General features: G+C 35.6%; 4 protein-coding genes and 1 non-coding gene across 21 annotated transcripts in view; 1 reads left to right on the plus strand and 4 right to left on the minus strand.

Annotated features, from left to right (window-relative positions):
* Window positions 1-20,946: 20,946 nt before the first annotated feature.
* LOC131155619 (probable CoA ligase CCL6) lies at window positions 20,947-32,372 on the plus strand. 2 transcript variants are annotated; one of them, XM_058108867.1, is made up of 19 exons: window positions 20,947-21,271; window positions 22,846-22,909; window positions 22,998-23,087; window positions 23,225-23,281; window positions 23,735-23,783; window positions 23,952-24,028; window positions 24,990-25,029; window positions 25,110-25,204; window positions 25,331-25,495; window positions 25,948-26,058; window positions 26,155-26,242; window positions 26,349-26,415; window positions 26,509-26,584; window positions 26,659-26,776; window positions 27,201-27,446; window positions 28,143-28,282; window positions 28,453-28,635; window positions 28,725-28,844; window positions 32,014-32,372. In XM_058108867.1, the coding sequence occupies exons 1-19, from the start codon at window positions 21,126-21,128 to the stop codon at window positions 32,059-32,061; spliced, it is 1,980 nt and encodes a 659-aa protein (XP_057964850.1). In that variant the 5' UTR covers window positions 20,947-21,125; the 3' UTR covers window positions 32,062-32,372. The 2 variants fall into 2 exon arrangements, with proteins under 2 accessions (XP_057964850.1, XP_057964851.1); XM_058108868.1 differs by lacking the exon at window positions 32,014-32,372 and having other exon boundaries at window positions 28,730-28,845.
* On the minus strand, window positions 22,588-22,661 carry TRNAI-AAU (transfer RNA isoleucine (anticodon AAU)). Its single transcript has one exon. It is a non-coding gene; the product is annotated as a tRNA-Ile (tRNA).
* Window positions 23,669-33,803, minus strand: LOC131155620 (cold-regulated 413 plasma membrane protein 1-like). 2 transcript variants are annotated; one of them, XM_058108871.1, is made up of 5 exons: window positions 33,384-33,676; window positions 33,182-33,289; window positions 32,998-33,068; window positions 32,643-32,901; window positions 23,669-23,870 (listed from the first exon to the last, which is right to left on the minus strand). In XM_058108871.1, the coding sequence occupies exons 1-4, from the start codon at window positions 33,545-33,547 to the stop codon at window positions 32,648-32,650; spliced, it is 597 nt and encodes a 198-aa protein (XP_057964854.1). In that variant the 5' UTR covers window positions 33,548-33,676; the 3' UTR covers window positions 23,669-23,870; window positions 32,643-32,647. The 2 variants fall into 2 exon arrangements, with proteins under 2 accessions (XP_057964854.1, XP_057964853.1); XM_058108870.1 differs by lacking the exon at window positions 23,669-23,870 and having other exon boundaries at window positions 32,353-32,901; window positions 33,384-33,803.
* Window positions 33,804-37,055: 3,252 nt separating this feature from the next.
* On the minus strand, window positions 37,056-58,474 carry LOC131156390 (membrane protein of ER body-like protein). 15 transcript variants are annotated; one of them, XM_058110032.1, is made up of 12 exons: window positions 58,163-58,474; window positions 57,223-57,459; window positions 51,631-52,113; window positions 48,636-48,689; window positions 47,766-47,996; window positions 44,179-44,235; window positions 43,706-43,776; window positions 43,507-43,597; window positions 42,333-42,425; window positions 41,507-41,689; window positions 40,604-40,665; window positions 37,056-37,834 (listed from the first exon to the last, which is right to left on the minus strand). In XM_058110032.1, the coding sequence occupies exons 1-12, from the start codon at window positions 58,320-58,322 to the stop codon at window positions 37,361-37,363; spliced, it is 2,196 nt and encodes a 731-aa protein (XP_057966015.1). In that variant the 5' UTR covers window positions 58,323-58,474; the 3' UTR covers window positions 37,056-37,360. The 15 variants fall into 15 exon arrangements, with proteins under 15 accessions (XP_057966015.1, XP_057966010.1, XP_057966014.1 ...); XM_058110027.1 differs by having other exon boundaries at window positions 41,507-41,701; XM_058110031.1 differs by having other exon boundaries at window positions 41,507-41,692; window positions 58,163-58,467.
* A 12,308-nt stretch (window positions 58,475-70,782) lies between these two features.
* Window positions 70,783-72,089, minus strand: part of LOC131155842 (uncharacterized) — a 14,273-nt gene continuing 12,966 nt past the window's right edge. The window contains exon 5 of the mRNA XM_058109290.1: window positions 70,783-71,023. Coding sequence (XP_057965273.1) covers window positions 70,783-71,023 — 241 coding nt within the window. The remainder of the gene's footprint in view (window positions 71,024-72,089) is intronic.

The raw sequence follows: 72,089 nt of genomic DNA on the forward strand, positions 1-72,089 counted from the left end.
ATATTATTTCTGTTACTTTTATATAATGATTGTGGTATCAGAGATTGCAGAAATTTTCAAATAACACCCTGGACCCCACTTTTGGGTTTGGGGCATTACAGGTGGTATCAGAGCCTAGGTTGCTAGGTTCTATAGACTTTGATAGTTGATGATTACCAGAGTATAGGTTGAGATAACATAAGGATAAGAGTGGGTAGGTTAGGTTGAGTTTTGGTTTGGAAGCTTGGAAGTGGAGATCCCTTGACAATCTTTTGTGTTTTTCCTGGAACGACGGTTTCAGGAAAGTCACAGTAAATCCATTGATGATTTCATTGCTAGGTTGAGAGACTGAAACTTGGAAATTTGAACTGGAATGTTAGGCCGATTGAATATGCGTGTAGTACTGATGTTGTTATTAGACACCGACACTATGAAATGACTAAGTGTATACAAGCAAAGGGGTAGTAAAGTTTGGCAGGGGGCCAAACTGTCAACGGTTTCTTAGGGGAAATACAAACCATTGATGGTTCTCTCCAAAATAAGCTCTCTGTATCTCAGGTTTTCCATCGACGATTTTGGGACCCTTTATAAAACTGTCTACTATTTTGTGGTAGGACTGTGAGGATGAACCTTAAATTGAAAATTTGGAAGTTATATTGGTTTCTTCGTTCAATACTTGCACCAAAAATGATAAATATGGAAACTCTAAGTCGGTTTCTATTTTATCTTCAGGATGGATCCTAGAGATAAGGACGTTAATGCTAGAGAGTATAATAATGTAGAGAATTTTAGCAAGAAGGACATTGATACCTCTATGGTGTTGCAAGGTCTAGCCTGATAGGTTAGGGTAGAGATGAGGCGGGACTTCAGAGGGTAGGACTACCCATCGGTAGATCAGGGTTGCACCATCGAGCATTAATTCCCCCGCATGCATCTACCATTATTTTCTGGAGGAGCAGACTCCATCGCAGTAGAGGGATTGGGTTCAAGAGATAGAGGAGCTTCTGGCCTTTTTGCATTGCACCGATGAGCAGAGGGTGTAGTACACCACTTTTAAATTGGTTAGGGAGGCAATGATGGTGGAGAGCAATAAAGTTAGTGGAGGAGCAGAGGCCAGGGCCTGCATGTAGAGACCCGGGAAATAAATTAATAAAAAGAAAATGAGGAAAATTGATTTTTGGTAGAGTGGGGAGAAAAATCGGTGACGTTTTTATGAAGGAGTCAGAAAACCAGTGACGGTTTCAATTTTCACTACGAAACAGTAAAGGTAAAGCGATAATTTTTGGGCCGATTAATAGACAACCGACGACGGTTTTCTAAGAGGCGTGGGAAACCGTTGACGATTTTTGGTAGCAATGCTGGGAGTATAAAGGGAAGCCGAGAGACATTTTTAAATATAAAATTAAAACTCTCTCTTTTTTCTCTCGCAAACCCTACGACCCTCCAAGCTTTCACCTTCGATTCTGGCTCCATTAATCCTCATTTCGACGATTAGGAACCACCATAGGGTTCTTGGGAAGATTCTTTACATTATAGGCAGAGCGGAATTTCAATTTGAGGATTCCGAGGCTCCATCACAAAATTGAGGTAAGGGTGTTATTTTAGTATTTATGGGTTGATTATCTGAATTATGGGATGTATAGGCTTAGAAATATGAATATAAAAATAATTTTAGAGTTGAACTGAGGAATTGGGACTTTTTGAAATGCAGGGTTATGGTGTGAATGCTGCAGGCAAGGGTTAGAGTTTCGACGGGCATTTTCTAGAAAATAGGGTAAGGATAATAATGTTTGTCTGCATTAATATTTTATTGATAAACAGGAATGTATGGGTTTGCAGAAAATGTGAATATAATTATCATTCTGGAAAATTCAATTGATTGATTGGAGGATATGTATGTAACAACTCAGCCCTTTATACGGACCTAGGTGTTACTCACTCATACTAAATACATGTACTTGTTCAAGATACGTAAACAACCCGTCCTAATCAGGGACATACGAGTATAAATCATACATAATTTCGATGTAAATGTCACGAAAAAACATAAACATCCACTGGAATTTCTATTAGTCTTATACCATAGCTTACTAATACATCCACAATTATATAAATCCAGACATATAATAAATCCTGTTATTACAATCCTCCAAAAAAGAACTTCATCTATGTTTAATACAGGATTCAAATGTTTACGTAAGCTAAACCAAAAATAGTCTTCCCAGGCCCTTTAGCTACTAAGATCGACGTACTGATGGATCGGAATTAAAACCAAGGTTGTATAATAGGGTGAGACACCTCTCAGTAAGGAAGAAAGTGTTACAACAGTGTGTGATTGCCTATATGCACATTTTCATACAACTCATACGTTTGAAACATTTATTTATAATATTGTAATATATGACATATATCTGCATGTCAAGTATTTAAATCATGCATATGATTATTAGAACAATGACTAACTTGTCATACATGTATTGCCTATTTACCCTGTGGCAAGGGTTGTGCACTGATATCTCCAACAATGTCCTGTTCGTGTAGACATTTGTCGAGTATCTAATATAGTCCAACTGCCCCCATCTGGTCTATTATTTCACCAGTGGTTTCATTACACCTGCTAGTCGACTATCTATGTACCCATGCTGATTTACATGTGTGGTTGCACTATACCCTTCCAGCTGAGGAATTCCCCACCATTGGGAGTATCTTTCAACTCTATTAATGAAGCCTTTTCAACTTCTCACATTGGAGTATCTTTCAACCCCTATTACTGGAGTATCTTTCAACTCCTTTGGTAGCAAGCTATGGTTCCATTTATCATATATACAATTTAGAGCAAAATATAGTAACCTGTGCAATTCTAGTATTTTCACAAATTCAGACAATCACATTGGGTTCAAACCGGCGCCTATCCACTCGGTTTACCCTTTTTACATATATACAACTCAGTGTATAACCCGCCTCTGTTTTCCACATTTTTAGTATAACAAATTGGAACTCCGTTCCCATAATCTATATCAATAGTATAGAAAATTCATACATTTCCATTTCAACATATATCACACGAGTTTAGTCCAAAAATCTGCTAAATGATATAAATCCAGTAACCATCACTTAAAAAGAAAAGTAAAGGATTCAAGCATCTCCTATTACAATATAAATGCAAATAAGTAATTTTCGTAAGATTTGGAGATCATATGCCAAAATCCTCGTTTTTACCAAAAACCTTAAAATCGTAAAACCGGCATTTCTACTCCGTAGAATTTAGAAAATAAGCAGTTAAATCATACATATAAATATAAACTAGCTTTTTAGCGATTTAGTTTTTCATAAATGCCGTTGTAATCAATTTCCTCTTACCTTAAACTAGAAACAAAACCTCGTACGAACACGGTCCAAATCGACAATCCGGGACCTCGAAACCTAAAAACCATAGAACATAACCTTACCATAACTTCGACTACTATCCAAATATCCAATAAAATTTGAGATCAGATGTAGCAATACTCAATAAAATATAACATAATAAATAAAAATGGTCAACCCGAACTCGTGGGTAACGGGGATACTTGTCAAACACAACGGAATTCTACGTAGTAGTAAACATAAAATCCAAACATCCATCCATAAAGCATAATAGCAGAGCTTTCCATAACATTATAAAACTGTACTTCTATACATCTTCATATACATAAAAAATATCTCTAAGGTCAAACACAAAATAACTCTGACCCTATTACAAAATCTTACCCTCCTCACAGGGTAACCTCACTATCCAACGACGGCCTTGACCCGCCGGTCTCTCAGGGGCTCCTAAAAAATTAATTAAGTTTGAGGGGTGAGACACTTCTCAGTAAAGGAAAATAAATTAAATACAGCCATGTGACAACATGAATATTTAATGTAATTATACATATATAGTGCATTTCATATATTTGTAGACATTTAACATAACATACTGAATAATCATAGGATTTCATAATAGCTGGTAAATTGTATCGCATGTAAACATTTGTTATACTGCTAAAACTGAAAAATATACTCAGGATGAATAGCTAGCTGGTGTTATGTATTATCCCCTATGATGGGTTGTGCAGCCCGAAGGCAGGACCTGACAATGGCTGGCCGATCACTACCGAGTCAAATATGTCTATAAGTACGATGGGCCTGCCGCACCCTGGTCCGGATTGCCAGGTGGACGTCCACACTCTACTGAAAGCTTCATCGACTATCCATCTCTCATCCCCTCGTGGGATGGTTAGCACTAATCTGAACATAGATATCTGATCTACATATAGCTACGGTACCGAGCTCTTGAACTGAACTAAACTAACATCCAGGTTTTGATAACATATAGTACATAATTTCATAATTACGGCCTCGTGCCGAACATTTTATAAATACGGCCTTACGCCGAAATCATACATATGGCCTCATGCCAAAACGTAAATAAGGCCTCGTGCCGATAACATAAATATGACCTCGTGCCAAAAACATAAATATGGCCTCGCGCTAGTATCATTTCAGGTATATACGTTCTGAAAATAAATCATTTATCATTTATTCGTCAAAATCATCACAACATAACTCATCTTTTCATAATTACCTGAAAAACATGCTTTGCTCGTAAAATTGTTCTTATCATATCACATTTCACATAAAATAATATTCATGCCACACATGTGCTGTTAAAAGTCATACTTCATCTTCTAAAATCGTGATTTTTTGGCATCTCATACATACATATTCATTTTAATCATCATAACAGTATTTTCCCAATCATACATTTCATTCGTAATAAACAAATATAACATATGCTTTCCTGAAAATAAATTTACTCATAATCAATAATATTTTGTATGGAAAATAACTGCTTTAATTTATTCCCTTACCTGACTACTGAGAAAGCCCCTAAAATATCCTAGCCTGACCCCCGTAAGATTTCCTAGTTAATACCCTAAAATTGAAAATTTCCAGTATTAAAGTTTAGTATTTTCGTACTACAACATTTTCTATAACTACCACAAAGTCAAATTTGGCTTAAAAAACCTTATCTCAACTCAGGGATGATTTCCAACTTCGTTTTCCCAACGATTTGCTCCGGCAAACTCACAGAGAACTTCGCTATAAGCGTCGTGGTAGCCTCAAATCTTCGATCTGGCAACTGGCTTGGCCAAAATTGAAGAGAGAGAGAGAGAGTGAGCCGAAGGGGAGAGAGAGTGAGAGCGAAAATGACTTAAGAATGAAGTTAAAAATCATATTTTTCATATATATAGACAGGGAATTTCGTCGACGAGCTGCATCCTTCATCAACGAATTCTCACTAATTTCGTCGAAGAAATTCAGTCTTCGTCGATGAAATTCAGTCGGCACCAAAATCCCTCTCGGTATTTCTTCATCAACGAAGCCTTGTGTTCGTCGACGAAATCCTTAAAGCCTTCGTCAACGAAACCCTATGTTTGTCGACGAAGTCTACGACCTCCTTCTGTTTCTATTTCTATTTCTCTCCCTTTTAATTATTCAAATTCCATTTATATTCAGGTTGTCAAATCAGATCCTTACCTCGATTTTTGGGAAAAAACCCGAAAATCCTCAAAACAACGATCCGATCCGCTAAAGTTGTAGAACTTCCTCCTCTGATCCCCGCAGGAACTTCCATTTTTAGAAACGGGCGATGAATAGTGAAGAATCTTAGAGAGAGAGAGAGAGAGAGATTTTTTGCTGGTTTAGAGAGAGAGAGAGAGAGAGAGAGAGAGCTTTGGAAGAAACTTAGCTTCTAAGAAACCGAAAATGGATATTTATAGTGCCTTTGACCAAGTCCAACTTGTCGACGAGGCCATCCCTTCGTTGCCGAGTCCAAGTTCCGGATATTTCTATGATCCGCTCAGTATTTGCTCGTCGACGAGGTTCTGAATTTCATCGACGAGGATCTGAAGGACTTCGTTGACGAACGTGATCTTTCATCGACGAACCCAGCTTATATAGGTTTGGGTCTCTACAATGTATGTATAATTTCATGGTATTGAAATCACGAACGCCGCAAGCACCAGGTAAGGGGAAAACATGTTATAACAGCTTTATTAGAAACTTTACCAATAAAGTATAGTATTTGATCACAAGCTTTTAGAGTATGATTATTGAATATATCAGAGTATGAAAATTATACAGTTTTACAGAGTATGTTTATGGAGTTTTTATTTAGTTGTGTGGTATGAGAAATACTGAATTATTATAGAAAATTCATACAAAGTTTCAGAATCATGTTTATATAGTTTCTATAGAAATACGTTATACAGATTTAAAAAAACATGGTTATATAGTTTTTACATAATTATGATATATAGCTTATACAGTTTTATTTACAGAGCTATAGCTATACAGAAGATTACAGAATTACAGTTTATATGGTTATATAGAATTATGATATACAATATAAATAAATAAATAATATAATAAGATATATATATATATATATATATATATATATATAAAATAAAGTATATGAATCTTCTTGAAGGAAGATTGAATTAGGATTTCAATTGGAGGTCCCCCCCCTGCGCCTCTTAGTCTCTCTTAGTTTTCTCTACATTTTTCTCTCTCAACGTCTCTCACGTATCTCTCTCTCTCTCTCTCTCTCTCTCTTCGATTTCCTTAGCCAAACAGGTGCCGATCGAAAAACAGAAGATACCCTTGGGTTCCATTCTCCGCCACCGACATTTTAACCGAAATGGATTCATGATTAGGGCGTCGTAGGCACCACTCCTAGGATAAGGTAAACTCTTACTCTCTCCTTGATTTTTTCTTAAATCTTTAGCAAATTGACGATCGGACACCACCACAGGGTCTTAGGTTTGATCCTTGTCATGTTAGCCAGAGCAGATTTTTGATTTGGGGGTCCTAGGCACCACTCCATTACTAAGGTGAGAAGTACAAATTATGTCAATTATTTTATAAATTTAATTGGATAAATTATAATAGGTGATTATTAAATTGGAGTACTGGATTATATCAGATTTTTGGGAATGTTTTGGAATTAAGTTAAATTGTACGGAATTGATTAAATGGAATTTTGGGGGAATATTTTGGAATTAGATTAAACTGCGAGGATTTGATCATACTAGTATTTTTAAATATGTTAGAAATTAAATTTAAATACGGGAAGTGGATCAAACCAACGTTTTTAGAATTTAACCTGTTAATGGGAGCGTGTGAGCCTAAGAAATGTTAAAATAATTGTAATTTTGGGGTTAAGTTAATTGAACTGGGGAAAATGTGATTTCAGGGTTTTGTGTAGAGACCTGGGAAAATAAAATAATAAAAGAAATTGGGAAAAGAGGTTTTTGGCTGGGAGAGGAGAAAATCGACGACGGTTTTCTGGAGTGAAAAGAAAATCGTCAACAGTTATGGAAATTTTACTGTGGAGCAATAGCAAGTAAACGGTAAAAACGAGCCGGTTAAATAGAAAACCGGCGATGATTTTCTGAGGGTAAGAGAAAACCATCGATGGTTTTCTCGATAGTGGGCGAGATAAGAGGATCCCGTGGGTCATTTTGGAAATCAAAACAAATTCTCTCTCTCTCTCTCTCTCTCTCTCTCTCTCTCTCCCAAACCCACAAATCTCTCTCCCTTATCTCTAATATTCCACTCCGATTGTAGTCTGAATCAACGATCAGGAACCACTATGAGGTTCCTGGGAAAATTCTCTGCAACTTAGGCTAATCAGATTTTCAGTTTCTGGCTCTAGGGCACTATCCCAAAACTAGGGTAAGTGGGGTATTTTAGAGTTTTAAAGTTAATTTGGAGTATATAGAGCTTAGGGAATATTAAATGTTAATATTGTGGAGGTTGTGTTGAATAATTTGGGAAAAAATGAATTTCATGGTTTTGAGCTACGAACGTCGAGGAGTGTATGATTTAGGGTGTTAGTGGACCTCCCAGTAAATAAGGTAAGGGAAATAAATTATAGCAGTCATTTTTGAAAATTATTGGTTGAGAAATATAAGAATTGGAAAATGATATTTTAGTCCGATAAGGTCCACTCCCCTTGTTGTCTAGTCCAGGTGGAGGAGGAGAGACGCAATGCTCCCTGACAGACCTAAGTTGGGGCGTTACAAATGGCAGACCCAAAGCTAATACAGCAGACTCAGGATAAAGTCAGACTCATCAAAGACAGGATCAGAATAGCACAAGGTCAGCAGAAGAGTTATGTAGATACTCGCCAACGAAAATTGGAGTTGGACGTAGGGAATCATGTGTAGTGACCCAAATATTTAATTAAATAATGGAAGAAGGAGGGGGAAAAGGGAATTAAAATAAATAATTAAACAAGTTCTCGTCGATGAACACAGGGAATTCGTTGATGAGAGAATAAGAGGGTCTCATCGATGAGGGAGCGTTTCATCGACGAGAAAGCACCGAGGGGATGTTTTTGGCAATTCCGAATTTCATCGACAAATTTCATCGACGAGGGGAGAGTTTGTTGACAAATTGTCTTTGTGACCTCATCAATGAGGTGACATGGCTCGTCGATGAAGGCTAGTGTATAAATAGGCCTAAAATTCAGTTTTGGCCAAAATTTCACGCGCAGAACCTTCCTTCTCTCTCCTCTTCAATTCCCTACCATTCTCTCTAGGATTTCAGGCTAATATTTTATCGGATCGACAATTCGAAGCCTCCACGACACTTTTGGGGAAGTTCTCTGCATATCTGCTAGAGTGGATCATTGGTGGGACGAGTTTGAAATTCATTCCAAATTCAGGGTAAGGTTTTTATTCAGTATTTGGCCTTCCCTGTAGTTGTAGAAAACGTAGTACGTATAGAAATACTGAATTTTTGTTTTGGGAAATGTTGTGTTCAAGGTGTTGAACAGGAAACCCAGCATGGTGTTGGATTGACTGTTTTAGGGGCTTTTTCAGGAATCAGGTAAGGAGATAAATTAAGCTAGTCATTTTATGAAAATATATGTATTATATTACAACATTTGATTTCATAAAATAAATATATTTATATATATACACTATGTTGGGAAATACTGCTGTAAATGATGATATGTTCTAATTATACGTGAAACCCATTATGTGTGGCATGAATAGAGTTTATGATGAAATACTCTTTTCTGGTAAATGTTAAATAATATAGAATTTTACTATGGAAAAATCGGCGCACAGGCCGTGGATGTTTTTGGATATGATTTGCCGATGTATAGACCGAGCTATGGATATGTTTTGTCGGCGCACGGGTCGAGCTATGGATATGTTTTGCCGGCGTATGGGCCGATGATTTTCATGATGTAAATATATATATATATATATATATATATATATATATATATATATATATATATGCAAAATGATGTGATGATATTGTTTTGACAATTAATAGTATGAAATATTCATGTATCACAATTTCATTATATGTTATATATTATCAGAACCTGATTGGTTTGGTTTAGGCTAACACTTGCATGGTATCGTTGCTATGTGTTCGTGATCATCACGATATTGTGTTAACGCTGATGTACGGAGTAGCATGAGGACGGATAGTCAATGTGGTTTTAAGAAGTGTGGACGCCTCTGGTGTACGGACTAGATCTGGCAGACCCATCGTACTTACAAACTATATTTTTGACTTGGCGGTGGTCGGCCAACCATTGTCAAGTCCCGCCTTCGGGCCACACAACCTAATCATGTGGGGGTAATACATGACAATAACCAGCTAACCTACTAGGGTTGTTTTTACTATTATTATATGAGATGAATTATGCTTATGAGAATCCAATACGTTTTGCTTGATATAAGTATATATGTTTTTCCCATGTATGATACAGACAGTTATATTAATATGTTTATGTATGGTCTTACATATAACACAGAAATACTCATGTTATCACACACTAATATTAGTTTATTTCCCTTATTGAGAGGTGTCTCATCCCGAATTATATGAACTTTTCAGGAGCCCCTGATAGAAGAGTGAATAAAGCTCTGCTGAGGTAGTTACAGCTGGTCTACCCTTTCTGAAGGGTAAGTGTTTTGGTAGGGTAGGATCTATTTTGTGTGAAATGACCCTAGGACTCCTTTTGGGTTGTAAATATGATTACAATGGATGTAGTAACTCTGGTATTGTGATGTATGGTGTTGTATATATGGTGTTATGAGGTATTTATGATTTATGTTTCCTACTTAGGCTTCCGTACTGTATTATGATGTATCCCTAGTACCCACGGGTTCAGGTTGATTATGATCTGTTGGGTTTGTTATGTTGGTTTTATTATATTATCGTAGAAAAAAAAATAATGTGGTATTTAAGCAGGTCGTTACATCATGTGTTTCAGAGAGTGACACGGCTAAAGGGAGTTATAAGATTTGGGGGGAAGGGTAAGCTAAGCTCTAGGTATATTGGACCATTCGAGAATCTTGAAAGAATGAGTCCAATTGCCTATAGGTTGGCATTATCACTGGATTTGTCCAGAATCCACGACGTATTCCACGTTTCCATGTTGAGAAAATACATCTCAGATCTCTCCCATATGATTAGTTATGAGACACTGGAGCTCAACAATACTTTATCTTATGAGTAAGTGTCAGTGCATATTCTGGATTGAAAAGAACAGGAGCTGCGTACGAAAAGAATATCACTCATAAAATTTCTGTAGCGCAACCATGCAGTAGAAGAAGCTTCCTAGGAATTAGAGGAGTAGATGCACCAGAGATACCAACATCTGTTTAGTGGGAACCAGGGTTAAGGTTTGTATTTTGATTTGTATAGTATATGTTGGCCTTACAAGGCTTAACATCATGTTTTGATGCTAACAAACAAGTGGAACTTAATATATTTGGTTGAGTAATGATATTTAAGGATTTAAGAATGAGAATACAAAGTAAAATGATCACAAAGATGAGTCAAAGCATGAATGCAAAGATGATATCTATTAAAGCTTGAAGATCATGAGAGTGTGAATGTTAAAGGGAATATGCTAAAAGCTTAAGGCTTGAATACAAAAGAGTCAAAGAAAAGCAAAGCAAGAGAGCTAAAGAAAAGCAAAGCAAGCGAGTCAGAGAGCTCAAAAGACAAGCAAGAAGGCTCAAGCGCATAGAATGTCTAAAATCCTCAAAGTCTTTATGTAAGTGCTTCATATTTTAAATATCTTTTGAAATATTTTTGAAACTCATTAGGATGCATCATAGACTTAGAGACCAGTTTTGAAAAACCCTTGAAAATGTTTTTGACAAGTCACATTTAAATCTTTCAAATAACAAAAGGATTAAAAATAAAAAATAATTTTTTTTTTTAGAAAATGGACTAGTCATCCGATTGACCAGAACACACTAAGATTGGTCAGCCGATTGACAAATACCAAGAATGAATAATCCTGCTTAGCCAACTAATAAGGCCAGCCAACTGATCATTTTGAACGTGGTTGAGTCAGCCGACTGACATTTTATAGATTTTAATTTTTGGCAAACAAAAAGGCCTTGACCATCTGTCCAGCCAACTAACTCTATGAAATGAACTACCTAGTCGCCTGTTCAACCGACTGACTTCACGAGATTTTAAAATTTTAAACTTTAACGGGAATATTCTAAAAATTAGTTTTTCAAATATGAACGTTATACAAACTTGGTGGACACTCCAAGTAACTTGGGCAACAAGGAAACTAATCCTAAAACTCTATAAATATTCCCTTAACCTCAAGAAATTAATAAACCAAGCAATCACACAACATTCTTGTACCGTCATTCTTCTTCAACATTCCCCCTCATGCCTCTTGTTACATCTAGGACAAGTGGGGTGTGATTAATTACCCTGATCATCTTGATTCCCCATTCCCGGTCTCTGGCCCACATTATTGTTATTTCTCCTCCACGGACCTTGTCTTGTACCTACTTGAAATCCAGGAGACGTGGGCCTTTTCCTCTGACTCTGCACTCCAACGTCTCTCTATAAGCTGGTCTCAATCACTATGACCTTATCTACTAGCTCTGAGAAGGTCTAGACCTGAAAACCCACTACATACTCATACAAACCCTGTCTTAGGCCCTCCTCAAATTTCCTCACCTTTCTTTCATCATCCGACACCATATACGGGACAAACCGGGACAACGTGATGAATCTGGAGGCATATTGCTGTACCATCATCTCCCTATGTGTCAAGTACAAAAAATTCTGCTGCCTTTGCGCTTCTGATGGTAGTAAGGAAGTATCGCTCGAAAAATAACTCCCTAAAGCAGCTCCAGGTCACCGCTATAGGCTCAGGTCTCTGCTCTTCTAATAGTCTCACTGATCTCCACCTGCGTTTTGCCTCCCCTGTCAACTTGAATGCAACAAAGGACACTTTCTGCTCCTCAGTACAAGGGAGCACTCCTAACATGTCCTCAATATCTTGGATCCAATTCTTAGCCACTGGGTCAGCTCCTTTAGAGAACAAAGGGGGTCTCATGCGCGTGAACTACTCAATCGTGCAGCTCTGCTCCCCTGAACTTCTGGTCATCTCTACCATCACCTACTAGTTGACGCTATGCAATACTGCATTAGGGTCATCGTCGCTCATACTAGAAGGCCCTGCCTCATCACCTCCAGCATGTGCACTGCCACTCCTAGGCTCCATTTGGAAAATAATACAAAAATGGTCTTAGAATTCTATCCTCATAATACCACTAATACACTAAACAAACTAGGATCCATAAAATAATCTTCTATAACCATTCATCTTCACATCCTCAATCCCAACTTAAGATTCAATCCTACCACTCAGAAACAAGAACCGGCGATAATTTACTATGGTTTTCCTAAAGTCACCCCAGGAAAATCACAGAAACAACCACGAAACTCCTGCCTCTAGGTCGCAAGATGGAATCCTAAATTTCAATCTTATCCTCCACAATGACTAACTCACATCCAGTCTACCCATCCTCTACTCTCATCAAAATCCTTTCCAATACTCTGATATTGTATTCTACTGTATACTAAAGTCTGCAGAACCTAACAACCTAAACTCTGATACCAAACTGTAACCCCCTGATTTTTTATACAAATTATATATATATATATATATATATATATATATATACACAATAATCAATAAATCAATCATCTGCCACATCACAAACTCTGATACCATACTAACATAACCCGACTCGAAATAGGGTACCGGGTAATCAATTCATCATATATACACATTCCTAATAGCGGAAGTCAATATTTACATACTATCTAGAATACAAATAACCAGAGTTCTATACATCCATACACAACCCAAAAATCTATAACATTCTCTTAGGGATTTCACAAACAGATCCCCAACACAAATCACTTACCCTGGTTATTAGGCTACCAGCTCCCCTCTATCACAGAGCTCTATCTCTTGGTCTATTATGGTTACCTGAAATATTCAAATATTTGGGTGAAACGTCTCTCAGTAAGATGAAATAAATTATTTACAGTGTGTGACATTTCTCATACTCACAAATATGTAACCAATATTTATCAGCGAAGTTCCCAAGGACAGGGGAGATTACACGCCCATACATGTAATGCCCCTCTACTCTAATATCGTTTATAACCTTGCTTGATTAACTCGGGTGTGGTTACAACCGATACTTATCAGGTTACTCACCTTACTCAGTAAGCCCTCAGACGAAGAGTTTTACTTCGCTCTAATTATTTATGCAATTAAACTCACACTCTTTCATTCCTCATCATCAGTACAAAATTTATAACATAATTTTCGTACTGAGCATACCACCCACACAGGCATCAGTAGGAATTTCGTAACATAATTTCCATACTAAGCATACCACCCCCACCGGCATTAGTAAGAACTTTGTAACATAATTTCTGTACCGAGCATACTACCCCCACCGACATCAGTAAGAATTTCGTAACATAAATTTTCGTACTGAGCATACCACCCCCATTGGAATTAGTAGGAACTTCATAACATAATTTCTGTACTGAGCATACCTCCCCTGTAAGAACTTGAACCATGATATATGGGTTTATTGTATAAAAGAGGGCTAAAAATGGAATTTGCACAGACTTCGTCGATGAGGCCATAATTTGTCGACGAAGGTAGAAGGCTTTTAGTTGACGAAATTCAGAGATTCGTCGACGAAGAAAATCTGAGAGGTTTGGAAAAATTTAAATATCAGGGTTCGTTGACGAAATTGCTGTCTCATCAACGAAATCCCTGAAGACTTCGTCGACGAAGCCTCTCGGGTCAAAGGTCTTTATAAGGATATTTTGGTTGCTTCTTGGCTAAGTTATGATTCCTCTCTCTCCCTCTCTAGGATTTGAAGCTCTCTCTCTCTCTCTCTCTCTCTCTCTCTCTCTCTCTCTCTTCGATTGCTTCATCATTTGTTGCTTGAATCGCAAATCCAAAGTTACTGCGAGGATTAGTGAAGGATTCTCCACGTTTCTAGCAGATCAGAATCTTGTTTCGGAAGATTTCGGGTTTCGGGCTAAAATCGAGGTAAGGCTCGGTTTTCATTTCTAATTCAATATATGTGTAGTAGTACGAATTGTAAGCATGTACTGTACTGTGGTTTGTAGGTTTTGAAGTCTCGGTTCGTAGTTTTGGGGACCGTAGAGTTTGTAGTTGGATTTCGGGTTAAGGTAAGAGAATTCTATTTATATCAGTCCTTTTTCGAAATTGGGATCGGTAAGCTTGTAGGCTACGATCGTATGTATGTTATGACTACTTATTTGGGAAAATTTATCGAGTAAAAATACAGAATTTTTGGATTACAATTTTCAGGAAAATTTGAGGATTTCTGGTATCATCTCTACTTTGTTTAGAAAACTGTTGGTTGTATTAAAATTGTATTATTAAGGTGACTATAATCCAAATTTGCATAAACTGTATACTTGAATTTGTAAACGATATGATTTTCCATAAACCAAATAAGTGTGGTATGTTTGTATGTATGTATTTTGTTCCAGATATTTGTGAAAAAGCTATTTGGCGGCTAATTACCGTACGCTGAAATGTATAGGAACGTTAGTTCCAAAATGATTCAAGGAGTTTGTAAAACAGTCATGTATCGGTTAACTACCGTGGGCGAGAGTGGCCGGCTTTATATCCGGGGTGTGAAATATCACCAGTATGTTCCGGCTGGTTACCGAAGGGTGTGTTCTACACCGTATGTAGCAATGGAATCATTGTGGGCCTAGGTCATCGCAGCGTAGTTGTGCATGTGGCAATGTAATCGTGGTGAGATTAGGTGACCTTGTGTGGTTGCGTATGTAGCAATGTAATCACTATTGGGCCTTGTCAGGATCAAGTGCTACCGATTCTTCTAAAACCAATTGGTGGTAGAAGGGGCGCAACCTTTTCCTTTAAACGGCAGCGCAGAGCCCCGCATTAAGAGTCGGGTGGACATGGGGGGCTGCACCAATTCTAAGTAAGGGTGACGACGGGTTGGCACGCCAAGCATTGTCGAGCTGGGGCCCACTGCTATGATCCCTCGTAACAGGGTTGACTGCTGACTTCCCATAAAGCCAACAATCACCCCCCCAGCAGCTACCCTAGGAGCGCTCGAACCTGTGACCTCGCTCTGATACCACTTGTCAGGATCAAGCGCTACCGATTCTTCTAAAACCAATTGAGTCATAGATCTTTGTAGTTGCACGAGTAGTAATGTAATCGCTGTGAGACTAGGTGACCTTGTGTAGTTGCGTATGGAGCAATGTCAATCACTATTGGGCCTTGATTGTCGCAACGTAGTTATGTAGGTAGCAATGTAATCGTTGTGAGACGAGGTAACCTTATGTAGTTGCGAAACTGGTGTGACGACACTGACCGTATGTATGTATGTATGTATGTATATATGTATGTTTTGGGTATCATATGAACTGGAATGGTTTTTGTGAAAATACTGAAACTGTATGGAATTGTATAAAATTGTACGAATTGTTTCAAACTGTATCGTATTTTATAGTGTTATGAAGTATATGTAAAATAACACTAGTATGCCACACACTGATATAACCTGTTTTCTCTCTTACTGAGAGGTGTCTCACCCCAAATATATATAAATGTTTTTCAGGTCCTTCGGGTAGCCGAATCTAGCATCCTAGCATCCGGAAGCGAGGGGTGTTGTTTAGCTACTACTAGTACCTGTTAGGTACGAGTTTTGGTATCCAAGTTGTTGGAATGGTTTTTGTAGACACCTGGGGTATGTTTTGTATATGGGAAGGTATGTCCTAACTTGTATAGACTCTGGTATGATACTGATTATGTATAAAAAATCATATTTCGCTGCGTATTTTGATGAGAATGGACGTATGCATGTATGTATATAGGGCATCTGTTCACCCCACGAGATCGGACCCTCTTTGTATGTGGTATCATATATGTTTTAATTGATATAGAGACATGTTAGGTTACTAAATTCACACCTGGGACCCATTTCGAGGTTCGGGGCGTGACATCCCCCACCGACATCAATACAAACTTCATAACATAAATTTCCATATTCAAATTTCAATATTCACAATTCAATATTCATAATTCAGTATTCACAATTCAATATTCACGATTCAGTACTCACAATTCAGTATTCACATTTCAGTATATTTGTTCATCTCATCACATTAGTAATATTCTCATCATTTTCTATTTCATTCTCATCATTTCAGTACACATTCCATTCTCATAATAGTATATATCTCATTTCACGTATTTCAACATTTCTCAATAAAACATATCAATTTTTTTTTATTTCCTCGTTTATCATAGAAAACATTTCTATACATACATATCATATTCCAACCCTTTCCAATAAAATACACTATGACATATCACAATTCATCATTTTCATTATTTCAAATCTCATATCATCACAATTCAGTATATAAACATGACTAGGTTTCCCTTATCTTTATTTCTGCATAAAACATTTCAGTATATATATTCCATTTTGTTACAATCCCAGTATAAAGTATTATTCATATTCCTCATGCCACACAATTTCGTCTAATATTCACAATATAATATTTACAGGAAAAATATTATAATTTCATTTTCACATATTAACTCAACCAGTAATTTCAAAAATAACTGTTATAATTTATTCCCCTTACCTGCTTATTAAGAGCCTGCTGACAACCCTAGATCCACATTCGCAACGTTCAGAACTCAAAACCCTGAAATCACATTTTCCCTAGTTCAATTAACTAAACCCCAAAATTACAATTATTTTAATATTTCCTAGGCTCACCTACTCCCATTAACCAGTTAAATTCTAAAAAAGCAGGTTTGATCCACTTCTCGTATTTAAATTTAATTTCTAACATATTTAAAAAATACCAGCATGATCAAATCCTCGTAGTTTAATCTAATTCCAAAAAATTCCCCCAACATTCCATTTAATCAATTTCGTACAATTTAACTTAATCTCAAAACGTTCACAAAAATTTGATATAATCTAGTATTCTAATTTAACAATCACCTATTATAATTTAACTAGTTAAATTTCTAAAATAATTGACATAATTTGTACTCCTCACCTTAGCCTTGGAGTGGTGCCTAGGACCCCCAAATCAAAAATCTGTTTCGTCTAACATGACGAGTATCGAACCTAAGACCCTGTCGTAGTGTTCGACCATCAATTTGGTTGGAGATTTAAGAAAAAATCAAGGAGAGAGTAAGAGTTTACCTTACCCCATGAGTGGTGCCTACAACACCCTAATCACGAATCTATTCCGATTAAAATGTCGGTGGTGGAGAATGGAACACAGGGGTATCTTTCATTTTTCGATCGGCGCCCGTTTAGCCGAGGAAATTGAGGATAGAGAGAGAGAAAGAGAGAGAGACGCTAGAGACGTTGAGAGAGAAAAACGCAGAGAAAACTGAGAGAGACTAAGAGGTGCAAGGGGGGACCTTCAATTGAAATCCTAATTCAATGAAGACTCATATACTTACTTTATAATATATATATATATATATATATATATATATATAATTTATTTAATTAGTTCAGTTTTAATAATATTTAATTAATTAATTAATAATTTATATTTTTTCCCGGGTTACTACACTTTAGCTTCTCGAATTTGGAATTTCATAAATTGTGTGACTTTTTAAAAAAAATATGAAGCAACAACAACAACAAATCTCTCCACATATTGATTATTGACCGATTCCTCCCTCATCATGGATCATATATTCCATCAACAACAACTCTCTCCACCTAGATGATCTAAATCCTTATTGGAAAAATGAAATCGGTTCACTCTTCTCTAATAACGACATAGAGGGGACTACTACTCTACCGCTTCCTAAGAAAAGGCAAGTTACTTAAATTGTAGTGTTGCTAGCATTTGTGCCAAATTTTGATGAAGTTTGGGCAAATGAGGTTGTTTTGAGCCAAAAGTGCTTTAAAAACTAATAGTAGTTTTTATTTTTGAGTTTTAGTAAAGAGAAGTGCATATAAACAAAAAGATAGTGTTAGTGTTGGTTAATGGTATGGACGGATCTTGGATCTAAAGGGAAGGATATTCACCATTTGATTTATATTCTTGGAGTCTCCGCTCTTAGGGGCAAGTGTGCTAATTAAAGTAAGCTTATTACAATAGTTGACTACAAGAAAATTGGTATATCAACCTGTACATGGAGTAAAAATCAAGCTAGAATTCCAATAAACATTCAGTAAAAAAAAGTTTATGGAAAACATTGCGGATTGATGGAGAATGATAGAAAATACATACAAAGAAAAAATTGTCAAATGCACAAGGTACATTAAGGAGTAAAAGGCGTTTGGGGCCTTTGTCTAAATTTTTTTTTGTCTTTCCAACTAAAAAATAACTATATTGAATTTAATTATACAATTTTTTGTAAGTGGACCATAGAAATTATATGACCTATTATAGTAATGTTGATTGCTAAAATTCAAATAGGAACAGAGTAAAGAGAAGGTTAAAAAATATATCTATTAAGAGAAAATGCATTGAAGTACTGATATACACCATACATTTGAATTTACAAGCAGTAATGTTCATCTCTTACCAAAAACAAGTCATTTATGGATATAATCGAGAGATTTGTACAAATTTAGTGTAAAAAGAGTAGTGCTACACTTACCTACTAAACATCATACTTTTTCTTACTCACTCTTTTAAATAATTGTACCATATACATAATACAGTATCCACAAAGTAGTGGGTAAATAAAAGGGTGATGTCTATAAGGTAGATATTATATTTCTGACCTAAAATTTCAAATATAATGCACTACATAGAGGTCCACACACTCCTAAAGAGAGGGAGTTTCTCAACAATAATAATTTTTGTTTGCAACTTTAGTGATAGGACCAAAAAGATTGATAACTTTTAGTCATTAGTGCTTTACATAAATCATGGATGATTTTTGGGAAAATTGGAGTTATATAAATAACATCCTAGAGCCACCACTTATCTTCCATATTAGGGTATAAGTATAAGGGGTTGCACGCATGCATAAACACTCGAACTCAATTCAAACCATTGACTTTGACACATAGCATTTGTTAGCACCAAAGAATTAAGCCTTTCAAGGTGAATTGATATATGTGAGTGGGTTTATCTTGATTCAAAAGTTTAAGTTGTTAAATCTTCACATCTATTTTTATAATCCAACCATTCACCATTTAAAATTTTAACCAGTTAACTGGCAAGTGAACTTCCCAACAAAAACAACAGTACTCATCTCACCAAATTGATAACCTCCCACCACCGTAAAGATGGAACCAAAGGGATTGAAGACACTAATGCAATAGAATAAATAAAAGAAAGAAAAAAGGTTGCTTTAGTCAATTTAGGGGTTTGTATCTTTGCAAGCGCCCTAGCTAGCAATATATAGTCTAGGTGCGGGTCTCATACTTGGCCCTACTTCTTACTTTAATGCCTCTTCGAATACAAACCTTAGAAGTTGGAAAGATAGCCTTTTTCAAGCGAAAAAAAGAAGAAGGAACAAGAGTCAATAAGTCAATGCCCCATTCACAATGAAGCAATACAAATGCCTTCTTCTCACATTGAAATGATAAAGCTCCTAAGTGTGTCACCATACGGTGCACCACAAATAACTAAATTCAAAATTAATATAAGTTCATAAATTAGGATAAATATATATTTATATTCTTTAAAAATGATAATAATATTTTCATATATATATATATCATAAATAAATTCATAAATTTAACAATATTCTTACTATAATCAAACACCAGTGTCATAACTATGTAGTCCAAACGTTTAGAATTAAACCCTATATGTTGAGAAGCCAAAATAGAATTTATAAACCAATAAAGCATAAATTTTCATAAATTTTAAAAACTATATTATGAATTATATTAAACGACTAATTTATTAAATTTTACACAACGCCAACCTCAAAATAATTTCAGCTCATTCACACGACAATAAATTAAAACCTTACTTCCATGCAACATAAATATAATATAACGATACATGTCAACTACAATATTTACGCATAGGAGATCAAATATGTATTTTTTATTCTCAAAAGACAATCAAAAGCCCTATCCTTCAGTCGTTCTAAAAATCACTTGATCGAAAGTTCGGACCCAAATTTCGCATACAAAATCCCAAAAAAATGGATTACCAAATCAATGCCCAATTTCAAAAATAGAGAATTGAATGGATGCATGATGCTTCGTGGCCAAAGTTTTCCCTATAAAACAAAACAATGCTGAATATGGCATTAGAGTAAGAGGAGGGAAGTCCAATTAATATGGGGCACATGCTGTGGTTCAGTGAACCACACGCTACGCCCAAGCTATAGCTACCCCTTTAAATGAGAGGTACCCACTGGACATCCCCTTCCCCCCGTCTTCTCAGTACCTCGCTGCATTCTCATTAATTAGGGTTCAACGACTCCACCCACCCACACTGCATGCATGCTCATTTATTAAGCACCGCTCTTTTGGATTCATTAATTGACTTGCTGAAATACCTGATATATGATGTATCCGTCTTCTTCCCCAAAAGTCATCTTCAATTCATCATCACCGGCTTCAACCCTACCCACCTGCTTGCTTTTCATATATATGTGTATACAGAGACGAAGCTGCAGAGATAAGCTACGGACAGCATTTTTGCTTATTTTGTTGATTGTTGTTGTGGGTCGAGCTAGTTGAGAATATTAAGGGATGTCGGTTTACACGGTGAAGGTGGAAGAGTCGAGGGCGGCCGCCGGCGAGAGGCCGTCGGCGGGGCCCGTTTACAGGTGCATTTATGCCAAAGATGGGCTGTTGGGGCCGCCGGCCGGCGTGGACTCCCCCTGGCAGTTCTTCTGGTACGTACCAGTCCAGTATATATCTTGGATCCGACCCATTTATTCTCTGTGTGCGCTTTGTTTTTGAGAGGTGATCCATTTCTTGACAAGTTTAAAATTTTAAATAATGTAGAAATTTCACTCTCATAGTTATGAAAAATAGTTTCTATTTTAGAGTGTTTCATCTATTGTAGAAAAGGGTTCCCCAATTATAATTATTTTGGATTATTTTAAATTTTTATAATTCTCTTCGACTAAATTAGTCATGCGGGACTATGTAGGTGTTTCGCGACTCTTTATTTATTTTTTTAAAATTTTTTTAAAAAATAAAAATAAAAATAATAAAGAATTAAATAGCATAACGGCATTTTGAAATATTTGTATATAATTATGAGGATATTTTAAAATAATTATGAGTCATTATAGAAGTAATTTTGATATAATTATAAGAGTATTTTAAAATTATTGAGGATAATTAAAGTAATATTTGAAATAATTATTGACAGTTATAAAGATAAATTTGACATTTTCTTTAACAAGACATAAAATGGAGAATTTTTTATAATACTAGAATTTGAAAGTCAACTAAATTAAAAGAACTTTGACCAGGATGTGTGAGTAAGTGCCTATATGATTATTAAGGGTGCATGAATGACAAGGATTTTTAAAGATAAAATTTGTATAATTGGCTATTTTCTAAAAATAATTATGTAATATCTTTACTTTAATATTATCTTTTAGATTGTACTTATCAAATATCACATATTTTTTTTTTTACTCACTATTTTAAATACTTGTAAGAGTGGTAAAATGGATTAACAGTTGGGTTAGACAGGTCATAAACAGATAGAGATCAAATGACTCGTCTATTTAATAAACGGATTATAAATGGGTAACTCGTTTAAGAATATAATTTATTTATTTAAATTATTTTTAAACATTTCATGTAAAATTACATAATTTTTTTTTAAAAAAAAACCCAAACCTGCTCTAGTGCTGGGCGCTCCTTTGGAATGATGACGGCCGACCGCAGTTGGAGCGCAAGAACGGAGAACCCTCGTCGCTCGTCTGGGGCCTGCGTCTTCATTTACGATTTATCGTTTCTAGAAATCTCAAATCAGAATCACAGCTGAGGCATTCAGATTTCAAGGCATTAGGATGATTAGGGCAACAGCAACACCGCAGCAAGTCTGCTGTCTGCAAGACTGCAACCACATTATTATTTTTGAAAAATAGAATATTGTGATTTTATTCGTGCGGATTTAATAAATCCGGTTCTTCCTTCTCCGCTGCACGCTCTAGCGTGTTAAAATATTAAGGGAAAAAGAAAAAAAAAATGGCCCATGCAGGTCTCGAACGTGCGACCTTCGCGTTATTAGCACGACGCTATAACCAACTGAGCTAATAGGCCGCTTGATGTTTTAAGAAAAGCTGTTTTAAAATATTTTCGATGGACAGCTCTTCCCTCCAACTTCATCGTTTACTCGCATCAGTTCTTACAGTTGAAACTAGCAAATATAGACGAAAATTCTGAGTCTGAATCTGTGTTAGTTCATCCAATATGCCCTCTGAACTGCAGTTTTTCATGGCCGCAGTGATTCTGTTGAGAGGAACGCGAAAAATCACATGCTTGGTCGCCGTCCCATCGTTGATTCAAAGGTACTGTTCAAGAAATCAAACCCTCTCCCCACAACTTCAAAATTAACGACCGAGATGTTGAAATGTTAAAATTTAAACGAATTGGCAGGTGGGTTCTTACGAGTGGCAAACATATGAGGAGGCTTATGGTGCAGCTGTTCGAATCGGTTCCGCCATCAGGAGCCGCGGTGTCAACCCAGTAAGTTAAAATTCCAAAAGAAAATGGAAAAAATTTGAAGCAGTGATAGTTTTTGTATTCGCATTTTTTTGTATTGGGTAATCTATGCGAAATAATTTTACTTTTTGATGATGGGTGAAATATGAGTTCTTTCTTAGGGTGGTCGATGCGGGATATATGGAGCGAACTGCCCAGAATGGATAATTACAATGGAGGTATGCCTTTTTTCTTTTTCAGCTTAAACATGTTTCATATTCAAGTAGTAAAATTATATGCCAAAGGAGCATCTGCAGTGGACATGGCATGTTGTTTAATTTAATTGATCAGACGATCTAAATATTATGGCATTTGTATTTTAATTTGTGCAGTGGGTGAATATTTTGCATTTTTTGCGAATGTGAGTAGAATTATAAATTCCTGAAAGTGGGCCATTTCACAAAGACCTATTTAAAAGTTCAATATGAATTTGTTCATCCATAAATTTTTTCCCCCTCAACTCACCAGTCACCACGGATCAATACTTCAATTATTTTATTTTCGATTTGTTCAAGTCATTTAACAAGATGAACAAACGTGATAAACTCAAAATGTTTGGAGGTTGATTTGATATCTGATGCCTGACAGTGTTGAAGCATTATATTAATATATACGTTTATTTTGTTTCACAGGCTTGTAACAGCCAATCCATAATCTATGTACCACTATATGACACTCTTGGTATGTTGCCCTTCTCCTTTCCATTGAACTTCTTGGTTTGTGATGCCTTCTTTTGTTTTGGCTTTTCACCATCACCCTTGATTTTTCCTGATAATCAGAAAAATTAATAAAAGATCACAAATTTAGTAAATCTTATGATTCTTATGTTGTTCTACACTTCTACCACAGGTGCTAATGCAGTGGAATTCATCGTCAACCACACTGAAGTATCAGTTACTTTTGTTCAAGAGAGCAACATGACAGCTGTATGTTCTTATTATTCAGCCTAGAATTTTTTTGGATGTAAATTTATTAGTATTGTGTTTGGGACTGTGCATTTGGCAAATTCAAATCCAAGGTCTGAATTTCAGGCTCATAAACACATTGCAAACTCACTTCTCTCAACTGCTACATTTTTTTCTTGCCATTGGAATTTTGATGATTCTATTCGTTAGTTTTTTTTTTTTTTTTATATTCGTTAGTACTTTATGTGGTACCAAACTTAAAAATAGCAACGCAAGATGCAAAAAAGATTCAATTTTCATGATATAATTCCCCCTTCTAGATGACAGGCCTGAGGCTTATAGCTTAGTGGCCCTCATCTCCCAGTTTCCGACAGTAGCTTGGGATTTGAATCTCGTCCCTTATAGTGAGGGGGTGTATCAAAATAATTGATTAATGAATTAATTAAGTCCCTTTCAAATTTTTAAATTTTTTTGGCTTTTGGTTATATAAATTTTAAAATCAAGCTCTACAATACTTACATGACTTTTTATTTTCTTGGTAAAAAGACAATATTTTGTGTAACATTTAGGTGTATATGATAACACTTTAGAAGCATTTGAACATCATTTTGTTTAGACTGATGTTTTTGTCACTTGTGAACTAATTTTTCTTGTGTTGTTTTCGTCATATTATTATGATGTAGAAATGCAATGCAACTAGAGTTCGTTTTGGAAAAAATACTATCGGTTATTTGGCCTTATTAGTGAGAGTGATGGCAGCTGACACAATTGGCTTGCATGATTCGTATCTTTAGTTGTTTTTGAACTTATATGGCCCCTCTTTCTTTCTCATGCACATGCACACACACATCCACCTCACAAACTTATCATTGAGATAAGTTCTAAACTTCTAACTAGGAAATTCTTTAATTCTCCTTTAATGAGATAACTCGCTCTCTTTATATTCTCATTAATGATTTTTAATTGGTAATCCTTTGTGCAGATGCTAACATGTCTCCCAAGGTGTAATTCACTCCTAAAAAGTAGGTCAAAATGCCACCTTCTATCTATATGATGAGTAATCTAGCGTAGTTGTAACTAAGATATTTGTCATTCTGTTTAGCTATTGTCAGTTTTGGAAATATATCTAGCACACAAAAGAAGGATGCTGAAGAATATGGAGTATCTTGCTACTCTTGGGAAGAATTTGCTTTAATGGTATGATCTTAAGATGCTTAACAACAATTTGTTTTTATATGGAATCACAGCATATGTAGTTCAATGATTGGTTTGTCATTGAAATTGATCATATTACAAGTTTTATCTTGTTTTCCTATTCTCCAGGGAAGTTTGGATTGTGAGATTCCTCCAAAACGGAAGAGTGATATTTGCACAATAATGTATTCTAGTGGAACAACAGGAGAACCAAAGGGTGTCATTCTAACTAATGAGGCTATTATGGCAGAAGTCTTGTCTGTGGACCAACTATTATTTGAAACAGACAAAGCGGTAAATAACTAACTACAGATCTAGGATGTTTTCAGAGTTGGATGATTCTGAACCTCCTTTTGAGGCTTAAACATTGATACTCTCTTGAAATGCTGCCATTTAAGTGTGAGTGTACTCAGAGTCACAATTACAATCACCTTATGCCTTATATCCCAAGATGTTCAGCCTGCCACACAAATCCTGCTGGTGCTCAGTGATAGAGCTCAGTTGTTGAGATCTAATTGCAAGAAACTAGTTGTAGCAGTTTCACGTTCAGGGGAATGTACCCTTGTTCAAAGTTGCTTTATGCATGATTTAGTCTTGGTCTGAGCACTTCGATTGAAAGGGCGTAGACATATACAGGGCTGGATATAAAATTTTTGAATCTAATTCTTTTCTTAATGCTTAAAGAACACTCTTTTGCAGTAGTTATGAGATGATAAAAATTTAGACAATAACTTTCTCTCTTACAGGCTACAGCTGAAGATACTTACTTCTCATACCTTCCTTTAGCCCATGCATTTGATCAGATTATGGAGACATATTGCATCTACAAGGGCTCTTCAATAGGATTCTGGCAAGGCGTAAGACTAAAGTTCATTTCTTTCTCCCTTTTCTTTGTTTAATCAATATATTCCAGCCACCAATAGAATCATGCAATTTTTGCCTGCTGCTTGTAGGATGTCAGATACTTGATCGAGGATATTCTGGAACTGAAGCCATCTATATTTTGTGGGGTTCCTAGAGTTTATGACCGTATATACAATGGTACAAACATGTATGCTGCAATGTATTTATTTCTTTTTATTTTATTTTATTTTATCTTTTGGGAGGGGTGGCTTCTAAGCATATGCTGTGGAATTTTTTTGTGAAGGCATAGTCAACAAAATTTCTTCAGGAGGTGCATTAAGAAAGACATTATTCCAATATGCTTATAACTAGTATGTTGTTCATTAAATGCGTTTTTGCTTTGTTGGTCCATGGTTTCTTTTACTCTCCTTAACTCTATAAACCTTTTAATGAAATATGAACAGCAAGCTGAGGAATCTGGAGAAGGGACTGCAACAGGACAAAGCTGCACCTCTATTGGACAGGCTTGTCTTTGATAAGGTACCTACTTGGTTGCTTTCCTTTTGTTTTATTATAGTTCTCTTTTCTAGATTTTAATTTTGTTGATTGTGTAGATCAAAGAAGGACTTGGAGGACAAGTCCGTCTCTTGTTATCTGGAGCTGCACCTTTGCCTAGGCATGTGGAAGAGTTTCTGAGGGTCACAAGCTGCTGTGTCTTGTCACAAGGATATGGTATGTGAAATCAAGAACAATCCGCTTTAGATCTGTACAGTGTGTTTAGAAGAGCACGCAGTTGTGGTATAATTAATTTGAATAACGAATTTAAGACATTAAATTTTGTTCAAGACTTTAGATATTATTCTTATGAAATACTATTGTTCAATGATCAACACTAAATAAATTTTTCAAAAAAGCAGGTTCCCCCGAGCTTTTGGTAGAAATTTAAAGGTGCAGTTTACATAAAAGTGCTATTCACTTTTGCCCGCCTTTCTCCATATCTGGAAGTGGTTCTAGCAGCCATCATAGATCTATGTTCCTAAGAGTTTTCCAGATATACCAGTAGATACTAATTTGTAATTTACATTAGCTTTTTAGACTCTCTCTCTCCCCCCCTCCCCACATTATTCGCTTTTTTGAAATCTTCTCCAAATGTCAGGTCTTACAGAAAGTTGTGGCGGGTGTTTTACATCTATAGCCAATGTGTTCTCTATGATGGGAACTGTTGGAGTGCCCATGACAACCATTGAAGCCAGGCTTGAGTCTGTGCCAGAGCTGGGATATGATGCACTTTCAAGTGTCCCACGTGGAGAAATCTGCCTTAGGGGGAATACGTTGTTCTCAGGTTACCACAAACGACAAGATCTTACCGAAAGTGTTCTCATTGATGGATGGTTCCATACAGGTAAAAGTTTGTTGAGAAATTTGCCAAGATGCCGTACACGCTCAGGGATGAAATAAAACTGTCCCCACAGCTGTATCCGGCACCAGTTGATAACATGATTAGTTGCTTAACCACTTCTAGAAAAGTTATGATATGTGGCCACATTTGCAGTTATTTGAGAACAAATTTGAATCTTAGTGGGCATTAACTTGGATAGGTCATTTGGATTCTAAATGGTAGCTGATCTGGAATTGCGACTTCTGATAGCCTAGAGAAGGGTCATTGGGGAAATTTGGTCACTTGAGTGTTGAATGAATTGTGGTATGCTCATGTTGGCATTTGGAGTTATTGAGAGCCTTGTGACAGTAGCCAGTGAATATAGCATCAACTGATCCACACATGCAAAGCCCCTCGTGTATTTCAATGCTGTTTTCTTAATATAGCACTCTATCATTCTAAAATTTAAAGGAAATGCACTTGCCCTAAGCAAATGCTAAATGCATCTGTGCTTACAAAAAAATGAACTTAGAAAATCAAGTAGTGCTTGCTTGGTGATCAGTCTATAAACTCTTGTCCAGAGGGAACCATGGGTATCTTAAGTTTTCAGATTTTGATAATGAGTTTATTAATTTTCTTTTCCTAGTTTTTGTATTTATTTCCTGCACAGAAGTTGAACTTTATTTGTGTTTAAGAGATAAATTATGGATATAAATGTAGGTGATATTGGAGAATGGCAGCCTGATGGAGCATTGAAAATTATTGATAGGAAAAAGAATATTTTCAAGTTGTCCCAAGGGGAATATGTTGCAGTGGAGAATATTGAAAGCATGTATCTGAGTTGCCCTCTTATAACATCAGTAAGTTTATGGATTGTTTAACATTTGCACATATTGCAAAGTAGAACTGCTAGGAAATACACAATTGCATTTCTATTAGCCTAACTATGAATGGGTTTTAGTGCATAGCTGGTGCTTCTGTGCTTTGCTAGTGTGGAAATTTTCTCTTACCAACTTACCCTGGTCCACAGATTTGGGTTTATGGTAGCAGTTTTGAGTCCTTCCTTGTGGCTGTGGTGGTCCCTGACAGAAAGGCACTTGAGGATTGGGCAGCAAACCATAATGAAATTGGAGATTACAAATTGTTGTGTGAAAATTTGAGTGCAAGGAAATACATTTTAGATGAGCTTAATAGCACTGGCAAGAGACATCAAGTATGTACATTAGCATCTAGTTCCATGTGCTAATGCATTTGCATTCTTAATTTTAATTTTCTTGACTGACTTTGAAGAAATTTGCTCAGCTTAGAGGTTTTGAGATGCTAAGAGCAGTTCATTTGGAGCCAAATCCTTTTGACATAGAAAGGGATCTGATAACTCCAACATTTAAACTGAAGAGGTCGCAGTTGCTCAAGTGTTACAAGGTATACATTTACTCTCTATTTTGTTTTCTTTATGTGCCTTATTGTCATTCATTTTTTAAATTAGTTCAGAAAATTCCTGGTATCGATACCCTGGGATAAACCAAGTTCTCTCTGGCATAGAGCACATGGCTTTTTCTATCATATGCTTATCCAAGTTAATGAAAACAACATGAACATTGTTCATGTTGGAACTTTATTGATAAGATTTTTGTGAGGAAAAGGTTTGGAGAGATTTAGCGTAGATGGATGAAAGGTTGTATGTCTAATGTGAATTTTGCGGTGATGGTGTGAATGGGAGCCTAAATCTCGGTTCAAGGCCACGAGGGGGATTAGACAAGGAGATCCTCTTTCTCTGTTCTTGTTTGTGCTATTGGCTGATGTTTTGAGTAGAATGATAGAAAGGGCTGTGGATAGAGGTTTAGTGAAAGACCTTAAAGTGGGTAAGGAGGAGATCACGGTGTTGTACATTCAGTTTGCAGATGATACTATCTTTTTTTTCTAGAAGATCATAGGCCTTCTTTCATTAATATTTTGGGGCTCCTTCAAATCTTTGAAAAGGTTTCAGGGCTTAAGATTAACTTGGGTAAGAGTACTCTTGCAGCTATTAATGTGCCTGCAGAGTGTGTTAGGGATTTAGCCATGGAAATTGGGTGCACGGAGCTGGGCTGGCCATTGTCCTATCTAGGGTTTCCTTTGGGATCTTGTGGTGGAGAGTGTCCAAGTGTTTAGATAGGTGGAAGGGAGCCCTTTTTTCCTTTGGGAGGGAGTACTCTAATTCAGGCTTGTTTTTCTATTATGTCATCATATTTTTTTTCTATATTTAAAATTCCAATGGGAGTCACTAGAAGGATTGGGAGAATTATGAGAGATTTTCTTTGGTCAGGGGTAGTGGGATCTAGGGAATCATTTGGTGAGTTGGGAGGTGGTTTGTAGGACTAAGAGGGAGGGTGGGTTGGGTCTTGGAAATTTGGTGTCTAGAAACTCAGCTCTTCTGGCTAAGTGGCTCTGGCTGTTCCGGCAGAATACCGCTAGAGGTTTCTTCATTGTGGCATAGAGTTATCAAAAGTAAATGGATGGCATAGAGCTATATCTCAGATTTACACTCTCTTTATACCTCATACTAAATTTTTTTTGGGTAAGGGTTGTAATATCGGCTTTTGGAAAGACCTATGGATGAGGAATCTTGTTTTGCCCACCTCTTTTCCTCACCTTTTTCGATTGAGCCCAAGGAAAAATGATCCCATTTCTTCATTTAGACTTGGACGGTCCTTTAGCCTCTTGGGATTTCCATTTCAAGAGAGCCTTGAATTATGGGGAAACTATTGAGTTATCTTCTTTGTTGATAATGTTGAATAATTGTAGGGTATCCTCTGAAAATGATAGCCAATATTGGTTGTTGGATTCTTCGGGAATCTATTCTTATAAATCTTTCTTTGAATTCCTGGTTCAGACAAATTCCTCTGTGCTTAATAGGATACATACTAATGACTTGTTGCAGATGAGGAGATCTTTAAAGGCTCTCCTTCCTGATATTTGTATGCTGTACTTTAATTGTTCAGAATCTGTTTCACATCTTTTCCTGCACTGCAATTATGCATGGAAGGTCTGGAACAAGTTATTTAATTACTTTGAAGAAAGTTGGATTTGTCCTAGAACAGTGGAGGAGTTCTTGCCAATTTCTTTTGTGGGGTTTGGGATGAAGAAGGAAGGAATTGCATTATGGAATTGTGCCATATTTGCAGTGTTTTGGGGCTTGTGGAAGGAATGTATGTAATGCACATATATTTGCAGGGAAGAAGTTACCATATTGGTTTGTGTGGGAAAAGATTCTGTTTACGGCTTCTTTATGGTGTATGCTGAAATTGACTTTATTAAACTCTGAATCTCTTTACAAGAAAAGATGGTTGTCAAAGCTTTCTCGGATGTAGATTTTAGAACAAAGATCCTTTTCAATTAAAAAATTGTTGCATGTGCCCCCAGGCATAAGCTTTAGGTGGTAAGGACTTGCCCCAGAAGGCTGCTTACAACGGTGGATCTGGGGTTCGAACCCTGCCGCTTGCAGTGCACATCCGGATTTACCTCTTACGTGTTGGTTGTGGGCACAGTTGGCGTAGGCATGAGATTAGTCTAGTGCGTAAGTCCTGGAAACCAAGCATATCCAAAAAAAAATTATTGCATGCCATCTTTAAGTAATTTCATGGGGCTATGGAAATTTCAAGGGAATGTGTCTCAGAAGTTCAGCATGATGGAAGTCTCTTTTAAGGGCATCTTGAGTTTTCATCGTTGGTCATTTTTGCAATTTTCTTTTAGGTTTTCCTGAGGATTATCAGACTTTGTCAAGGATGTCCTCCATCTTGCTTGTAGATTCTTTCTTTATCTAATGAATTTCTTTTTCTATATATAAAAGGAAAAACATTATGCGAAGCAATGAGCTGAGATCCGTTGACCACCTTGCTACAATGGCAAAATGATTTATCTTTTAGTGTCATCTTCACATTCTTTTACTTCTGATGTTATGCTTTGGAAGAACATTTGTAAACTTTGATATGTTCCCTCCCCCTCACCTTCCATCTCTTCCTGCCCCTCTTGTTTTGCTTTGGCGTGTTCTGTTTCCTTAGATATTTTTTTCTTAGCTTATATTTCATGTAATTTTTTAAAAAAAAATCTCATTAAATTGAGTGAGATTTTTTTATGGGCATAACATAATGTTTTGTTTAGAAGATGATCTTCTGCCATGTGCACAATCTCCCACTTTAGCTGTTGCTCGAAGTTAATAAATCCTTAATGTTAATTTGAAAAACTGAAGTTCTGTATCGTTTTCTGTTGCAATTCTGCATTTCATGGGATCCTTCAGTTGTGGAGATTTAAGTGTTATTTGGTCAGCTTAAATCTCAGGCAAGATGATGATGAATTTGGCCAAATGTTGCTTTCTGCATATCAAAATGGAGGTGCCGCTTTGTTGTTGGAAGGAAGCTTCCATAAGAAGGCATAAATTTCTTTTGGTTTCTCTGCTTTGGGTGCATGTTTTTATTGTGGTCTTAAAACGCCCTTGAATTTGCTTAACTGAAATATTTGGCAGGCATTTTAAATTTTGTGAGACCCACGACCATGAAATTTTGAAACATTTCATGTAATTTCTCATTTCTCTTCTCTAATTTCTCATCTGCAGGACTGCATAGATCAATTGTATGTTGAAGCAAAAGGAATAAAGAAATGAAAGTGTTGGCAGGACCTGATAGCCAGGCATACATGGTATACAGATTAGCGGCATGCTTGTGAACAGTTAGAGAAGGAAGTCAGCTTATATTACGAAGAAAGACTATATAGACTTATGTCACTCATCTTGTTTGTATATAGTGAGAGGGCCCAAGTTTTCAGAATATATGTTTTGATTGTATTGTCGCACTGTATGTTGATACAATTGCACGAGTTGGATTAGTATTTCTACAAGAATGTCACCCTTAGATTGGTGCAATCTGAAAAAAATGATGATTGAAGAAATGAGAAATAAAACAATTTATCCTCGAATTCCTTCACTTGATAGTTGATACACACACACACACACACCCACACACACACCAGTTTTATTACTTACAAAAGACTGCAATTGGTCATGATCTTTAACAAATAACAAGTCACCCAAATACCAAGCCATGAAATCAAACATGTTGCTGTGATGATACTCTACTGACAACTTGTGGAGCAGATTTAGTGAATGATTTGGCACAAAAAAAACCCATGATGCAGAAAGCACACCTGCACATAGAGAGAGAGAGAGGGAGAGAGAGAGAGATGTACTCTGCTTATAGGACTTCAAGAAGGAGAGCCCAGGCGGGATAGACTAGGAGGAGGATAATGCCGAGGGTGTTGGAAATGCCGTTGCTCTTGGTGAAAGAGTTTCTGAACCCACCGGATGCCCGGATGTGTTCTTGCAGCAAGTAACACCCTATGCCCAGGCATATCCCTACGCCCACCCAGCTGCTCCTTAAGGTGGATGCGAACAGGCTCGGAGCCACCACTATCAGAAGAATCAAAGATCCCGGCATTTCCAGCCACTCTGCCATTTCATTTCATGCATACTCACAGTTATATGTATGTACACACAACTTAATTATATATATTCTCAGTATTTGAATTCATATATAAAATGTACCAGGGAAGCGCCGGGGGAAGAAGAGACGTAGTACCACGGTGATGAAAGCAATCCATTTGCCAATCTCTCCCCTGCATTCATGCAGGTTGGGGGTGGGGGATTGAAAATATGAAACTTGCGTAAAGATGGAAGTCTAATTAATTAAACAGGGGTGTGTGTGTGTGGAGTTGATGATGATGGTAACCTGCATATGCTGAACAACAATGAAGGAAGACTGAGGAAGATGTAGGGGACTAAAAGGGAGGTGAGAATATTTGTCCTCCAGTTTGTTTTATCCAACACCAGTAAGTAGCTGCAGTATTAAATATTCAACCGCAAGAACATCCATTAGAAACATGTATAGAATTGTGAACAGAGAGAGAGAAAGAGAGAGGTTAGTGAGGGACATTGCAGCAAAAGAAGCGAGCCATTCAAGGAAAGAAGTGCCAAAGCCAAGGCTCCCCAGCATAACAGCATGATTGGCAAGCTTTTTAGCAGCGAGTATGAGCTCTCTGAGGTCACCCCCTATCAATTCCCTTGCTGCCATGTATGAGGATCCCTTCTTCCCCATTTCTGCAAACTCAGAGAGAGAGAGAGAGAGAGAGAGAGAGAGAGAGAGAGAGAGCTGGTAGGGGAGCTCAACCAAACTTTTGGGTTTGGGGGGCGAGAGAGAGAGAGAGAGAGAGAGAAAATGAATAATGATTTGGACAAATGAAGCTTCATTGGAGCAATTAAAGTCAGAGGATTTGAAGCTTCTGAATGAAGTAAGCAAGCAGATACATCTCAAAAATCAAATATGGATGCGTTCTGAAAATGACTGCCACGTTGAGCCAATCATTAACATTATCACGGCACTTCAATTAATTTGCCAGTTGTCCTCTCCTCTTTTCCATCTGCATGTCGTTATTTTCTTGTAGTAATTGCCTTTCTATATACTAACATATTAATTATATCCTTATTTTCTCTTGACCAATATTGGAACCCAATGCGTCCCAGGTTCGATTCCTGCTTCGCTGAGCAAATCCTAATTTTCCTCCCTGCAGGGTCTTGAGGTGGGAACTGTGGAGCGTGGGATTAGTCTCTGCTGTGTTGCATCCCAAGGCTTGCTCTGGAATTTATCATTTATTTTCTCCTATGTCATGTAATCGTGTATAAATGTCCATGCTTGTGTCCTCTCTCAAGTACATAGTGTTCACGGCTCAACTATTGAATAAAAATACCATTGATCTTCGAAAAAAAAAAAAAACCAAATTGATATCTTTTCATGACGATATATAGAAACATATAATTTGATTTGCAAAATGTAACTTAAATCAAAGGGTTGCTAAAGAAATTAATGATTGTGATCCGGAGTCACTTTTTCACTTTATAAAGAGGTCTTCCCTCTTCATTTTGCTAGATCTTTCTCATATCAAATCCTCGTAAAAAAAAATTCTCATAAAAAATCTCTAATTGCAAGAAGAAATTTGTGTCATTTTCTAGTAAATCAAATTACATTACTTGATTCATACCAAGCATTTTTACTCTTGGTTTAATTAGGTTATAAAAATTAAAGTAACATAATTTGCGAGCTAGTTTCTAAACTAGTTGAATTGCTTTTTCTTGTATAAATTAAATTACAAGAGAATCTTAATATTTATGCATAAAGAAGTATCCATGTTCTTTAATACATGCATGAAATTTTTGGCAAAATTTTTTTGAACATTCAATGATTAAAAAATATTTGCCAACAAAATTAAAATTTAATCCACCATCAAGACTCCTTTTTCTTTTTTTTTTGGCAAAAGAGGGCGGCACCTTCTAACTTTATTAGAAAACCCCTCACTTATGGCGGAGGAAAACCGTGGTTCTAATCTTGAGACTTTGGGACAACAAAATCAACCTCAAAAACCCTAAAACTAACATAACCAACAAAATCAAAACCAATAAACCAAAGACCAGCAATCAAACAAAAAAATTAAAAACTAAACAACTACAAGTGAAAAACAAACAAAACTCCAGAAGATAACACAAAACATCACGAGCACAAATAAGGAAATCCCAACAAATTCAATCGAATCATTATCCTGACTTGCTGAGGAAGATCTTCCTAACAACTATATGATCGAGAAATACCAGATTCATCTTGTTTGATAAAGAAATCTGTACTTTTATTCCTCAAATCAAGATTCCTCCTCCTCTAATGATAACGTCCCCATAAGTCTTCTGACTCAAATAAAAGCAGAGGTGTCTATCATCAAAATTGAGCCAATTGATGTTCTAAATTTTTCTTTGCTTAAAATATTTGAGATGGTGCATGAACATACGATTTCACATGATTCACATGGGGTGAAGAGTAATAACCCCATTCCCCATTTTTCCTAGGATATTACACCCTTAAACTCTTTTTCAAGCATATGTTCTTATTTTGATCTTTGCCTATATATAAGCTCTAAAAGAATCTCCTTTCCGGAATACCTAAAGCAGTGGAGGTTTCTTCTTATTTAATCATGGTCGCCTTGACAACTATAGCTAATTACATTACAAAGTAGTTTCGTGGAAGGCAACACAAAATTGAGATTAATAAGATAATTGTGAAAGAAAAGGATTTGTAACTCAATGAAAAGAATCTCTAACCGCTAATCTCATTAACAAGTTCAAGGATAAAAGTGTCGAGAAGACAAATAGGAAGATTGAGTGTTGTCAAGATGAAAAAGGTATTAATAAGGCTCAACATAGTTCAAAAAACTAACCAAGCAATTCATTTCACCTTTTTGACATCATTATTTGTCCAACAACTATAAGACATGATCATGAATACCATAAGAGCACAACTTTTGGTGCAATACATCAAAGTGCTCTTCCCTACTCAAAACCATACACTAAGGGAAAGATAACTTGAGGATACTCATTGAATATCAACCTCTTGCGTTCCGATAGTTCAATAAAAAAGGCAACCTAAAATAACATGTTCTCATTTCTTCCGAAATTTTATTAATGGTTGTTTTAAAGGTCACCTCCATGCCTAATAGCTCCCTTGCTTAATCAAAGGACATGCCTTTGATTGGTATACAAATCTGGACCATGATTCCCATGAAAGTTGTTAATAGATAGAATGAAAACTTCTAAGTAGCTTTTGTATCGTTCGCCAAACTGTTAGTAATAATTAGTATGATGAAGCTCAAAATAGAAAGAAGCTGAAAGGGAGGGGGTTATTATTGATTACATTAACTAATGACATGCTTTGAGCTTAGATTGCAAAAGCTTTGACAGTTGAAATGTGCATTTAAGACAGGCACTAAGGCCCTCTTTATATTCTCTAGGGCATTAAACCGAGAATGTTAAGGGAATAATTAGTCTCCCACCCAACATGGAAGTTAATGATGGTGAAAAAAGGCCCTACAACACCAAGAAAAGAAATATCAATTTAAAAAGAGTGAGAAGCTTTCAAAAAGATCAACAAAGTAATCAAAAGCAATTAGTACATTAATTGTTGAGATTTCGGCAAGTCATGCAAGCTTGAGCAAAGAAGGCTATTTCATCAATGGAGGTGAGAGGATATCCACCAACACTTAAGAACTATAGTATAGTTGAAGAAATATCCCTTCCTTGGTTCGGATATCCCAAGCATGTTGGAGGACCTACTAGAAAAAAAATCATTTAATCAGTCGAATTAGAGTGACATTTCGATGTTGTAGCATGCATTTCATATTTTTATCTTCTTTGAGTAGATATGATAGTGAGATGGAATTTATTCTTCCACTGTCATTGAGTGAGCTCTCTATAAACATATAGTGCCCCTTGAGACAGAATCATGTCATGAAACTAAAGCTTGATATTACTAACTCAACATGTAATACAAGAATTACGATTTATACAATCCAGTAGAACGTGATTAGAAAAAGCAACTGGAGTTGAATTCACACTAGGGCCTGCAAAAATTTCTTCAACATCTCAATCATGATTTGTGATTCATAGCTTGAGCAAATAAAAATGCATCTATGGGAACTCTAGTTTTATTCTATTGTACGGGGTTGTTAGATTGACCTGGTTAAACAGTTGGGGTATGGGCAAGATGACAGCACTGCCAGACAGTATTCTTCACTGTTAAACCAATGTCAATAGTGCTTGTTGGTTTCAACACTTATAATGCAGCAGACATCCTGCAGCACCAGAGCATCATTCCAAACAGCTTTCGATCAAATTCATGTTCAATCCATTATTTTCAATGCAACTAAAAATTTTGACAAAAAAAAAATGCTACCAAAAATGGTACAACTCATTAAAAAACCCACTGCCAGTGACAATCATCATTTTGACCATTAAAATGAAACTGGTAACTCGCAGCACTGCAAGATTATTCTGAACATCAATCATTAGCATCTTTGTGTTTGGATTCAGGACTTCAATAGGAGCCCCAGGATGGCTTCAGTGATCTTGTGCCAGGAAGGGACAGAGCAACAGCTTCACTTGACTTGAACCAACCTAGCTTGTCCATGAGTTTCATTACTAGGTCGCCCACTATATAAGAAATGCCTGAGACGATAACCCCATTGCATGCATAGTACAGCACAGTCTTGATGTAGACATTGAACTTGGGTGGCCTCTGGATGTGAGCCTTCCCGATGGAAAGTACAATAATGCAGAAAAGGGAAACTGCCATTGCTGCTGCAAGCTTGAGGTACTTAATGTCACTCTCCCAAAATGAGAAGGCATAAGTTACAACAGGTACCATGCCAAAAATGAGGAAAGATAACACAACAAACGTCGCATGGAGTAAAAAATTCTCTCTCTGCCCCAGTAGCTCTTTATAGCGATCTACTTGCCCGCTGGTTTGAGTAGAGGTCTCTTGAGAGCGATCATTTTTCAGCTCCATGAGCTGTAAAATTTTATGAGTGAATTCAAGAAGATTGAAACTTGAATGAATGCAAAAAGAAATAGTCACTTAAAACACCATGGCAAAATATGCCTCTCAAGTTATCATTCAAAGGACTTAAAAAGATCTTCAAAAGCTTCACTCCAAACAGCATTAATTATTTTTTTGTTTACCATGAACAATGCATCCTAGAACTTCCTTCCATATGTTGGATTAATAAGGGAATGCCAAAACAAATTTTCTTGAGGTTCCATTTGCTCCAGAAATTACCAAAAATTATAAAATGAATACACGTGCACACACACAGATGAGGAGGGGCAGAAGCGTACTAATGTCATTTGAATTTTTCCATGCATCATTATGGTTGCAATACTATTGTAAGCAAAAAATTGATTGTATTTAATTATGCTATAGGTTTAAGAGATTGCAGCAGTGGAAATGCATTGCATGTGCAGAGAGACATAGACAAGGAGGGGCAGAAGCGTACCAAAGTTATTTGGATTTTTCATACACCAATACAGTCGTGTTATTATTGTAAGAAACAAATTAATTGTATTTGCATTATGCTAGAGGTTTGAAGAGAACGCAGCAGTGGAGATGCAACATGTGAATAAGCTCCGTAAGAAATGTGTGCTACCTAAAAGGTGATGATAATGAAACTACTGCATGAATTTAAAACAATATGTGGTACTAACAAAATGAAGGAAAGAACAGAAAAATATTTTGGCCATATGATGGAAGAATAAAAAAAAATATCCCTAAACTAGATTCTGCAAATATGCAAAAGGTTGGATATGGCTCAAGATTATAGAATGAAATGCATGTGATATCTAGTATGCGTGCATAAATCGGTATACCTCTCTTTGCTCTTCTGTGCATGTTTAAGAATCACAAAATTAGTTATAAAAAATTAAATGTTAAGTAAACACGGCATGCAAATATTCTCTATTGAAAAAAGCAAAACCATGAACACTAAATGAATAACACTGAAATTGAGAAACTGGCAAAACTAAATAGAAGAAAAAGGTTGCAGAAACTCCAGAAATTCAAACTAAGATTGTGTTTACTGCAAAGAAAACTGATTCCTCAATTCTGATAAATAAGATGCCCCTCAAATCTGATATGACATTGAGCTCATGTATAGAAATTAAATCGAACACCCATAAGAAAATAAAACCTGGCTTCTTTCTAGTAGATAATGTTAAATTTTTATTTTTTTTTTTTCAATTTTTTTTTTTTTATAGCTTGAAGAAACATGTTCTTGAAGTATGGCTAAAATGAGGATGTTGAGATAAATTAGCAGTAAGCTAAGAAATGATAAAATAAATATTCATGAATTTGTGAACAGAGTTAGATTAAACAAAATATATGTTTTGTTTAATGGTCATTTTGGAATAAAGTCCAGAGACTGAATGATGCAGGACAGCATCATGGAATTACAGCCAACAGATAATCTAGGAGAAATAGAGGAGAGGAGAGGGAAAGAAGAAGGACGAAGGAAGAGAAGGGAGGAGATACAAGGAGGAAAACACACATCCACTTTCAATTCAAATTCATCAAAACCTAACTCTTACATGACTTTCACACCCTATTTGTAAGAAAGTGGATTACAAGATTTTACACACATACCCCTAAGGATACATAAAATTACAGAAGAACCCTAAACTACACAAATATTACATACAAACTCCCAAATACACCATATCACATACTAATTAAACTAGATGCAAAAACCCTAAAATACACAAATATTACAAACCACCAAATACACATATCATACACTAATTAAACTAAACGCACAATAAACTATTAACAAAACCTAAAAACCCCTTAATCCAATTCTTCTAAATTAGTTTCCTAAGGTCTAACCATGGTCCTGTTTCTTGTCCTACATCACTGAAGGCCTAACAAAAATAGTTCAGGTTTACACCCATGATAGCCCAATGGTAAGGGTGAACTGTCAACTTAAAATGTTTAGGTTGTTTTCTAGCGGGATCAAACTTGCATTTGAGAATTTAAGTGGATACTCATGGCAGGGAGTTGCTATGCTATGTGTCTTGGAGGTAGCAAGCCAATTTATGGCTGGACCTACATTGTCCCCAAAAAAAAAAAATGTTTGACTGAAGACTTTACGAAAATAATCAAATGGACATGCTTTGATTTACGAGGAGAAGATAAGTTGGTAATTACTGGAATGAACCTAAGGTCCTAATGGAAGTTGAGTCTGAGACTGAATTTGTGTACATGACCTCAAATGGTTGGGCAATGCTTTCAATTGCATTGGATATTTTTACCAAATGATTTTTTTTTTTAATAAAAAAAAAAGCAGCTTTGTTTTGTGTTCCTCAGTTCAATTTAATTGGCAAATAATTGGCTATTTGGTATCTTTGTCATTCATCTCCTGTTATGCATACACCTCTACAGCACAGATTTCTCAAATCATAGTCATAATGATACCACAATCATCCACCAGCATCAACACACTTCTTTTGCAAGATTCAGTTTTCATTTTAAAGGAACACAGAAGAAATATTAATCTTCTCATGCCACAATGCAGATGAAATTCTCTGGAACCACTCCACATAATATCGCAAAAATTATCCATAAAAATGATTAGGTTCCTCTTGTACGTTAAAGGAGAATTGACAGGTACTATATTTGAAAATAAAACTACATTACTCGTAGCTGAATATCATCAATGTTGAACTACTCCAGAGAAATAAAAAATTATAGCTAAAGAACTAACCATAGTTGATATGAAAAGTTACTCACATTATGACCAATAATAAAAAGTCCACCTATCAGATTTGCTAGTCCCAAGGCCAGAATGTTCACTGCAATAAAACAAATCCAAATTACTCTAGCAAAATTTAACATTCTCACAACAAAAAGACAAACATACTAGGAAAATTCAATATGTTTTTTCTACAGAAAGGAGTGCAGGGAATATTTAAGAAAGCAACTTAAGCTCTGTAAAAAGTATGTACAGTATCCAGAAGCAACAGCAAAGAAAATGCTATGTGAATTTATTATGTCATTACCTAGTAAACTAAGGGAACAAAAAGCAGAAGGCCATACACATGCAGTCTCCTAGGAGGTTGGGTAGTGGGTACTCATTCAGATTCAAGAAAGAAATGCATTTTATATTTAGTACAAGTGCATAGACTGATATATCTTTCCTTCGACTTCTATATATATATATATTAAAAATATGTTTTATTACCAATATACAAGATGATGAATTTAGTATTAGGATGAATTTTCAGACGATAAGCTACGAGTTGGTGTAGCAGCTTATTTTGTCCCAACAAATAATTGAAAAACGAAAAAAGCAAGAACCGAGCATCTGTTGAACTTACTAACAACTCAATTCATTTACTGCAAACACAAAAAAATAATCCAGACTGGATCCCAACACTTCATCTGACTCAATACGGTCTCTTTAGACCAATTATTATTTCATAGAAAAATGATTTAAATGTTAAGCTGTGATCTGTATTAAGTGGAAAAATAATAAAACTTTGAAGCATCAATACAAAAATCTTGATAACTGCTTGATCTAAGTGGACATTGTACGATTAAAGATTTGCAATTTTTGCAATAAGAAAATTTCATACAGTAACAGAACTATGTTTCAAGATTTCAATGACATGTATTAAAATTTCGAACACTTGCCTGTGTCAGCATCAGCGCCTGCTGCAGATGTCACAATACCTAAACTCGCGATTGATTCAATTAGACCACCATACACAATGCTTTTTAAGATCTCCCATCCTTTAGCACCTTTTCTTTGTGGAATTGCTACTTCGGGACAGGAAGAGACATGCTTAATCCGTTGAACTGTTGGTTTTTCTGGCCCTGCTTTAAAATCTAGTCTTGTATCATCACAACATCCCATGTATTGGATATTTGGAATGTGAAGACGAAAAAACAACCTTACAAGTAAACATTTCTCATAGAAACATAATATGTGAGAGATTTAACAGTACATTAGAATAAATGAATGGTTTAAACGTGATAACAAAAGAAATGGCACAATCATTGTGCAAGAATTAACAGCTCCATAACTAACACACATATTTTAACTAATATGCTTATTGCCAGTGGAACATGGATTGATCTATCACGGAGAAGCATATATGTGCATTTTTGAAAATGAAATTGCTTGTTTCTTGTCTCACATTTTTTAAGCAATCTCAGGATCATATACAAAATAACTCTACAAGAAGTCAACAACACAGTTCAAAATTTTGACCAACTATTTTTTATTCTAAGAGCAATGAAAAGAAAGGCAGTTTGGTTCAATTCATGATATGAGATCAATCCTACAAAAACCTATCAAATTAAAAGGTTCATTGTGCATATTTAAATCAATTTGTTAAACATGAACTTTGTTTTTCTACATAGCCATCAAACAAAAACATAAGTATGAAAACTACTGAAAGTAGAATTCAACAAAAGCAGTTCATAGGACAAAGGATGTGAAACGACATTTCCATACCTTCAATGTTCTGTTGAAGATAGATGTCACGTTTCTCTTCAATTTCATTTTTAGGCCCTCCATAGTCCAGGTCCCGTTGCATGTCATTTTCATCTGCATAGTTTTATACCAGTCATTATGCGTTGAAAGCATGTAAAACTCAATTAATCGCAACATCAAAGAGGGGTCATAGCCAATTGAAATGGAGGAAATCTTGAGTTTTCAAGTGCAACGGCTCAGGTTTGATCCATGAGAACAGCCAGATCTTGCAAAAAATGCTAGAAACTAGGACTCTATCCCTCCAAAAACTTCCAAGGGCCCAACTGGTAAGACCATTACTGGGGACTCATTTTTTTTGTTTTTTTCCTTTTTCCTAAATCATAACATCTACACTTTCAACATTTTAAAACCAAAAAATCATTCAGTTCTCAAACTCAGAGCACAGCAAGAAAACCATAAGTACTGGAATGAACATCTGATAAATGAAAGTGTCACCCACCTCTACTTGACAACAAAATGTCTCTATTCACAGCAACAACAACAACAACTATGTGTTTCTATTTTTTCAAACAGTAAATATATATTTATGCACTTGTGTCTGCATGCATGAGTATAACTGCTAATAGCCATAGGTCAAAATATAAGAGGCAATAAACCTCCACCAATACTTAAACTTTTATATTCAGTTTGTGCTAGGGTTTAAAGAAAAAATTCCTACACAAATTATATAATCACAAAGGGCTCTAGTTTCATACAAGTGGTTAAGAATGAATATGATCTTCAAGGCTTCAATATTCATAACAGAGACAATGAATTCATAGTTATCTTCTCACAAAATTCTCATATATAAATAATATTAATACACATTACATAATAAGAACTGCTGCTCCTTAACATAGAGACAGAAGGTATAAAAATAGGAGGCTTGGACTTCATTTATTTACACATGCACATAATGCATCAAGAGAGAGTTCATAATACAATCAGCAAAATCATGTCACTTAATTTAAATTGTAATGTTTCTCTAATCATTGGGTGTAGGCATAAAGTGCACAATTTAGCCAAAACTCAAACGACTGATGCTGCAAAAGAAAATATGATTCATGAGATTTTGGAATTTGGAGTACATTTGAAATTCTAACAGGACGTCTCATCTTAATTCTCATGAATCATGACCCTTATAGATTGTCCATACCTATGTCGTTCCTTTTCATTGCATCATCTAATTTCCCTCCAACATTGACTATCACTTCAGTGCTTTCTCGGCCTCCTTGTTTTCCAGATTCCTGGGGTTCAGGAACACATCAATTACAAGTCAATTCCCAGACAACTGAACAGACAATGGAGCATCTTGAATTGATGAATTATGACCACTACGAACATTACTGACTTACTAATTCATCTGTTATATGTGATATGTGCGAAGATGAATCAGTCACTTGCACATCCAGCTGGCAGTCATATCCTGCATCACCATTTCAAGTTAGAAATCATCCTAGAACAAAAGCGTGAGTGTAAAATATTACTCAATTCAATAACATGTAAACTGCAAGAACAAGTGAATTCCAATATCTCTTTCACTAATTTGTTTGTCCAGCCATTTTGTTTAATAAGGACCCGCAATGGTGTAATGATGACTTATGACACCAAAAAATAATAATAATAATAATATTCAAGCAAATTGGTTCACTACTTAAGAGGTCAGAACCATTGTTTGTGATAAACTTCTCAGCAAGATGTATAAATTCACTCTGTTGCAACGAGAGTGGTTGAGGCACTTGAGGAAAAAATGATAATTTATTTGTGCAATATTACCTTTAGAAAGAGTGGGAAAAAAAAAATTGAAGGATTGAAACTAACATAATACCTGGATCAAATGTAACTTCCTTCTTGTTAGGTATAAAAAGAGATATGAACCAATTTCCTGTTAAATTGGCCAAAATTGTCAACCCTTGGTACAATGAATTAGTCAAGAAATGAAAACTTGAATGCATCATGGCATAGAGGTTATGCAATGAAACTGACAAAGACTAATGCCAGTTCCAGAAGCTCCTTTAGCAATCAATCTATATGTTAAGTTATTGGGACTACAACAGTAACAGCATGTGGATGTGTGCATGCATACATACTAATTATAAAACTGCATGCCCTAGTGATATATCAAGCATCAAGCCTTGAAGTTTGAGCTACTTAAATGATAAGTTAGATTTAAAACCTTAAAAAATGAGAGAATGCTTGTTTAATAGTGGCAAACAGTTCTCTTTTCCATTTTCAGTTTTGCAAATAATTACAAAAAATGATTCTATTTTTCCAACATTCTGTAGGACTGTAAAGATGATTCTGTTATGCAATTACAAAACAACGGCTCTCCATTACTGTACAATTGATGCTGAAAATTTAAAAACAACTGTAAGTCACATGCGCGGCCCAGGGGTGGGGGCAGAGATTAAATGGAGGACTTATCTTACTAACACAAAAAGGAAACTCCAACCAAAAAGGCAGTTTTAATCTATATGTTTTGTGTCAGATACTCAGATAGCCAGATTGAAATGGAGGGTTTATCTCATATATAATTAGATACAAGAGTGACAACTACAATCTAATCTCTTACTAAGAGTGGCAAAATGCAATTAAAGAGTGTTTCAATTTTGTGTCCTTCGGAACATTTTTTGCTTTGAGTGAGACATATGAATGGGTCCCATCTTTAAACATCACTCCACCCACCCTTCAATGTTTCTTTGCAATTTATTTGTTCGAATTCCAAAGGAACCAAATTGTTAGGTGATAAAACCTTTTATTGGTCCTCACCTAACAGCTTTAGCTTTAAGGTCGAGGTCCTTCAATATGGTGTAAAGGCTCTTTGAATGATCAAGAATTTGAATCCTGGGCATCACTATTCTTATAATTAAATTTCAGCTCACGGTAAATGGTACGCCCATTCTTATCAACACTTTCAAGCCCAACGGGCCTTCATTATTTATTTATTGGGTTGGGGTGGGAAGGGCCAGAGTTTGAGATGGAAAAATATATTCTCAAGTCCCTGCCTAACAGCCTAAGCTTTCAGGTTGAGCGATTCCTAAATACAAATCAAATCCAAAATTGTCAATGAAGACAACACAAAAAAAAACCATATTTACGCAGGAACATGAAAAAAGAGAGATCATAAGTTACTAATTGCAGAAAAAAGACATTAAACACAAATAAATAAATAAATATATATATATATATATGCGATTTTGTTAATGTCAGTCTACTAATATATTTAAAGAGTATGCCAGCATTATAGTTATATTCATAAACAGTTTGCTCACAATTAATTACAAAATGTTGCATGCAAAACATAGCAAAGCAACACCTGTATTAAATAACTTTTTTCTTGAGCTTAAGGTGGTGCAGGAATCAAGTAAAAGCTTAGGAGTATACAAATACTAAAAAAGAGAAAGACCCAGGAGCAGTTTGTGGGCCACAGGATGTGAAATTATACACATGTACTTTTCAGTCTTTTTGACAACAGTCCTGTCCTTCTCTTCAATTTCATTTAAAGATCCTCTATAAAGCACAAACCCTTGCATCATTTTCATCTCATTTTTTGTTCCATTCACTAGACCAAGGAAAGTCAACTGGTAAAAAGTAATCATCGATTGTATATGTGATCTAAACTGTCACATTGACATCTAAGAGAAAAATACTAGAAATTGGCCATGTTCCTGAAAGCATAGCAGGTAAGGAAAAGTACGAAACAATCAGTTAATTGAAAATTTATGCACAACACTAATATGATGGGAAGAAATTCCCACCTATAAAAATGATGCTGGTGACAAAAGCAGCATAAAGAGCAACAACTACCTTTTTCTGCCATTTTGCACGATCTAGGGCAATATCCTCTGAGAAGTGGAGCACTGTCAAATCCTTATGCATTATCTTAGTCCAAGTTATTCTAGGTCTACCCCTTCGCTCCTACTGCCGCCAACATTAACTAGCCACTCTTCCTCATGTTACTAGGCTTAACTTTGCACATGTCCAAATCATCTCAACTGCCCTTCCCTTATCTATAGAGGCGTTATCCCTAACTTACCACAAATGTGTTCAATCCTTTTATCATTTAGAAGGGCTAACATATATTGGCCTAACACAAACATATATTGGCCTACCACAAGTTTTAATAGCCAAAAGTATTTCCACCAAGACTTATAAATGAAGAAATTGATTGTGCTTTGTTTAACAGTTTAGAGATAAAAATTATCGACATTAGTTTAAAAACTCATCAAAAAGCTTAAGCGTTTAACAAGTTTTAAACAAGATGAATATAGTCTTTATTAATTATAAAAATAAATTATGAGCACAACATTTGCTACTCATCAAGTTCTCAAGCATGGTGATATACACCTATTGCTTGATGATGGTAAGCCTTGTATAGAAAAGCAAAGATCTTCTGATCCTCATGAAATGCGACACATTATCCTTTTTTCAACAAAACATTCAATAGCAATATGGAAAACAGATTTTTTTTTTCCGCCCTCGCGCGCGCGGGGGGGAGGGGTGTGGGGATGGGAGGCGGTGGTGTTAAAAGTTAAAACAGGCACACAATGTTGGGCTTTGTGGAGCCTAGTTGTGTTTGATTCGGATGATTACTCGATCCGATATAATGTTGCGTGGTTTTTTAATTGGATATAGAAACCATTGTTTGGTGATTAGGGTTGGCTGTCGCAGTTGTTTTGAGAGAGAGGAAATATTGCACTGCCACACTCTCTGTATTTTTCTTCCTAATAATAGTGAAATCCCTGCAACTCCGTGGACACGTAGGCAAAATTGCCGAACCATGTAAATATTGTCTTGTGCGTGTGATTAATTTTCTTTGGCGTGTGTATTTCTCTATTTTGTTTCTCATAGGATTTGGGAATTTCGTATTAATTTCCTTACACACAGCATAGAAGGCATGGTTTTCACAAACTGAGATACATGCAGGGCCGGCTCTGCCTTTAGGTAGTTGAGGCGCCCGCCTAGGCCTCCCAAATTTTTTCTTAATATAATAATATAATTTTTGAGTCTCAAAAGTTTTTTTAATTAAATAATATATTCCCATAATTAGTGATTTTTCATCTCAAAAAGCTAGAAAAATTAATTTTAAATAAAAATAAAAATTAAACAAAATATTAAGGGTAGTTGATTAAATCATTCGCTTAGGGCCCCATATTATGAAGAGTCGGCCCTAGATACATGCACAAATATACATACATGAAGACACATGAAATTTAATGGCAGAATCATCAAAATCATATGCCACTTATGTTCACTAGCTATTTGGTGACAACAACAATCCACTTGAATAACAAGATGCTGTAAATAAAAATATATGTATATATATATTTTACCACAAGATTATAAAGCATTTTTTTGTCAGAGAGGACTTTCTGTTCATCCTTCTCATGCATGACGTTGATATCTTGCCCATACCTGTATCATTCGTTTTCTTTGCATTAGCTGAGTTCCATCTGACATTGATTATCCCTTCATTAGGTTCCTTGGGTTCTAATACTGGAGAAGTTACAGTATCTTCTTGGGATTCTTGGGGTTCAGTAGGCGCATTAATTACAACTCCATCATTAGTTGATTCATTAGCTGCATGTGATGGATGTGCAGCTGAATCACTCTCTTGTACATCCAGCCGAAGCCAGTTCCTGTATCCTGCTTCAGAATTTTAAAAGGATGGCCCAGGAACCATAAGGAACAACTATACATACAAAAGAACATCTAAATAACAAGAATGTCAAAAACCTGAAAATGTATAATGCATCATCAAGTATAATAAAAGTAGATCTTTCACATGCCTAAATGAGCAGGTGTTCTACCTTTTTTCATTGGAGACAACACTAATAAGATGCACAAAAGCAGACTTAGAAGAAAAAAAAAAGTAGATAGTTGACCTTTCTGCTTAATCATCCCTCTTTTATTTATTTAATCATAAAAGAAAAGCCAGAAAAAATCCTAAGTAGCCCTCCTAATATCATCATGACAACATATTTCCACTAATTGATTGTCCTAGATATATTTGCTTGTTCTTTACACACACAAACACGATTGATGGGGCACTGGCACACTGCGATGGCATAACACCACATTGAGGAAAACAAAAGAAGGTTTGAATGTAAGAAAACTGGTTCACAGGCTTAGGAAACAAATATGTCTGCAAGAGGTGGTAATTCCAACTGTTGCAATATAAAGTAGTTAAAAGGCAATAGAGAAACAATTATAAATAATATTTTTCACAGATTACAGATGTTTGAATGAGCCAAACAGCTTAAAATTTTTCAAACAATTCCATACCGTGATCAATTGTCCCCTCCTTGTCTGGTACAAAAAAAGATGCAAGCTGATGCCCTGTTAAATTGAACAGAACTTTAAAATTTAGAGCAATGATGAAGGCTGTAATATTATGGGTTTGTCAGGAAATGAAAACTTGGATCTATCGTAACAAAGCAAGTCTGAATCCAATCTTAACAACATAAATAAATTCCACTGTCAAAATCTTTATTATATGCAGTCATAAACAGTGGTTCCCCACTGCAAACAGATTGAAATGGATAACTTATACTGCTAATGCCATGTAGGAAAACCCCCATAAAGTAGGACTGATTTTGATTGAAGCCATCTCATCCATTGGAACAACATAGGCCTTGCCTTACAATGACTTTAAAAATCATCCTGAAAACTAAAAATACTCTCCCTCCCTTCCTCCCTCCCTACAAAGAATTGAAAACTAAAAAGGTCAACCCATATCTCTATGGGTGTCACAATTCAAAAGAATTATTGTGTCTAATATCACAATTCAAATGTTCTATTCTGTCGTTCTATCTTGCTATGGGATGTACTAAAACTTTCAATCGTGTAAGGAAAATGTTTACAATTTCAACAAAGGACCATAACATCTATCATGCAATCACCGATTGAAATATCCCTCATCACTTCAACATTATGATTCCCTTCTCTTTGCAGCTTTAATCTCCCTAAAAAACAGCAGTATTCATAGAGATTTGAGAAGGTGTATGAAAACAAAGTATAAATCAAATGAAGTATCTAAAACGCCCAATAAGAACACACAAAAAAAAAAATTGGCGCTTATGATGCACGCAAAAAATTAAATCAAACACTGATTGATACATGCATACATGTAGTACACAAATAACAACACCACCACCACCACAGCAACCAAGCCATAAGTCCCACTAGGTAGAATCCGTTATACGAATCCATTCTTTTCCATTCAACACACTCTAGGGCATATCCTCTAAAGGTAACAAGTTGTTGATTGCTTCCTTAATCCTTACTACCTCAGTCCAAATTATTCTAGGCTACTCCCCCCTCCCCAATCCCAAACCCAAACCTCAAAATGTCAACTGAATCACCCTTTCTTATTGGAGTGTTTTTTGGTCCATCCATATTAGCTGTCCTTATCTTATGTTCAACAAGTACAACTCCTAATTTACTAAGGATGTTTTTGCTCTTTATGTTATCTTTTAGAGTTATATCCCTCATCCATCATAGTATTTATATTCCAACTACAAAATTTTGTGAATATTCGCTTTGTTAATTTCCAGCAGTCTGGTCCAAATAGTGTTGGTCTACAATTTTCCTCTAAAAAAACTTTCTTCAAAATCACAATTATACAGTACACCAGATGCAGTTCTCTGCTTTAATCAAATTACTTTTAACTCATGGTACCAAAATCTACTACTACTAAGGAATTTATCAACCATCAAGTTTAACATTTTCTTCATTATTTCTCTCAACCCACAATAAAATACAAAAATGGAATTTCATATATCTTATCTGACTTCTACTTCTCTCGAAACCTCTAGATTCTAAAACTTCTATTCATAGTTCTTACTTATAATATACTCCACCTCCAGTTTCATATATTGAAACAATATTATTTGCAAACAGCATACTCGCTGAACCACATCTTGGATATGCCTAATAAGTTCATGCATAAGTACTCAAAACAAACCCTCGATGTACACCTTAAGTGATTGAAAATTTTCTATTTTCTCCTATTGCACTCCTAGCAGTAGTTATCAATTGTGTTTATATTTGTGTGTGTGCATCAACACACTGCTCATCAATGGAGACATATAGTAAGAATTAAGATAATAAGCAGCAAACAGCCATAAGCAGATTTTATATTTATTCAAATGTTGATAGGAAATGAGATTGCAATGTGAAAATTGTATTAACAATAAATCGAACACTAAGCCAATTTTTAATTGATCACATAGCAGAGTAAAAAATTAAGTGCTCCATGTCAAGACATAATATAAAATTTCTTTCCACTCTAAAAAAACTAACAAAACATCTAAAATGTAAATTCAGCTAGAAATTATTTATGATCTTATGTAAAAAAAATTGGTCTTTTATTCATAGCATTTCATCCAATCAAAAGTACTACTATGAAAGGAAAATCTGAAAATTTTCTATAGGTTCCGCAAAATCCACAAAATGAGTTAGTTCCACTGCAATTAAATCCATTAATTTGGCCCTAAGTCTATAACATAAGGATCAGAACTGTCTAATACGGTTCCTTTTCTCAATATTTTTGTAATAGAAACGTGCTTTTCTTAAACGTAGAACAAATTGATTGCTGTTTTTGACAAGTTCTTTTATGTTCAACACCAAATAATGAGATGATATGGAATAATCATCCTCTACACTTCTAATCAAACACAGACAGCTCCGAAAGTATAAGATTCTTTATTGCAAGTCCTAGCATATCATTTTACAAGTTGAATTCATTTTGCAGCTTGGTTGACTACTAGAAGGCTCACTTACTTCTTGCCATGAGTTCAATCCAAAAAGTACATTAGTGCCATCCCAATTTGGATTGAGAAGCTCAGTATGCCTTATCCATCTTCCAGTGAAAAAGCATAGGAGATGAAATCATACTCTGCAGCAACTTCATGACACATAATTGATACTGCCAAAACTAACCAGCCTTTGATGATGTCCATTAATAAAAATATTCTTTAAATTAATGTATCATCCTCCCATTCTGGTTGATGATGAATTGGTGGGAACACCAACATCCAGAAGCAAGTGCTCATTTCTCACTCAGAAATGCTAAATATATTCATATGATGCTATTACTGAATCTCATTAGAAATTTGATAATTACTTCTCCAAAAATTGCACCCTTAACATGAACAATGTTCAGAGTTATTCTCACAAGTGACCAATATCATGCCTAAAGAATGTAAGAGACAGAGGCATGGTATTTTAGACAATAAAACAAAGTATAAAAATCAACAGCATTGAGAAAAGATAATACCTGCAACAATGAGGAAACTGAAGCAAGATGTGCATCTGAAAACATCGACTGGCTCATCACGCTGTGCAGACGTACGTTCACGTTCTCTTTTACGAAGTATAACTTTTTTTACACAACAATTACAATTAGGGCAGTAAAAATCATATGCTTCTGGATCTTCTAACCACCTCTCAAGATCTACTTCTATTACTTCTCCTTCACTTCCTTTTATTAAGTTAACATGCGCTTGTTTTGTTGTCACATTGTTAGAAGGAGTAAGATGAATGGCTTCTTCTGACTTTTTAGAAGACACAACTTTAAAACCAGGTAAGATTTTCTCGCTTACAATTTCTTCTTGCTTAGTAATTGTTCTACTAGGATGCCTTTGAGTTTCAAAATCATTTATTGGGACATCCATGTTCCCATCTTGAGAACTTGTCCCAGAAATTGAATGCTCAATGCTTTCATATTTTATTGCAAAATATCCATTAGAGGATCTGTTACCTGCAACCAAGCAACAAATGTTAACAATCCCCTACAAATATCTCATGCATAATATCTACATATAGAACAATTAATAGATATGTAGAAACTTTCCAAAAACAAAACTAAAGAAACATGCAAAATTTGCAAGCCAGCCATGCAAAAATACCATTGGTCAACCCATATCCAATCTAAGTACAAACTCTTGATCCTAATTGTATATGCTAATCCATTTAGATGGCATCTAATGAAAATGACAAGTCAGCAGGCAACCAATAATAAAGGGAAACCAAGTGACTATTGCGCTTCTGGTCTGCCAACAATGCCTTTTTTTTTTTTTTTGAAATGCATAGAAAGATGTTTACTCCCTTTGATAGCTTGTTGGGCTCACTGCCAACAATTTAAGCTTTCGGAGCAATTGGAGATCTAACATAACGATGGAACTTTGGCTTTAGGAGTTGAAATCAGAATAGGTTCTGTATTTCTTGAATGAATAATTTGTACAAGTCGATACATTATACTTATAATACAATCGGGTATGCTAAAGATGGAAACAATCTCCTAAAATAATCTCTCTCAATAATAGACAATTCTCTACATAAATATCCCCTAAATCACTCCAAGACACTTAGGATTTCTACACACCCCCTCAAGTTGGATCATAGATATTGATCCTATCCAATTTGCAAATAAAATCATCAAAACTCTGTCGGACTAACCCTTTGGTAAAGATGTTTGTTGTTTGTTCCTTGGTAGGAACATAAGCCATACAAATGGTTCCCTCTTCAACCTTTTCTTTGATAAAGTGTCGGTCCACTCCTACATGCTTAGTCCTGTCATGTTGAACTGGAGTGAGAGAGATACTGAAGGCTGCTTTGTTATCATACTAGAGTTTGATAGGGAATTTCACCGTGATCTGTAGTTCTTCCAAAAGTTTCCGTAATCACAGTCTTTCACATATCCCTTGTGCAACTACCCAGAACTCAGCTTCGGCACTACTTCGAGTCACTACATTCTGTTTTTTACTCCTCCAAGTCACCAAATTTCCCCATACAAAGGTGCAATATCCGGTGGTAGACCTTTTATCTTCTGCTGATCCTGCCTAATTAGCATCTTTGAAAACTTCTACTTCCTTACTTTCACTTTTCTTAAAGGATAGTCATTTGCCCGAACAAACCCTTAAGATACTTGAGAATCTTGTACACAACCTCTAGGTGAGTCTCCTTTGGTGAATGCATGTGTTGGCTTACCAGACTTACTGCAAATGCGATGTCGGGTCTGGTTTGTGATAGATAGATTAGTTTATCAACCAATCTCTAACACCTCTCCTTTTCAACCGATATTCCGCAGTCTTCAACTCTCTTTATTGCTTCAAAGGGAGTTTCACTGGGTTTGCTTCCAAGCATGTCAGTTTCGGTTAGGAGATCGAGGATATACTTTCGCTGAGAGACACTGATACCCTTTTTTGATCTAGCAACTTCCATTCCCAAGAAGTACCGCATTTGTCCTAGGCCTTTAACTTCAAACTCAGCAATTAGGATTTTCTTCAATCTTTCCATCTCCACTGTATCATCTCCATTTAGGATTATATCATCAACATACACAATCAGAATTGTTCTCTTCCCACTTTCAAACTATTGCAAAAACATAGTGTGATCTGATTGCCCTTGTCGATATCCTTGGTTCTTTATCACCTTCGCAAATCTGCCGAACCATGCTCTAGGAGATTGCTTGATTCCAAATAGGGACTTCTTCAGTTTACATACTCTGTTTTATTCACCTTTCTTACTAAAACCTAGTGGTATTGTCATGTAGACTTCTTCTTCGAAGTCGCCATTTAGAAATGCATTCTTAATGTCGAGTTGTTGTGACTTCGTAAGCTTACTAACTAACATGAGATTAAAAGGAGATTTAGGAATGTATAAAGCAGAAGAAAGAGAGATAGAAGGAGTAGGATTTATTGTTGCTATCCCCTTAATAGCAATAGTAGACCTATTAGCAAGGGTAACATGAGGTAGATTTTAAGGATACTGAAGATCAGAAAAGAAGTTGATTGCACCTGCTATATGGTCAGTGGCAATAGAATCGATAACCCAAGGACTACTAGGAAGGATACCAGATGACAAACAGACTATTGGATTACCTTTCTAGGCAAAAGACACAGTGTGATAAGATGCTTGTTGAGACGATTGATATCGTAGAAACCTTGAATATTCCTCCTCTGATATAGTCATAGTACGCGGTTCACTCAAACAAGTGACTGATGAAAGAACCATACTTTTGGAATTTGCAAACTCCATCCCAATATTCACAAACTTAGACCAATGATCATAAGATTAATTGCAAGAACAATCAGAACAACCACAAACAAGGTGACCCACCATGAACAAGTCCCAAATAAATCAGTGCAAGGCTGCCACAGCATCAAGAAACTCAGACGCAGCCCAAACAAGCAACACACAGCACTGGAACAATTGGAGAGGTGAACCACCGAAACTACCGTGGACAAATCACCAACAAACTTATACAACACTACCACAGCCTCACAAAAAACAGCTTATGAGCACTGCCACTCCTCCAGGAAAGTCACTAAGGACTGTTACTAACACCAAACAACAACTAATGAATTACCACAAGTGCATGGTGACAACAAAGATTGGATCTTTGAGCAAAACACATGCCCAACAGCTGGATAATTTGGTATATGGAAGGAATTAGAACATTGAATCAAAAAACACAGCAAATCCCACTGTTTAGACCCAATACACACAATAACCATTGATAAACAGCTTCACGAAGCATCAAACAACCATTCCTCGGGTGCCGCACATGAGCAATTAAAAAAGGTGAGATTTTTGGACAAAAAACATCATGAAAAACTCCAATAACATGTTAATAGAGGGATTGAATCACTGCTGGATGATTTCACGACAAAATCATGCCTGAAAATAGCTTGATGCACCAGCGTGAGGGGTCGGCCCTGGCAGCCTCAACCGGCACATGAGGGCGCATGGAACACTGCCTGAAGATGGGATTTCAGTGGGGGGCAGATCAGCAGTGTCTATGGTGTTGTTTTTGCAAAATCTATAGCAGATTTGATGTTCTCAAACTGGCAGTGTAGCCCAGAAAATTCCAGCAACTGGTCTAACTTTCAGCTGCTGCTGGCTGTTTTCTAGGGCTATATTATTGCTGCATTGCTGGAAATTCTTCAATGATGGTAGACATGCAGTGGATTTTGGGTTTCAAGCTTCGGTTTTGATGGTGGTTACAGTTAAGGTTTAAGTTTCAGAATCATGCTCCAATACCATGTTGAACAATTGGGTAAAATGGATGACCTAAACTCAGTGATAGGACTCTCCCTCTATTTATAATATACGTCAAGTACAATCGGAATGACCATAATATCCTTACTAAATCACACTTATTACTAACAAAACTCTAACACATAATAATAATGCTAAATGACTAAAAAACCATTAACCCAATAGAATTTTGACATTTGGACATACGTGTAACAATTGATTCAAAATATAAGGATTGGAAGATATTAAAGGCAAAAATCAAAGGCTGGGGATGTAGTTTCACCAAAATCTTCCAGCTTGTAAATACTAAATACAGACAATATGAAAAAACCCATGAAAATATATATATAGAAATGCTAGCAGACACCCTATGTAATTTACTATATTGATTATAGGATTCTTTTTTTTTTTTTTTTAATTATTATTATTAAAGGGAGGGTAAAGCCCAAAAGGGCAAAAACAGAGGGGGCTATAGAATGAGGGAAAGCCAGTCCAGCTAGGGAAAATATTCAGACAACCTGACAGCGGAGAAATAAAGATATGAATACCCAATATATTATAGGATTCTATTAATAGTGAAACCAGGTCCATTAAAATTTAAATATAAATTCATTTAGGCAGTGTTTTGAAGCATGGATTTCGAACATTATAGTTGGATTTGAGGGGATTTGAACAAATTTCAATACAATTTTACGCATTATCTTATCTAAATCCAATATAACTCCAAATCCAAGGCCTCTCCAAACATAGGATTAGAATAATCTAAATAAATAGCCAATTTAATAAACTTATATAGATTTACTATTAGAATTTCCCAATAAAGGTAAAAGAATATTTTTAAATACTTAATAATAAATGGGAATATAAATACCATCAACAAATTCAAGACAAACATTTTCTAATGCTTCGAAGGCTAGGGCTGTAAATTAAGTAAAATTCTCCAGCCATCCTAATTTGATAATTTGAAGAAATGGTTTTCTTTAATCCAAATACAGACTTTTTTTTTTCAGAATTTGAATATGTTATTCATTTATCCAATTCAAATTGTATGCTTAAAAACGCAAATAGAAGTAATGAAAATGAATTTGTTATAAATTGCAGTCAAAAGATTTTCATATATTAGCTCCAAACTTCAACAAACTTCTTAGTAGCAGCAAAATATTTATATTAAATAAAAAAATTACAAAATTATTTATCTACAAAACTATTATTATATATGCAATAATATTTTTTTTTGGTTGTTCTTGGGAAAATTAATATTAATCACTATCTAAAATTACAAAAAAAATTAAATGGTCAAGATTTTATGCCTTATCCAACTATTAGAACACAAGTTAGATTTGCATAAAAATATGGAATATTAAAATAGGCTTACTTCAATATATTCATACGTTGTGTTGGAAATTTAGTAATAGAAATTGCATTTAATAAATCTAAAATAATGATTCATCCAATACAAATAATAATTAAGGTAAGAGAAGCAAATAACTTAAAATACAAAAAACATTAATAAATCTATCTAACAAAAATATTATTTATGATAAACATTATAATTATTAATAGAAGTTCTTATTTTTTTTTTTTTTTTAAATTTAAACAAATTAACTTAGAGCTATGGCATCTTCAAAAACCCAATGACTAGTACAGATGAAATGGCCATCATTTTTACTTTCTAGTTTGTAGCCCTAACTCCCATGTTTCAAAAAAAATGGGGGGAAAAGCTATGTGTGTGTGTGTGTGTGTGTGTGTGTGTGTGTGTGAGAGAGAGAGAGAGAGAGAGAGAGAGAGAGAGAGAGAGAGAGAGAGAGAGAGGTATGAGATGCCGTACCGGTGTCCTCAATCAAGGAAGAAATATTGGTCACCAATCTTTCCTCATGCTCTTCTTCTGGATCTTCTTCGGTTTGAGTAATGGTAGTAGCTGTAATGGCGTGTTTGCGGCGGCGAGGTCGTCTTTCTTGCAGAGCAGCTCCCTCGGCCTCCGCCGCGGCGGCCTCATCGTCCTCCTTCCACCACCGCGCCACCTCCGCCATCGCTTCGTGGAGTGACCCACCTGGCCCGCTTTTCCCTACCTCAAGGAAAGTAAGCTCAGTTTCCGGCGCTTGTTTCTTAAATACTAATAATAATGAAAGAAGATATCCACTAGCCATTGCCATCCGGGAAAGATTTAATTGCAGGAAAAAAAAAAAAAAAATTGAATGCAACAAAGAAAGAAATTTAAAAAAGAGCGCCTCGTGCATATTAATTTATTAATTTTTTCTATTATTACCCAACAGAAAAGGTAATTCTTACTTTGAAATTGATTAAAAACAATTTCATCGTCTGGATTTTGCAGTGCAGCCTCCTTTATGACGGCAGTATGACACCCGCTGTCACTGCCATGGCTTTAAGGGAAAAAGCCTTTGAACAGGGGAAGAAAATGAGAAAAACCAAAAAAGAAAACTACTACTTAAATTTTAAAATAATAAATTGTCATTTAATTTTAAAGGGTTGTCGCTAAATAAAAAATGGCGCGTTTGCAAAAGCAAAATTAAATAATTTTAGCTATTTTTCGTTATCTCTCGTCATTTTCTTGTGTGCTTAACTATTTTTCAAAATTGATTTGTTAAACATTAGCAATGAATTAATTTACATTCTGCATTTAAACCTTGGTTTTCCAAAAAAAAGAAGAAAAAAAGAAAATCATGCGACCAAAAAATTAGAATAATTAATTAAATTATTAAGAGATTTTTAATACTTAAATTTAAAAGCAAGATAATCAATTAACGCACCTAATTCGTCCTGATGAAGGTAAGCAGCTTTGTACTCCACGCTTTCCTTATCCTCTCCTTCAAACGCCACCACTCCTACTGCTCCCTTCTCTCCGACTCCTCCTTCTTCCTCCTCCTCCTCCAGCTTCCATTGCTGATGACCTTGCAGCTCAGCCATCATATAACAGTACCCGTGCTCTTATTCTGGCCGGCCGGCTGAACGACGCTGGCCGGAGATCGATCGATGTAATGTATAATTGGTGGGGGAAAGGTAGCTGCGCGCGCACTTGGGTCAATGACACAATGCACATATATTTGCCCAGCAAATTAAACCCCCATGCATATATATATATATATATATATATATATATATATCTGAATCTCTAACAACCTCATGGGCTGTCTCAAGGGGGTGTAAGTGTCGAGCTTATTTGCGAGTTACTCGGACTCAACTCGACTCGATTCTACTCGAATTCGAGTTGAGTTTGAGTTGGTTGAGTATTTTAATGAATCATTTAATATAAATATTTCTCCAATAAAGAAAATCAACTCATCTCCCAATTAATTAGAGGAGGCATCCTAGCTAGGCTTGACTGTCCCCCATCATTTTTATAATTAATGAGAGTTGAGAATTCACATCTACATATATAAACGTGTATGCACATTGAAATACATATATAGTCAACTAAGCTATAAATTAATAGCAATATAATAATAAAAATTAATTAATTAAGGAATGAAAATTTGAATTTCCCGAGTTAGCTACTATTAAATATCTGAATTCTTATTTATAAGGGTGCAACAAAAATTTAATAGTAAAGACAGGATATATAATATCATAAGTACGCAAATCGAGGCAAGTGATTGAGGCTTAAAGGTTTACTAATTTTCAATATTGTCTCATATTTTAATAAATTAAATATTTTATATATATGCAGGGGACCAACGTGGTGAGCACATACATACTCAATATTGGTAGGTAGCTAGCTCATCACATGTGACTCTCATGTCTACATTTTGTACGTACTAATTAGGAACGCAGCAACATTGACTTCGAAACATATTTGTACCTCGTTCACATTTCTCCACCACTAAGATTGGGAAGATGGCACATATTTATTTAGTTGCAGCCTGCAGGTTTGGTCATCAATAAATTAAGGAACATATGAGCTGTCCCCATTTATCAATGCACGGATTATTTATGAATGCACGGATTATTTATGAATGGTTCAGTGTGAATAATGATTTAGTCCTAGATTTTGAATATTAAATTTAAATTTGTGTGAATTTGAATGGAATTTAATATAGTTAGGTATTCATGTATTTATCTTTCTTTTTTGCGGTATATAATTTTTTAAATTTAAGTTGGTATAAACATAATATCCATAGATTTAATTCAATCAATAAATTATCGATTCTTAAAAATAGTTTAGAATGGGCTATAGTGTGATTTTTTTGGGTAATTTAGTTCAAAAAAATTTAGTACAATTTAGTAGTTATGTGAAAGTTACGTTTGCAAATATGAATTTTAGGTCTAAATTTGTATTTTCATGAATTTAAATGAAATTTAATAAAATCTATATTATTTTTATTTAAATTTATATAAATTTAAAATTCAAATTTAAAATTCAAATTTCGAACTCGCTAACATATTCAGATGATAAAGTCAAATTATGTTCATATAAGTCATCTTAAATGTCTCAATACCAAAGTAGTGTTTCACTCACAAGAACATTGACAAGAATTACTAATTTACAAATCATTTAAATTATACATTTTTTTCTAGATTACAATCAACATGACCAAGAACATAAAAGAGGAATTCAAAAGATAAAGGAGTGAGAATTAACTTTTATTTAATAAGTCAAAAAAAAAAAAAAGACCGGCATGTTCATGTAAGTTCATGCCCTGAACTAGGGATGTAAATAAATTTGGGCTATATACTTCATCTCACTTTGCTCTGGTAGACGAATTAAGTAATTTTTAAAATGATTTGAGATAGAAATGATGAATTTTGCGACAAGAGACTAATTCGGGAATAAATGGGAAATGAATTCCCACCCTAAATCCATCCCACCTTGAATATTACTGGTCTACTATTCTTAATCGAAACTCATTTCGAATATAAATAAATAAACGTACAAATATATATGTCCATGTGCATGCTTATGCATAAATACAATATTTTAATTGTACCATGAAACAATTATTTTATCCCATGAAACAATCCTCACAAGGGAGGTCTCAATGTAATATTTCAAATTTTAGGATAGGTCTATGCAATTCCCAAAAAAAAAAATTTGAGAGCCATATGATAAAACTAAAAGTTATTATAGTTGCTAGAATTAATAAGATATATTAATATGCAAACAAACAAACAAAACCAAGCCTTAATTCCCACTAGGTGGGGTCGGATATATGAATCCTTTTCCACCAATTTATGAGATCATGAACCATTTCTTTTAACAAATTCAGAGATATTAAATTCTTACTCACTATCTTCTTCCAAGTTATTTTAGGTCTGTTACTACCCCTTCTACTACCCCCTACCGTAACTAACTCACTCTTCCTCAGTGGTGCACTATGTAGCCTACGTTGCAAGTGTCAATACCATCTGAGTGGTCCCTTCCTTGTCTTATCTTCTATAGAAGTTACACCTAACTTACTGCAAATATGTTCACTACCCTTTCTATTGCCCCCCACCGTAACTAACTCACTATTCCTCAGTGGTGCACTATGTAGCTTATGTTGCAAGTGTCAATACCATCTGAGTCGTCATTCCCTTATCTTATCTTCTATAGGAGCAATACCTAACTTACTGCGAATATGTTCATTCCTTAATTTATCTTTCAATGTTATACCACTAATCCATCTAAGCATTCTTATCTCGGCAACTTTTAGTTTTTGGATATTATGTTTTTTTGTCACCCAACATTTCGATTTATATAGCATAGTTGGTCTTATACCTATTATATAAAACTTCCTTTTTAATTTTAAGGGTATCCTACGATGACATAGCACACTTGAAGTATTTCTCCATTTTACCCAACCCACTTTAACTCTATGCATTACATCATCTTCAATTTCTCCTTCAGCTTGCATAATAGATCCAACATTCTGATCACATAACATAGTTGGTCTACAAGGTATCGAAATCTACAAGTGCTATTTATTTCTTCATCAACAAGTTTAACTTTGTCTCCAATATTCCTCTTATCATTACTAAAATTACATTTCATATATGTTAACCTTATAGGTCACGCCCTGGTTTTGATAAAGACAAATACTCTTATATTTAATAAATATCTAGTTCATGTGCAGGTTCATATTAGTATATCATCAATGGCACATGAAAACTCAAAAGTTTGAAGACAAACTCTTGCTCTTGATTGTAATAATCTTAATGAAATTTATCTGTAATAGTAATTAGGGTGTTCGGTTTGTAATAAGCACACACATCACATGCATGATTTATTTTGTAAGGTCAAACCATATACAAACCAAAAATAACCATAGAAAGACCTTAGGGTTTCGGTCGACCGACACCGGATTTTTTCGATGTCTCTATTTTGGACCCCGAGTGACCCTAGGACACACACATATTCACATATATTAGTTAGGCACTTAAATAGGGCTTTATTGTGTTAAGACGGGACCGAAACGCACACTTAGTGCACTTTCGGTCGATCGGTCAAATCAGTTCATTCTTGGCCTGGTCGACCGAACCATCCCTGGGTCAACTATTGACCTAGGTCCCTGTCGACCGAGACCCTGTAGTTCATTTGACCCCGGTCGACCGAACCACCTGAGAGTCAACATTTTGACCTCCCGGTCGACCGACCACTTTTGTACTCCAACTACCTGGTCGACCGGAGGGTCCTCCGGAGAATTTCCATCGGTCTGGTCGATCGAACCATACAGTTCAAAAAGGCCCGGTCGACTGAACCTCGAAATTTTGGGAAATCTCCCTCCCCGGTCGACCGAGCCTTTCAGTTCAAAAGTCCCCTGGTCGACCAAACCATTTGAGTCCTGGTCGACCGAAACACTTTTGGTCGACCGGACCTCTCGGGTTGCTCCTATTTTTTTACTGTGGTTAAATGTTTTAAACAGGGTTAAATTAATTTAAATGTCATTAATCTTTTCTAACAATCCCTAATAGGTCCCCAACGGTCAAAATTTTCAGTATGTCTATATACACTCTTTCATTTGATGGATTAAGGACCGATTAGCAAAAAGATTAAGAAAATCTCTCTCAAGCAAAAATACTTTATTTCTTGCTTCTCACTGCTCATACTCTTTTTAAAACTACTCAAGCTTACCTTCTTCATTTATCTATATCATTTGTAAGTGTATTGAGTATTACTGCTTAAAGGTTTGCTCTCTCATTTGTTGCATACTTAAATCGATTTTTCTTCGAGAGCATAACCTAAGTTTTCTTAGGAGGCTTTGCCAATAAGTCTACCCTAAGAAGACTTGTGGTGAACTCCCGAGTATTGCATTCTCATTGCAATAACTTAGGAAGTTCGTATTTGTTTGGGGCTTGCAAAAATACTTTCAAACATACTCAAATATCTTATAATGTTCATATTGACATATTTGTGAAAAGGTATTTGTGTGTGTGTTATATTAATCTTTGTAGCAATATCCATACAAGTCTATATCATCTGCTGAAATACAAAGATTTCATATATCTTGCAAACCAAACATATACATTGCTAGAGCTTCATATACATATATGTATTGAGAAAACTTGTTGGTTGAAATATATGAAGTTTGGATAATATCTTTGTTTGAGCACTTAGATTGAATATCCTGTGATACAAAGATCATCTAGGTTTGCACTCTCACGCACTCATTACAACGATAGCAAGTCTATTTGAGAGTTGAAACTATTTAGACCACACAGAGCTTGCATTTTAAATCATCTGTGGTATTTGTGTCTGTACGCATTTGTGGTACAAATCTACTTTATGTGAAAGCACCCATATATTGTACCGTTTGATTGTATACCTGAGAGATTCTAGGAGTGGCCTGAGGGGGCGGTAATTCAGCCCGGTAAGGATTGGTGTAAAGGTTGAGGTCAGCCCTGTGATAATTTGACCTGGTTTGTATAGGTGCCGCTCCACCCGTTTAAGTGAACAAGTTATTGTGATAATCCTTGTGCTGGTTAGCTAAGGCGGGGACGTAGGCAGTTGGCGAACCTCGATAACATATCTGCGTGTCATTCTTTCTTTACTGTCTTCTGGTGCTTGTGTGATTGTTTAAATTACTTTATTTAATTTCTGGTATATTTACATTATTTGCACTAGATTGACCATAGGCTTGTGAACATACTGCTGTTAGGAGAAATACCTAAGAGATAAATTTTAAAAATACCAATTCACGCCCCTCTTGGGATCACGGTAAAGCTAACAATATATTCTGTCTTATTTCTGATTATCCTAAAGCCTCTAGATTTCAAAACTTCTCTTCATAATTCTAACTCAACATCTACTCCGTCCCTAGTTTCATCAATTAATACAATATCATCTACAAACAACATATACCATGGAACCTCCTTTTGAACACTCTTAGTCAGTTGGTTCATCACTGAAGTAAAAAGATAAGTACTCAAAGCAGATCCTTGATGTACACCTATGGTGATTGGAAATTCTCTAGTTTCTCCATCTATAGTCTTTACACTAGTCATTACTCAATCGTACATATTCTTAATGATATTAGTATACCTACTACACACATCCTTTTTTTTCTAAAACCCACTGTAACACCCCGACCCCGAGGGGCCTGGGATATTAACTTTTTACTACTAATTTACAGCGGAAGCAAATAAACTCAATTTTATTCAAACCAGAGCGCTAATTATTCATGTTACAATCACTTATTTCAAAAGAAAAAAATTACACAAACGTAAATATCTGAAATCATACTAATGTTTCTAAATAAATCTTTATTTTTCTAATCCCCACCCGCATGCTTGCTAAGCCTGATTTCTGACATGTCCTTCAGAGTTATCTGAAATAAAATATGATTGGGATGAGACGACGCTCAATAAGTAAATAAGATTATTATTAGTGTGTGGCCAAAATGAGTTTTTAAAGAATTTCGTAAAACAATATTTAATACTATAACTTCAAGACTGCTTTTAGAATAAACATAAATTTAAAAATTTCTGCATAAAATTTTTGTCATAAATTTCAATAGTAAATTTTTACAATCATATACTATAACTGTTAAATTAAACTTTTAACTTTAAAACTGTAAAAAATATTTAATGTTAAACATACATATACTTTTCCTTATACGTTTTCCTTAGATCGTCATTTAAGTACCAAAATGATCATTTTCACGTAAACTTACACTTTTCCTTCAAATCATCAGTAACTTTGTACACGTAATTAAATATGTATAAACATATATTATAAAAATCACCCTTAGGCCTGTTTGCCGTAAGTCATGTTTACCCCCATGACTGGGTTGTGCGGTCCGAAGACTGGACTTAGCTGGCTGGCCGACCAAACTAAATCAACGTATGAAAACTTTAAGTGAGATTTTCCTTATTAAGTCCTGGTCCGGAACTAGGTGTGCACTCAGGAGAAATCCACTAACATAAATAACCACTCTGTAAACAGTGTGGGTGCACTCTAATCCGTATAAACTTTAAGCTGCGGTACCGAGCATCTGTAACTTTGAACTTTCGTTGCCATAAGGGGTTTTAAAATCATCTTATTATAATTTATGCAATTTAAAATAATATCGTGAAAATCTCATCTTTACTCATATTTTCATAAAAAATGTAACGTAAAAATAAACTCATGCCACACAATTTTTGTGTTAAAAATACATATAATTTTATTTTTGAATAGAAATAAATGCTGAAAATTTACCCGAGGGGATTAGAACATTTCTTAACCCAAATATAGATGCAAGTATATTAAAGATGGAACTGGTATAATTAAATATGCGTAAAAATAAACTCATAGAAATTTTGTGGAACTAAGTAACATAATTAAAATTTACGTACAAAATAAACTCTGGTATGAATTAAAATAAAAAGAAAACTAACATAATCAAAATTTACTTACCTTCTTCTTTTACCGCGTGCTACGAACACAATAACTATCTTTAAAAAATGAGATCGGAAAGAGTGGGTGATTGAGAACTTATTTAAAAATTCTCTCTCCACCACAATTTCTTTCACTCACTAATCCTTCTCTTCCTTGGAAAATTGTTGTGAAAAATGAAGGTTGAGAGCTCCCTATTTATAGGAAAATTTTGGGGGAAGAAATGAAATTTATAAAAGTGTGGGGAGATGGGGTGAAATTAAAATTTTAAAAATTAAAGAATGGGCAAGGTATGGGTAAGGTATGGGTTGAGTGTGGGATGGGAATGGAGGCCATGTGGGAGTGCTTGCCACCATTCCTAATAAATTTTTAATTAATTACTTACCTAATTAATTAATCAATTAGTTAATTAATTATTTTATTATTTTATTATTTTTCTTTATCATTATATCATTATTATTCTTATTATTATTACTTTTAACTATTTTTAGTAATCATTATTTTATTACTTATTTTTGAATAAGAATTAAATTTAAATTTTGAAAACTCATGTGGGCCCCACATGGTCTTGTGGGCCCCACACAACTTCGAGACCAAAATGGATTGTACGTAACTCCAATAACTCTTATACGATTTTATGTATCCTACATAACTTTGATACTCGTGTAACCTCCATACGGCTTCGGGGACTCATGTGGGCCCCACACAGTCTTGTGGGCCCCGCATAGGATACCTATATTATTATTATTTTATCATATATTTTTACAAATTATATCAGTCAAAACATTATTTTATGTACTTATTTACGTATATAAATAGTGTCTTGTGGCTCCGGGACTCAAGTAGACCCCACATAGTCTTGTGGGCCCCACATATGATACCTATATTATTATTATTGTATCATATATTCCTGCAAATTATGTTAGTCAAACACATTATTTATGTATATATATACTTATTTACGTGTACAAACAGTGTCTATCCTGTTTATCCTATGAAATTCCATTTTGACCAGGCCGACCTCCAGGGAGCGACTGAGCCGCAATGGTCTCTGAGCACTCGCTAAGACAAGGTCTTTCTTAGGCATCAAACATGGAATCAAGGATCCTACAGAAAAACACTTCTGTATTGATATTAACTTAATGACTATTTTTATTATTTTATTATTATTGTACTTTAATCATATATATATATATATATATATATATATATTTGGGTCATCACACCCACCATAGAGCTTCCTTAAGTATCATATCATATGCTTTCTCGATGTCAATAAATATCATATGCAAGTCCCTCTTCTTTTACCTAAACTTTTCCATTAATCTTCTTAAAAAGATATATAGCTTCTGTGATAGATCTCCCGAGCATAAAACCAAATTGATTTTTTGAGACTTCTGTTTTTAACCTTAATCTTTGTTCAACTACTATTTCCTATAGTTTCATCGTATGACTCATAAGTTCAATTGCACGGTAGTTATTACAATTTTAAATATCTCCTTTATTTTTGTATTTAGGCATTAAAGTATTTTTCCTCCATTCATCTGTCAATCTCTTAGTTTTTATAATTGTATTAAATAAATTATTTAACCATATAATTCCGTTATCACCTAAGCATTTCCAAACTTCAATTGGGATGTTATCTGGTCTCATAATTTTCCCATTTTTCATCTTTTTTAGTAGAGACTCTACTGGCCCAATAGTTCAAAAGATGTTGAGAGTTTTGTTTAAACCTATGAGGGTTTGTCAGAAAATTAGGCAAATCAAGAAAAAATGAAATGCCTATGTATCCCATTTTGACTCTTGAAATTTTTTACTGTTGCGAAATTGATTTTATGGGACCATTCCCAAACTCTTTTCGGCATTCTTATATCTTTGTTGCTGTGGATTATGTCTCAAAATGGGTGGAAGCTATACCTTGTAGAACAAATGACCACAGGGTTGTTATCCGTTTTCTCAAGGAGTTATTTGCACGTTTTGGCATGCCCAAGGCGATCATTAGTGATGGAGGGTTGCACTTTTGTAACAAACCATTTGAAAAACTCATGCAAAAGTATGGAGTGACATATAAGGTCTCTACTCCATATCACCCTCAGACTAATGGTCAAGCTGAGTTGGCCAATAGAGAGATCAAAATCATACTCGAGAAAACGGGGCGTCCTAATTGAAAAGACTGGTCAAAAAAACTTGTTGATGCACTCTGGGCCTACCAAACTGCATTTAAGACCAATTTAGGGATGTCCCCCTATAGGTTAGTTTACGGTAAGACATGTCATTTACCTGTTGAGATTCAGCATCGTGCTTTATGGGCTATAAAACAGATTTAACTTTTTACTTGATGATGCCAAGGGTTTAAGGAAATTGTAGGTATATGAACTTGAAGAGTCTAGGAGGGAAGCTTACGACAATGCCCGCTTAGCAAAGGAGCGGATGAAGTTGCTGCATGATAGGAAAATCAAAGACAAACAACGTTTCCCTACTCAGCAAGTGCTTCTCTATGACTCCAAATTGCATCTGTTTCCTGGGAAACTGAAGTCCCTATGGGGTGGCCCGTACATCGTTGAAAAAATTCATTCTCATGGCGCAGTAGAAATTGTAGATTCTTTGCAACAGCTTCACAGTCAATGACCAGCGTCTCAAGCCTTTCATGACTCCATTCGATCCGCATGAGGAGGTCTTGCTTCTGCAAGATCCCAGGGGAGTCCTTTGACCTTTCTCATTTACTCTTTTCTTTTTCTTTGTTCTTATTTGCATCTTTCTTTTCGTTTTCTACTGTTTTTGTTGGTTGTGACTCTCTATTGTTCTTTTTTTTTTTTTTTCTATTGGTTTGTTTCCCCCATGCATATCTTTTCCAATTTCCCCTATGCTTTCACATTGAGGACAATGTCTCATTTCAGTTTTTTAGGGGGGGAGGGGGGGGCAGCATGTGCAATAGTGTGCTTCCATGTGAACAAAAAAAAAAAAAAAAAATTAATGTGAAAATTGCATGTAATGTTTGCATGTCAGTTAGGTTCACATTTAGGAAATACTGTTATTGAGCTTAGAGCATGCTGAATTCCTTATTTGTGAACTGACTTATACCCTTCACATACTTGCGTATAACTTAAGAATTATACACTTGAATCAATTATGCGTAGTTTCTCTTTATACGACTTGTAACTCCATGAAAGAATTGATTGGTAGTACACTCGTGCTAATCGGGCTATATAATTTCTTGTATTTACACGACTTCTCACGAGGCTGAATAAAAACACTCACGTGATTCATTGCACTTAGGGTTTGTTGTGAGCACTGAGAAAACAGTTGTAACGACTATGACAACTTGTGAGGTATTGTTGAGCCATTTATCGTTCTTTTGAGTTTATGACGTCAGCTCAGAGTCCATGAAACTCAATATTCTCTTTTTTCTGGATATTCTTTGTACACTAGGCTATGTTTTTGACTTGCTAGCCTAAAGGTGACACCTAGTGGGGAGATAGAAACCTAGGTCTTATAACCTACTCAAGAAGTGAAGGCTGAACCACCCCTAGAAATAGACTTAGTTCATTGACTACAATTCGACCTCAATTCCCATTGATGGTATGAAGATAACAAAAGAAATGTAAAGATTGTGCTAATTGATCAAGAGAAGACAGAAAATGAAGAATGAGCAGAAGAAAGAATAGGAAATAAACATGCGCATTAAATGAAATGCTAATGTCGGCTCCACATAAATATCACAAAAAGTCAAGGACACGACACATATTTTCCATGTATGAAGATTCTTCAACCGGTTAATGCCTCAGATGTATTCACGACAAGTTTGTGAATAAGTAGATCTAAGTTTGTCTCGGCTGAATATGGCGAGTAGGTGAGAAATTGCTAGAGTGATGGACCCAACACCTCATAGATAGGTTAGATCTTTTCTAGACTAGTCCACTCCATATACTTAGCGTTCGTTCCTTTAAATATGTGGGATGTTTGATCGCGACACTCCTCCTCACATATGACGAGTGAACCCATTTTCTTCGAGTGTTCTTGAGGGTATACCAGTTAGGCTGAGTCAAAGTAACCGTTCTGTAGGTGTCCATTGGTATCCTAGGTGTACTGAGTCACACACATCACACACACCTCGAGAGTTTACCTATTTATACTCGAACTTATATGACCGCATTAACTCTGAATTATACCGCTGGTTAACCTCATGTGAGAATACTGTTCTTGAATGACATTTAAACGATGAAACTTGCATGAGTGACGTGCTTCGGAGTTATGTGCATTGAATATGAATAAGCTTGTGTGAAATTCAGTTATGTTTTGTATGTGAAACGGTATGGTTGTGTCGCATGTACATTAATTTCATGTTCACTGGAGTTCATAGTTGTGGGCACTACCCTGAAATTCATTCACGTCATTTGCTAGAGACTAGCAAAACGTTAGTTGGGGGGTGTGATTACGTGCTAAAACTGCATAATTAGGCATCTTAATCCGGGCATTATGACTTCTATTTTTAATTAAATGTCTAATTACGTCCAATATTTTAACAAAGTGCCCTATTTATCATTTTTGAGTTTTATTGAGCAATTTATGAATTTTTGATAATTTTTTATCGCAGAAAAATTCCCAGAAACCAAAACCCACACCTGTTCGTAATTTGCGTATAACTTTTCCGTCCGAACTCCGATTGAGACGATTCAAATTTCTGGAGAAAGAGGAAAGGATTATCTACAACTTCCGTGTTTTGAGTTTCGCGAGAAACGGGCTCTAGGAAGGTCGAACTTGGCTGTGAACGCAGAGAACAAAAATAAAGAAAAATCAAAAGAGAAAAAAAAAAAAATATATATATATATATATATATGAAATTGGAAAAGTCAAAAATTGGTGGCTTGGAAACACAATTTTGAAAAGTCCAAATTTGGGGGTTGTGGGTGTGTGAGTTGTGAAAGAAAGAAGTCAAAGGGACAGCTGGGCCGTGTATGTGGATTAATACAGGAGAGGTGCGCTGGGAGTATTTTTTTTAGTGGAGAGGAACATAAGGGTTTTGAAGACACATAGAGGAGAAGGGGAGCAAGGGAGAGCAAGGTTTTCTCATTGGAGAAGGCTGCACCATACACGAAGGGGAGGTCTTCTTTGTGGAGAGTCTCCTGGGCATGGTTTTAAATAATGGCCGTTACGTAGCGTAACGGCCGATACGTAACAGAAATCGGAGGCCCCGAAACCGATACGGGCCGATAATGCGGTTCGGAAAAAATTCACGGCCGTTACGGAGACGTAACGGCACGTAACGGCCTATACCCCAACGTTACACGTCGTAACGGTCCGTTACGGACCGTTACATGGCCGACAGGTCGCAGATTCGCTGAAGGCTTTCTGCTGCAGGCAGCAGCGCTGCTTTCTCCCTCTCCCTAGTCCCCACATCCATCTGCCATTCAAAGGGTAAAATGGAAAGTTACAAACTGACCTTGAAAATTTGTTGGCCGAAGCAATAAGAAGGCTTCGAAGCCTAAGAGTGAGCACACTGAGCAGATCTACTCATCTTCGCACTTCGTAGCCTTCCAGGACTCAAGAATTGCAAACTGGCAGTTGCAGCAGCTTGGCGAGTCACCGGCGACAGGTCTGCAGTAGCTCCGCCGCCCCTGCGAGTCGCCGATTGCCCGTCGGCGCCTTCCTCCGCCAGTCGTCACAGTTGCCACCAGCTAGCCTCTCGATTTCAGCTTCGGAGCTTGGAGTCATCGCTGCTTTGTGCTTCGCAGCCTTCGCTCCTTCAAGGCTCCTCCGAGTTCCCTCGAATCCCTCCCCTCTCTCGGTCTGACTCGACTCCCAGCCCCCAGCGTATGAGACACTAACACTCAACACTCAACACCCACAGCACTTATCATTATGTTATTTTTTTTCAAATTATATTTTGTTGTAAAATAGGTTTGTTAAATTGAATTAAAAAAAAAAAGTAATTTAATAAAGTAAAAAATTAGAAATCATTAATAATTATGTAAAATAAAATTTTCTTAATTTATAAATATTTTAATTGTATTATATTTTTTGAAAGATAATTATGAAAACTAATTCCATGACATAGCAAACAATTATTAATAGTATATAATTAATATTTTTTAAGGTTAGTAAATAATTAATATTTACCAATAATAATTGAAGCCTTTTTTATAATAATATTTGAATATCCACTACTGCATTCACCATTGTAAACAAAGCATTAAAATAATGTATGTACACAAGACATCCATGTGATGGCATTTTATATTATCTAGGCTTAATTGAGCTCTATTTTTCACCATTCTTAAAGAATTCCAAGGAATACTCTGCACAATTATTATAATATTTAGTCTTAGGATTTGCCAAACTTATAGAAATAAAATTAATTCATGGCACCAATTGGCTAACATACTATTTATGTCAGCAGGACAAAGTGGTCATTTTGATAAAGAAGATATCATATTCACTCCCATCTATTGAAAAAATATTAAATAATATTCATATTATAAAATAAAAAAAATTAAATAACATTTGTCACCCATTTTATGTTACATGTGTATCTACTTGCCATTTCTTGAGTAGGGTGACCCTGTTTATTAATATTTTTTAAGTTTTAAAACATCATTTTGACCTTAAATTTAAAATTACGTAAAATAAATGTTTACATCTATTTTTTGTTTTTAGTTATCAAATAAAGTAAAAATTGATAGCTTAATAAAAAAAAAATTAACCTAAGAGTTAATACATTAATAAATCTAATTTTTACTAATTACTCCTGGAATTTGTAGAAAAATTTAATTTTAATCCATATACTGAGAAAATGCTTAAAAAATTAAATAATCAATTTGTAATGTATGGATCTCTATTTGTGATGCTGTGATGTATATGAAAGTAGAGCAAAAATCTTTTTCACCTTT

The sequence above is a fragment of the Malania oleifera genome, chromosome 5 (assembly GCF_029873635.1).
Source record: "Malania oleifera isolate guangnan ecotype guangnan chromosome 5, ASM2987363v1, whole genome shotgun sequence".
Classification (NCBI taxonomy): domain Eukaryota; kingdom Viridiplantae; phylum Streptophyta; class Magnoliopsida; order Santalales; family Ximeniaceae; genus Malania; species Malania oleifera.

Bases quoted from the DNA above. Each gene is read 5' to 3' on its own strand.
- LOC131155619 (XM_058108867.1), top strand. From the start codon at position 21,126: ATGTCGGTTTACACGGTGAAGGTGGAAGAGTCGAGGGCGGCCGCCGGC. The intron at 21,272-22,845 runs GTACGTACCAGT...TCATGGCCGCAG, and splicing joins TCCCCCTGGCAGTTCTTCTG to TGATTCTGTTGAGAGGAACG. The intron at 25,496-25,947 runs GTAAATAACTAA...TCTCTCTTACAG, and splicing joins TATTTGAAACAGACAAAGCG to GCTACAGCTGAAGATACTTA.
- LOC131155620 (XM_058108871.1), bottom strand. From the start codon at position 33,547: ATGGGGAAGAAGGGATCCTCATACATGGCAGCAAGGGAATTGATAGGG. The intron at 33,290-33,383 runs GTCCCTCACTAA...TTAATACTGCAG, and splicing joins CTCGCTTCTTTTGCTGCAAT to CTACTTACTGGTGTTGGATA. The intron at 32,902-32,997 runs GTACATTTTATA...ATGAAATGGCAG, and splicing joins CTTCCCCCGGCGCTTCCCTG to AGTGGCTGGAAATGCCGGGA.
- LOC131156390 (XM_058110026.1), bottom strand. From the start codon at position 58,322: ATGATGGCTGAGCTGCAAGGTCATCAGCAATGGAAGCTGGAGGAGGAG. The intron at 48,690-51,630 runs GTATTATCTTTT...TCAATTTAACAG, and splicing joins CAGTTTCCTCATTGTTGCAG to GGCATCAGCTTGCATCTTTT. The intron at 41,702-42,332 runs GTATGGAAATGT...ATACAAGACTAG, and splicing joins TCTTCAACAGAACATTGAAG to ATTTTAAAGCAGGGCCAGAA.